This window comes from Dermacentor andersoni, chromosome 5 (assembly GCF_023375885.2).
Source record: "Dermacentor andersoni chromosome 5, qqDerAnde1_hic_scaffold, whole genome shotgun sequence".
NCBI classification, from domain to species: Eukaryota; Metazoa; Arthropoda; class Arachnida; order Ixodida; family Ixodidae; genus Dermacentor; species Dermacentor andersoni.
The window spans coordinates 24,524,716-24,596,804 of NC_092818.1; the positions used below are offsets into that span (position 1 = coordinate 24,524,716).

General features: G+C 47.2%; 1 protein-coding gene across 1 annotated transcript; it reads left to right on the forward strand.

Annotated features, from left to right (window-relative positions):
* Positions 1–14,414: 14,414 nt before the first annotated feature.
* LOC126529965 (uncharacterized) lies at positions 14,415–53,979 on the forward strand. Its single transcript, XM_055070210.2, has 8 exons — positions 14,415–14,697; positions 19,689–19,918; positions 31,753–31,994; positions 41,364–41,518; positions 44,426–44,504; positions 48,549–48,717; positions 50,523–50,679; positions 53,162–53,979. The coding sequence occupies exons 1-8, from the start codon at positions 14,472–14,474 to the stop codon at positions 53,338–53,340; spliced, it is 1,437 nt and encodes a 478-aa protein (XP_054926185.1). The 5' UTR covers positions 14,415–14,471; the 3' UTR covers positions 53,341–53,979.
* The last annotated feature ends 18,110 nt before the right edge of the window (positions 53,980–72,089 follow it).

Here is a 72,089-nt window from a genome sequence, read left to right on the forward strand (position 1 = left end):
AGCCATTACATATTCGTTGTTCAATCGCTCTTCTATACTTATTTCATAAATATCGCCACTGCACCAGGCAATCTGCGTTACCTCTAGGAGCGCCGTCACGCATTTTGAGCCGTTTACATAATCAGTGCAGCATCAAGCGCATATACGGAAGAACACAAGCCTTCAATTCATCAGGCCTTCCACGTGCCATCGTTCTTTGGAATGATATTCCCGATAATATTGCATCCATATGCAACCGTCAATCATTCCATGATTAGCTGCGCGAATGCTTTCAAGTGACATCGTGACGTTAAACCTTCTCTTGTATAAAATATCGCACTATTTGGCAATTGTGTTTTTGTAAACCCATGCTTTATTTCTTTTCTGGATTCATGTGTCAGACATTTGTGCTGTATTTGTATGCTTCAATTATTTTTTTTACTTCGCTCTTATGCTTGTTGCTGCTCTTTAGTACTAGCCCTGTGCAGTGCCTTCCCTTTCCCTTTTTTTGACCTGTATATTTTGCATTTCTTATAATATTGTCACGTGGTGGTGACGTTGAAGAACACAGTAGCAAATACTGTGACAGACAAAACTAACTTTTATTGGGCGAACCTGTGCCCACAAAAAGAGGCTACACTTATAGCACAACGATAGCGGCGAACACGGTCGGCGATCGTCGAAAATCTGATCAGCGGGTCAAGTGCGTCGGCTTTTATACAGCAGCCATCAAAGGTTCCAGACTAATCGTTGGGACCCGCATGCCTTCCACAAAGTTCTACAACATTCGAGTCACGCGATGAAATCAGATAACACAAGGTTCGGCGACAACAGACAGCGGATAGAAGCATCGATAACTTTCCAGAAATTTCGGATACATGCAGGCCGTCCCGCGCTGTGCGATAACATTTGTTAGGCGGCGAAACGGGGTCGCCCGTTAAATATAAGTACACGTGTCAATACCCCCCCTCTTAAAAAGCATCGACCCGATGCTGCAAACAAACGAAAGTAATAAAAGAAAAGCACTCCTAACAAAGAAAACAACAAAATAAGGAAGTTCGTCAGCGTCCGTAAAAGGGTTTAAGACGCACCACGTGCACCACTTCAGATCGTGCGCGGCGTCGCTGTGAATGCGAAATGCCGTCTGGCACAACCTCATAGTCCAGTGCGCCAATACGTCGGATGACCTTGTATTGTAGGGTCCGAAATATCGTCGCAGTAGTTTTTCACTGAGTCCTCGTCGGCGTATTGGGGTCCACACCCAAACACGGTCGGCTGGTACTCGACGAAGCGTCGTCGGAGGTTGTAGTGTCGGCTGTCGGTCCTCTGCTGGTTCTTGATCCGCAGGCGGGCGAGCTGTCGGGCTTCTTCGGCGCGCTGGAGGTAGGTAGCGACGTCAAGGTTCTCCTCGTCAGTGACGTGCGGCAGCATGGCGTCGAGCGTCGTCGTCGTCTGGTTCCTGCCGTAGACCAGCTTGAAGGGCGTGATCTGTGTTGTTTCTTGCACCGCCGTGTTGTAAGCGAATGTTACGTACGGCAGGACGGCATCCCAGGTCTTGTGTTCGACGTCGACGTACATCGCTAGCATGTCGGCGAGGGTCTTATTCAGCCGCTCCGTAAGACCATACGTCTGCGGGTGGTAGGCCGTTGTCCTCCTGTGCCTTGTCTGACTGTATTTCAGAATGGCTTAGGTGAGCTCCGCTGTAAAGGCCGTTCCTCTGTCGGTGATGAGGACTTCTGGGGCGCCATGTCGCAGGAGGATGTTTTCGACAAAGAATTTCGCCACTTCGGCTGCGCTACCTTTCGGCAGTGCTTTTGTTTCAGCGAAGAGGGTGAGGTAGTCCGTCGCCACGACGATCCACTTATTTCCGGTTATTGACGTCGGAAAGGGTCCCAGCAAGTCCATCCCGATCTGCGGGAATGGTCGGCAAGGAGGCTCGATTGGTTGTAGTAATCCGGCTGGCCTTGTCGGCGGTGTCTTGCGTCGCTGACAGTCTCGGCATTTTCTGACATAACGGGCGACGTCGGCGGTCAGGCGCGGCCAATAATACTTCTCTTGTATCCTCGATAGTGTCCGGGAAAATCCGAGGTGTCCAGCGGTCGGATCGTCATGTAGGGCATGCAATACTTCTGGACGAAGTCCTGACGGGACAACAAGAAGGTAATTGGTGCGGACTGGTGAGAAGTTCTTCTTCACGAGTAGATTGTTTTGCAGCGTGAAGGAAGATAATCCGTGCTTAAATGCTCTGGGGACAACGTCGGTGTGCCCTTCCAAATGTTCGACGAGGCCTTTTAGCTCCGGGTCTGCCCGTTGCTGTTCAGCGAAGTCTTCCGCGCTTATAATTCCAAGGAAGGCGTCGTCATTCTCGTCATCTTGCGGCGGCGGGTCAATGGGTGCGCGTGATAGGCAATCGGTATCGGAGTGTTTTCGTCCGGACTTGTAGGTTACAGTGATGTTGTATTCTTGTAGTCTGAGGCTCCACCGTGCCAGTCATCCTGAACGATCCTTTATATTCGCTAGCCAACACAACGCGTGATGGTCACTGACGACTTTGAATGGCCTGCCATAAAGATAAGGGCGAAATTTAGCTGTAGCCCAAACGATGGCGAGGCATTCCTTTTCGGTCGTGGAATAGTTGCCTTCCGCTTTTGACAGCGACCGGCTAGCCTAAGCTATCACCTGTTCGACTCCGTTTCTCCTCTGGACCAGAACGGCACCGAGGCCTAGGCTACTGGCGTCAGTATGGATTTCTGTATCGGCGTACTCGTCGAAGTGCTGAAGTACCGGCGGCGACTGCATGCGTCGTTTGAGTTCTCCAAATGCGTCGGCCTGCGGCGTTTCCCACTTGAAGTCAACATCACATTTAGTTAGACGTGTCAAAGGCTCGGCGATGCGTAAAAAGTTCTTGACAATGCGCCTGTAGTAGGCACACATGCCAAGGAATCTACGCACTGCCTTCTTGTTGATGGGTTGCGGGAACTGTGCGATGGCAGCTGTCTTCTGCGGGTCGGGGCGGACTCCAGACTTGCTGATGACGTGGCCTAGGAAAAGAAGCTCATCGTAAGCGAAGCGGCATTTTTCCGGCTTCAGAGTAAGCCCTGACGACTTGATGGCCTCTAGTACTGACGCAAGCCGCCTGAGGTGATCGTCGAAATTTCCAGCGAAGACGACGACGTCATCCAAATAAACGAGACAGGTCTGCCACTTCAATCCTGCTAACACCGTGTCCATGACGCGCTGGAACGTTGCAGGCGCCGAGCACAGTACGAATGGCATAAGCTTGAACTCGTAGAGGCCGTCTGGGGTGATGAAGGCCGTCTTTTCGCGATCTCTTTCGTCGACTTCTATTTGCCAATAGCCAGACTTGAGGTCCATCGACGAGAAGTATTTAGCGTTGCAGAGCCGGTCCAATGCGTCGTCTATTCGTGGGAGGGGGTATACGTCCTTCTTCGTAATCTTGTTCAGACGACGATAATCGACGCAGAAACGTAAGGTTCCGTCCTTTTTCTTTACCAGGACAACAGGGGATGCCCACGGGCTTTTCGACGGCTGGATGATGTCGTTGCGCAGCATTTCGTCGACTTGTTTTTTTGTAGCTGCACGTTCTCGCGGCGAAACTCGGTAAGGGCTCTGGCGGAGTGGTCGAGCGCAATCCTTGGTGATTATGCGATACTTGGTGACTGGTGTTTGTCGAATCCTCGATGACGTCGAAAAGCAGCCTTTGTATTGTCGGAGCAGACTTCTGAGCTGCTGTTGTTTAACCACGGGGAGACTTGAATTAATGTCGTAGTCTGGTTCATGAACCATAGTCGTCCGGGTAGATGCGGCGGAATCATAGAGGACAAACGCATTACTGGTTTCCAGAATTTCCTCGATGTACGCGATCGTCGTGCCCTTGTTGATGTGCTTGAACTCTTGGCTGAAGTTGGTCAGCAACACTTCAGTTTTCCCTCCATGCAGTCCAGCGATCCCTCTTGCGACGCAAATTTCACGGTCCAGCAGTAGACCTTGGTCGCTTTCGATGACGCCTTCTACGTCAGCGGGTGTTTCGGTGCCGACCGAAACAACAATGCTCCAGCGAGGCGGGATGCTCACTTGATCTTCGAGAACACTCAAGGCGTGGTGACTGCGAAAGCTCTCCGGCGGTATCGCTTGATCTTCCGACAGCGTTATCGATTTTGACTTCAGGTCTATGATTGCGCCGTGATGGTTCAGGAAGTCCATGCCGAGAATGACATCTCGTGAACACTGTAGGAGGATAACGAAGGTGGTAGAGTAAGTCCGGTCATGAACGGTTATTCTTGCCGTGCAGATTCCAGTCGGCGTAATGAGGTGTCCTCCAGCGGTCCGAATTTGGGGGCCCTCCCATGCAGTCTTAACCTTCTTCAACTGGGCGGCGATGTGTCCACTCATTACGGAGTAATCGGCCCCTGTGTCGACTAAGGCAGTGACTGCGTGGCCGTCGAGAAGTACGTCGAGGTCGGTGGTTCTTTGTCTGGCGTTGCAGTTGGGTCTTGGCGTCGGATCACGGCTGCGTCGTATTGAACTGAAGCTGGAACGTCGTGTCGTCAAGAACGTCACCACCACGTGACAATATCCTTGTTAGTCCCCCTCACTCAATGGCCTCTGGGCCCTCTAAGGTATTGTAAATAAATAAATAAATAAATTGTGTACCGATAAGTGCCGCTCCAAATTAACTTCGTTCCTTGGGTGTCAGCTTCCCAGGGTATGTGAAACTAGGTACGTCGATTTGGCTCATAGGGTGTGTTCAGCTGGGTATGCGCCGCTATTCAATAAAGCTCTTTACCGCAAACTTGGGTCATTGGGTATGTGCCACTGGTTACGTGACACTGGACATTGCTGCTTTTCAATAAACCTGGTTCATTCCAGCTTGGCTCACCAGGTATGTGTCACTGCGTATGTACCCCTCTTCAGTGAACTTGTTTGATGTCAAGTTGGGTCACTGTGAATGGGTCACTGCGCATGTGTCACTGAGTATGGGTCACTGGGCATGTGCTCCTTACTGGGCGCCTGCCGCTTTTCAATCAACCTCTTTAGCACCAACTTGGATCATTGGGCATGTGCCGCTCGGTATGTGGCGCTGGGTATAGCCGCTTTTGAGTGAACCTGGTTCATGCCAACCTCGGTCACTGGGTATGTGTGATTGGGTACGGGCCACTCTGCGGTGAATCCCTTCGATGACAACTTGGATCACTGGGCGTGTGCCACACCGATTGTACAATGATATTCAATAACAAAAAAGCGTTAACATTTCTCAAGTAGTGCGCGGTGTTAAACCTGTGTCATAAATGTTTAGACAAGCGTATATATGCACACACGCGCCATGCGTATCAACACGTTGTGTGTTGTGTGTCAACACGTTGCTTCACTGCTAATCTTAGTAACATCAACATTCATCGTGAGATCAGTTCTGCTGCATTTTTAGGGTCACAGAATGGGTACCAAGAGAAGGGAATCGCAGTCGAGCACGGCAGTGAATTGCGTGGTTTGGTGAACATAGGAAATTTGCAGGTGCAAACTTGGAATCTGCTAGCCCAAGACAGAGGCAATTGGAGATCGCTGGGAGAAGCCTTCCTCCGACAGTGGGCAGAAATTTAGGTTGAATATTATCATGATAAATATCTGATTATATATCCATCTCATTTACCGACCAGTGTAAGATTTAATTATTGTCATAGAATTATCCGCGCCCTTCACACCCTTCGTAGGTACATACATGAAACGGGAAATGCCACTAGAAAGGTTTGATGAAACGTTCTTTTGAAAAACATTTCCTGGCCTCAAAGCGTGTGCTAATCGGGAAGGCAATGTAGTCTAACACAGCGTGTGAAAGCGCTGGCCTTTACGACAAATGACTGCGAAAAACTGGCACGTGACTCAAGCGCCACATGTTTGAAAAAGCGAGTTCAGCACCAGAAAAGCATGCATGCCATCATGGCATAATGGTCAAATCATTGTGCTGCTGTGCGAAGAAGACAGATGTTCGATTCCACCATCGGTGACGCATGTCTTCAGAGTGCTATAAGCGAACTTCACCCCCTTTGAATGTATCTATGTATCTAGCAGAAAACTCGATCTGTGTTGAGCGCAAACAAGTGCGTCGCAATGGGCACAAAATCGTACGTTTGTGAGAGATACGAGGTACAGAAACGTCACCTTCATAACTGAGTGTACAATGTCACCCGTGATGCATGCGCGCGCAGTTGTCGAGTCGTCGCAATATCATCATATTCTGGATAAGTATACGTAGAGTGAGCGCTGCTAAGTTCCAACTAAGTTTTTTTTTTTTACTTTGTCTATAGAGGTCATTCGTAGATGCGTAACGAAAAACTTGAGCTTTCTGCGCGCTAGTGTATCGCGGTATGAATGAGTTCCGAAGCATATGATTGGTGCGAGACTAATGCATAAGTATGTAAATCTTTCAGTTGAAATCACACTTTCACGAAGGTAACCAACACCACCTCCGCAGGTGCTCGTATTCCCACAAGAAATGACTGATGCCCAGCATGCAGAGATGACCAAGAGCACCAGTTATTCCTGGACGTGTGCATTGAAATCTCCGAAGATTGTGCTGATGTTTATCCTTGCAGTAGAATGCGCCCATCGCAAGGTAAGTAACAAGCGGCGTACCATCAACAATAAAACCTCGAAAATAATATTTACCAGTCATTCCGCTGATCATACATAGTATCTTATCTAGCCTTACAGCCACAGTAACATTGGAGAACTGTTCTCGTTGGGAATAGGGTTGCCACTTGGCCAGCTTTTTTTCCCCGGGCCGGTACGCCATTTGCCAGTTGTCCAGGTCTCCATAAATTGACACACACATTACAACCACTCTGTCGGTAGATCATGCACAGCAAACAGCTTACTTGTCGCCAGAGAATTTGTTGCAAATTATTTATAACTGTTCACCGCCGTGAAACTGCCGTGTTTTTCGATGCTGTGCGACAAAGCATTGCACCCTTTCGATTTCTCTTTCTTCTAAACTTTATCTTATCAGTCCTAGCGCAGCTCCTGCTTCTCTCCGATATGTCTTCTCGTTGGCCATCCACTGATGGCGCTGATCGAGCCACGCAGCACGACTACTTTGGACCACATAAGCCAAATAGGCGCACACTGTTCGCGCTCCCGCACCCACACATTCCTTGGCTATACGCACAGAGCTCAGTAAGCTGTTTGCATTGCCCGTTTCTTTTCTCTTTAATTTAAAATGCGCTAGAACGTTATGTAAAGCATTCCCATAAATTTCAACAATGCATAATGTGTACTCGACATGCCTTCGGCACTTCATTACTTATATTAATTTTGTTTGTGTTTTCGTATAGGGCACTCGTCGCAAAAGAATTAAGACGTTTCCTGGCCTGCGGGGATTTTTTTTTTCTTTTCATTAAATGCTTTCAGCTCCCGTTGTCGGCGACCTTCAAGTGACCTTGAGCCACAAGCTAGAGCCGTTATCCAGGCACTCAAACGAGAACATCCGGGCAAGTTGCGAGAAGCGAGATCATCCGGACAAGCAATGAAAAATTTAGAAAATGTGGTCTCTGGCCCTCAAGACAAGACTGCAATTCATTACGACACCCCATAACATACGCTAGGCACTGCGCAAACAAGTTACAAAAAGTATTGCTTCTGAGTCCTTTCTAATGTTTGTTCACAATATCACTCAAGCTAACTTCTAGTACGCTGAAGGTTTATGAGTTTTATTTGTCATTTGCACTGGCGGCGTTCAAAAGGCAGATACAGGGCACCATACACTTCATTGTCATTATTTGGCGCTTTTTTGCGCTTTTAAACGCCAGCGGTCCGTCTGTTCCATGGCGCGGGTTTTGTGGCACCTCCTTCAGCCGGTTTTCTTTTTCTAGCTGGGCAGCGTCCATATGGACCAATGCGCATTATGGCTAGATACGGGGTGGTGTGGTAAGGTGGGCCGTTGCGAACATCCATGACACCCATTTTAAAATTGTTGCTAGTATCATCTCCAAACAATCTGCTTTGCCGGTTGCCATTTCATGCTCCCACCTACTCTCGATTACAGGAGAGCCAGCAATTTTCGTTGTTGTTGTTGTTGTTGTTGTTGTTGCATTTTTCGGCGAAGATGGCAAGCGTAGTTCGGACAAACGTTGTCTAGATGCAAATAAGCCCTCTTTACCGAAAGCTTTTGGATGATATCGTGTTGCTCTGCGTATGCTAAGCAGTTTTTCTTCCGGTCTTCAAAATCACGACAGGAACACTTTAACCAGTTTTAACTACGTCACCCTGCAATAACAAATGACAGCTATATCCGATTGTGGTGTGAGTTCCTTCTCTCAGATTAAAATTTTGTTGTTAACAAGTTTACTGCCTTTGACCATTGTCAAGAGTTCCGACAGACCGACCAGGCCAAAATGTTAAAATGTTCCGTAAGCCTTGTTGCGTTCAGAAATGCGGTGTTCGTTCCTAAACAAGGAATCCTGCTTGAGCTGCTAGAGAATCCTGTTGCTAGTTCACGTTTATTTTACTCGGAAAACACCAAAACGCTTCAGAAAGTTTAGCGTAATATTTTTATGGGAGTTAGACTTTTCCCACTCATATAGGCCCGTCAGACGATTGAGTATTACGCAAATATTGCAGAGACAAACTTATACTATTGCACAAAAGGCAATAAAATTCACTTATTATCCCTACACAGGCATGCTGCAAACCATGCATCATTATTTTTCGCAGGTAACTTCTCAAGACGCCACCGTGGGGTCCACGAATTCTACCTTGTCAAACAACACAGTGCCACGTTTGTTAACGTCCAATTCGACATTCGCAAATTTTTCTTCAATCTCGCTAGAGGAGACGACATCGTCAACGAACTCGTCCTTGGACGGCGAGCTCACCGCGGAAGCCACATCGTTGTTCAAGACTAGCAGGGGGAGCCAAGAAAAAAGCAACAAAAGCGTCATCGTTGACTTTTTGCAGCGTGACGATGCGGTTTCGAGAGGTCCAACCGGTGAAGGTAAAACTGCGCTTCATTTTGACTCTTTGCTGCGGGAGTTCTTACTCATGGCCCATCAGTACAGAGTTTCAACGCTACAAAAAATAACGCTTAATACTTAAGCGAGAAGAATAAGAGGATCAATAGACAGCGATTTTTTTTAATGCGAATAGCATTCTTGGCACACTCAGACCGGTTTTCTTTGCGGTTATTTAGCTGCTTAGCTATCCCACCAAAATATGGGCTGATTCTCAAGCCAGTGCAGTCAAAAACGTTGGCTATTTACAGTACTACGTGTCACTAGGTAAATGCCACTCTTGCTTACCTTGTACCTAGTGATGAACACATTGCCGAGGGTCCTTCTTTAACTAGCGACGAAGTTAGAAGGGCCTTGCAAGATATCAAACGGGGAAAATTGGCAGGACAAGATGGGATACCAGCCGATTTAATCAAAGATGACGGAGACATCACGCTTGAGAAGCTGGCGGCCCTTTATACGAACTGTCTGAGAACTTCAAGAGTCCCAGAGAAATGGAAGAATGCCAAAATTATACTAATCCACAAAAATGGAGACATTAAAGAAATAAACAACTATGGGTCCATTAGCTTACTTCCAGAATTGCATAAAATATTCACCAAGATAATATCCAATAGAACAAGGGCAACACTGGAATTCATTCAATGAAGAGAACAAGCTGGCTTCAGGAAGCGATATTCTACAATGGATCACATTCATGTCATCAATCAGGTAATCGACAAATCTGCAGGGTACAGTCAGCCCGTCTACATAGCTTTCATAGAATACGAATATGCATTTGATTCAGTAGAGATTCCAGCAGACATACAAGCATTACGGAATCAAGAAGTGCAGGAGGCTTACGTACATATCTTGCAAAATATCTACAGAGATTCCACAGCTATATTCCACACAAAAAAAGCAGAAAGATAGCTATAAAGAAAGGTTTCAGACAGGGAGACACATCTCTCCCATTCTATTCACTGCAAGTTTGAAATAAGTATTCAAGCTGTTAAACTGGGAAGGCTTAGGGGTAAGGATCAACGGCGAATATCTCAGCAGCGTTCGGTTTGCAGATGGCATCGTCCTGTTCAGCAACCCTGGCGACGAGTTAAAACAAATGATCGAGGTCCTTAACAGGGAGAGTGTAATAGTAGGGCTGAAGATTAATATCCAGAAGACAAAGATAATTATCAATAGCGGGGCAAGGTAACATGAATTTAGGATCGCCGGTCAGCCTCTAGAGTCTGTGAATGAGTATGCTTATCTAGGTAAATTCCTCCCAGGGGACCCTGATTATGAGAACGAACTTTACAAAAGAATAAAAATGGGCTGGAGCGCATGCGGCAGATATTGCCAGATACTGACTGGAAGCTTACCCTTATCAGTAAAAAGAAAGGTATACAATCAGTGCACTCTACCGGTGCTGACATATGGGGCAGAAACTTGGAGACTGACAAAGAAGCTCGCGAACAAGTTACCGTCAGCGCAAAGAGCGATGGAACGAAGAATGTGGGGCCTAATGTTAAGAGACAGGAAGAGAGCGGCGTGGATCAGACAGCAAAGGGGGTAGCCGATGTTCTAATGGCAATTAAGAGGGAAACAAATGCAGCTGGGCAGGTCATGTAATCCGTACCTTAGATAACCGGTGGACCATTAGGGTTACAGAATGGGTGCCGAGAGAAGGAAAACGCTGTCGAGGACGGCAGAAGACGAGGTGGGGTGATGAAATTAAAAAATCCGCAGGAGCTACTTGTAATCGGTTGGCGCATGACAGGGGTAGTTGGAGATCGCAAGGAGAGGCCTACGTCCTTCAGTGGGCACAAAATAGGCTGATGATGATGATTCGGATAAAACACAATGTTATTTAAGCCCGTTAAAACGAAGGAAGACGAAAACCTAGCGCTTTGAGAAAGTCAACGAAAATTCTGCGTGAAGCAACCAGCAACAATTAAACATGAGTAAAACCCCTTATAATATAGATCCAAAAACATTAACTGCGTGAGAGCTAGTGCGACTATTTACCTGGCCGCATAAAACCAAAAGAATCAGTGTTTGCAAGCCTCAGAAACACCATGCACCCGTGCAGTCGTGCAGTCATGAACCCCAGCTAGAGCAACACGATACAAAAGCAACAAATGGTAGAAGCGGCAAGCGGCTTTCGGAACCTAAGCAAAATGCCGTTGGCCGCATGCTGCAATGATGCACAAACCGAAGAAAAACATGGGTACGCCGAGCACAACCTAATCGCTTATTCGTGTAAACGTAATAGAGTGCAACAAATACCGAGACGACCAAACGAAAGCATGTTAAAAAGAAATTTTTCGCCGAATAGCGACGATCCATGGCTGCCGTCGCTCCCGTACATTAGACCTCGCGGAGAGAAATCACGCAGCAATGGTTTTTCGGCAGGCCTTGAAGCTTCGGCCACCAGACGCATGCGACGAGTGCTGCTTATTTCACTCCAAAAATGTGAAACAAACAAAGACCCACGAGCAACGGCGCAGAAGAAAACTACGATGGACACTCTGCCTCCGTTCCCCAGTGCACTTAGCAAGAACGTCACCAATGACGCGTACGTCAACGCGCTCTACATGTATTCTCAAACTTGGATAGCTCGTTGATGTTCGTAGTTCGTAGAAACGTAGATGAATTTTCTGCTAATTTTAAAGCGACAAGCTTACTATGAACTTCAGGCACTCCAAGGGAACTCTCTGTCTAGCAGCAGTCTTCCCTCGAACTTGGATCAGTGGATAGCCCTTGGTCTAATAGGTTTCTGTGCTGTGGGAGCAGTGTCCGAAACCAACCACCTGACCAATTTTGATCAATGAATCAATCAATCAATCAATCTTTATTATTACATTACTATACTTTAGAGATAGAGGTATACATAAGGAGGTTCCATAGTCAAAACTGAATTGGGACCTCCTGTTCGTGGTTAACACAAAAGTTCCATTGGCAAGAAATAGTAGCTTAATCGGTACAATTACAGAACTGATAACTAATGAAATACAGATATAACTAACTGAAGATATTAACGGACGCTAATATATCGACAGTAAGCAATATTGCGAAACTAAATAAAACTAACATAGAAGAGGAGGAAAAAGAATTAAAAAATAAAAGAAAATTAAGTAACATGTTGGAGTAAATAAGATTGTCAGGGCTAAAACCAAAATTAGGTTATAGAGTACATAGTGTCACATACATATCACATAACAAAAACATTTTCGGTTCATCACAAACTTAACGGGCTTTCTGGAGTTTTATGGCAAATGGGAATGTATTCCGTGATGATACGGCTGCAAAGGGAACTACCTCTTTGCCATAATTAGCGCGCACTTTGGGCAGAATGAACTAATTATGCAGCGCTGGACATATGTAACTGCGTATATGTAAATGCGTATGTGCCGCTCTTCCATGAACATTCTTCACGCTAACTTGGAATACTGGGTGTGTACCACTCCTCAATGAGCCTATTTGCCGTCAACTTAGCTCGCTGGGTATTGTCACCCGGTTCCCCCCCCCATATCCCCCCTCCAGTGGGTTTGCGCCATTCAATAAGGCATCATTATCATTATCATCATCGTATGTGCTGCTTTTCAATTAACCACTTCGACGCTAATTTGGGTCAGTGAGTATGTGTCACTGGGTACGTGGCGCTCTTCATTGAAAAAAAATATAAGGAAAACTATACGGTGCTAGGTCAAATTGAACCCGCGTCACATATTCCCAGACACTCTTGCTTGAACATGCATTCACACGTGCACCACACGTTCACTTCGCGGCGGCACCACTATATGACGCAGCGTGTTGCGTTGGAAGCACGAGAGAGCACCCTGTTGCATGGCCGCCTTGTACATAAAGGGTGTGCATCAAGGCCATGCCCGCCTCGGCATAATGGTGTGTCGGTACATTGCTTCAGGGCTAACAGAGTTGCCGGTAAAATTCATCGCGAGATGGGATCTGTGGAAATTTTCGCTAGTCGCAACATACAACGAAACAGACAACGAAGTGAGAGAAAGTATAAGTTCTTTACTGGTTGAATTGAAGTGTGGGAATAGTAAGGTTAAGGAAAATAAGGTAAAGTGACCAAAAAGATAACTTGCCGCAGGTGCGCACCGAACTCTCATCTTGCGCATCGCGCGCGCATTTTCTTATCAACTAAGTTTTACCAGCCGAAAATCTTGCACATATACACAAATTCTGTTGTGTGACTCAGTTTCTACGCAACCAAACATAATACGTGTTCTGAGATCTGAAACGAGGTAAAGAAATTCGATGGATGAACTTTGTAACGATCATTATCGTTGTTTGTTCGTTTGTTTCGTTTTTCATTTCTTACTCATCGTCGCATCATACGCTGCTGTACTGTCGCCGTCCACGCAACGCGCCACTTAGCGTGACGACGAATGATAAGCCAGAAATTGGACTGAAGAAATAGAATCGTCACCTAATGTGGCTAGACCTACCCATGCTAGCGCATGTAATCGGAGCGTCTATTCTCGAAGCTGCCAAACACATTTTATGCGTTGCATATTGCAATCACTCAGTTCAGCTCTTGGGCGCGGCCGCGCAGCCACCATTGACCTTTAGCGCAACCACGTGACGTGACGTCACGACAGCCGGAGGAAAAGCTGGGCCCCAACACAATATGCAACGCATTCTTGGCTTAACCAAGCTAAGCCTGGCCTTTTTTATAAGTACTTTATAAATGAGTTATCTGCATCGCCCAAATAAACCATTACAATTGTCTTCCATATTATATCCCTCTCAATATTTACCGAACGAAACAGGTTTCCATGCCTTAACTGTCGGACACATCGACGGAACGGCAGTTCTGTTTTTTTATCTGAATGGCGATATCGCAATACAGTTTTGGATTTATAAGTATGGATATTCCCTTCGGATGTTTTTTAGCTGGTGTCTACATGCAATGCACCCATATTGTGCATAAGTTACAGGCCCTTTACGGCGCCACGCGAACACTCCCTGGGCCTTATTCGCGTCGAAACCCTGTCAACCTTTCGCCATTAATACCTGCCTTGTTCTGTCGTTGCTAAAACCACAGTTAGGTTGATCACGACTAGACCCGCAGACATGAAAGACTCTGAAATGGTTTTTGCGTTTCGCATAACTGATTTAATGTTTCGCTGTTGCTTAGCAACACTATATGTTTAAAGAAGCAAGAAGGGAGCGTCTAACACTAGCCAGTTTCTAAGGGCGCTCTTTTGTCTGGACCTCCTTTTAAAACATAGCTCAAGCATCCTACGCCAGCTATGAAGTACCTTATTCTTACAGCCAACTTGACTGCCTTCTTGGTTATGGGATATTATTTTTCCTACACACGTCTGAGCCTGATGTGCGCACATGATGTCAGCATGATGTGGGCCCAAAGATCAAGCAAGATGACAAGGGTTTTGCATCTTTTTTTATTTCTGTATCTTCTTGTACCTTTACTTCGAATTCCGTGCCGGACTGCTCAATTTCATGGAAAGAAATGGATGCTCCGCCTGTCTGAGTTATTTAACGCATAACTTTCTTTTTGCACTACAAGGCTTAGTGGAACGGCTTCCAGCCATCAAGAGGGTAAAGAAGCGACCTACGGGATCACCACGAAGAAAACCGCTGTACGATCATGGTCATGGCCATATCGACGAGCCCGGTTACGCACCCTTCATCAAGGATTCAGCAGACGTGCCTGTTCGCGTCAAAGGTGCGTGAAGGGCATGTAATCTAAACGAAAATGCCAACATATAGAGCTTTTTAGAATGCTTTAGGCCGGAGGCGACATATGGAACAAGCAAAAACCATTGACACTCAGCTTTTGAAAACGGCGGCGTCAAAATTCGCAATTACCGTAGCTTGAAAACTTAGAACCCTTGGCGCTCTTTGGCCGTTGTAGCCCTTGCGCCATAAAATACTAATTATTATTAAGAAAACTTAGAACCCAGGCCCTTTATTAACGTTTTAGTTCCTATTGCATCAAAAATGCTATCAGATGCACAGCATAAGCCACTTACGTAGCAAGAATAAAGGTACCTCGAGCTACTTGACTTTATTCTACCGGGGGGTGGTCTAAAGAAACGTGTAAGGAACCGGGGCCTGCTACTTGCTCATGTCACTATGTCGGAAGCTGATGTCTACTATTGTGGTTGCGTATTCCTAATTCATGGCGTGATTTCTCTTCGCAAATAAAGCTTCTGCTCACACCACTTTATTTGCGTTGAAGCAGAGGCAAAAGAAAACTCGATAACAATATGATAGGGCACACAGCAGTGCTTCTTTTTTAACGCATAAAGGGAGCAAGAAAAGTTTTAAAATATACAAAAAATTATAAAAATCGGCAAGCATCCACCATCCACACGACAACTTATCGGAGACGGTTTGATGATATCAGCGTAGGATGTTCTTCTTAAATAAAGCTTTTCTCACCATCATCATGCCCTTTGTCACGATTCAACCCAAACAAATCACTTGTGTACTCCACCAGTTCGGTCGAAGGCATCCTGCAATGTGGCGAATTATTGCTAGCAAGACTTGTTAGACACACAACCGAAATGTCTGATGTTGGTGAAAGATGGTATCAAATATTCTAGCTACTTGACCCGAAACAGGTGGTGTCGATGCCGTGCACCCCAAGCAACCGCTTCCGCAGTCATCGAAACCTAAAAAGACTAAAAGTTTAGCAAGTTGGTTCACATTCGTGTTAAAGAAAAGCATGCGTGCAAGCACGGAGGCGAGAAGCGACGAACAGAACAACACAAATGCCGGCTATCAACATAAAGGCCGCACAGTGACGGGGAAATGAAGGGCGGCACAACAGTTATCTGCGCATGCTCAAGGGAAGCCCGCGCCAGCCTGTCAATCATGGACCCTTGCACGCACTCACGATGGCTGACTGCTTAGGCGATACGGTTGGCGCTTTAACAGCGCAGAGGAGCGACGCAGTAGCCCCTGCACTATTACGATGGGTTACGTTATACAGTATTGAGGTAGTGTGCTAAATTGTGACATGCTGACTGTCTGCGATGCGTGGTCCCGTATTACAGTAAACGTAATTGTATATCATGTCATACATTATATGCAAAATTTTTCTCTTCCCTTCCCCCCCAGTGTAGGGTAGCAAACCAGGTGCTCCTCTGGTTGACCTCCCTGCCTTTCCTGTCCTTGCTTTCTCTCTCTCTTCAACGAATGCAAGCCTTTGTTTTTATTGAGCGCTTCACAACTTCTTAACTCTGCATCAAAATTAGGAGTGCGTGTAAATTTTGGTATTGCATTGGAGTTTTTGGTGTTTTGCTATTGCAATGCTGCGGTGACAACTTCCTTGCTTCTCGTGCATTGCGGCATCGGCATTCGTCCTCAGTCAAGCGACACCCGGCGCTGAAATGCACGAAAAAGCCAAGGTCGTTCTATGGAATCGATACTGTAAAAGGTGCGTATGGGATAATAACAAACTCCAAACCGCGCCTCGCTATCAGCTTTATCCGTTTCTTGATACGGGTCAGCGGGCGCCCGAAGCGACTGGTAACTTCATGGCCTCCCTTTATTGGACAGCACCTAGTCCTCTGACTAAACATGTTCTGGGACAGGAGGATCATACTTGAGACTTAACTGGTGCCCTGTCTCTTGTCACTGGGAAGTGTTACACATAAGGCCTCACTCACACCGCCGTCCAAAACCCCGTCCCTTCGAATTCACGGAACCGGCGTTCTTCATGAGACCGCGCTTATTCACCGGTTCCCCCTCAAAAATGGAGCCCCTCAAAATTTTTCAGGGTAAACCGGCGAGTAAACTCTGTCTCATTAAGGACGCCGACAGCGTGAAGGGGATGGGGCGGGGTGTCGGACGGCTGTATGAATCGAACCTAGATGAATCATGAGCACGCTGCAGTAGGATCTAAGACGGGTGACGGAAAGCTTCGGTGACGTGACAAACCTGCCAGAGTATCGGAGACGACTGTCCCTCCTGAATATTGCGTCGCGTGCACAGACGTGCTTGCTGCCTCACAAGAAGTCTAAGTCGCCTCGATCACTCCAACGCTCCCTCAAATGCAAGGTACACTCGAAGCTACGGAACAGAAAATCCAGACACTTTACTACTTAAGATGCAAGCCGAAAACGGCGCGAAACCACCTATTCGCTGAAGAACATTTGAGGGGTCAACATCTACACTGACACCTTCGGCACTGTGAATCAGCTCAATAAAGTTTGCACGACGCCACAAATTTGCGAAGATATACATATTATTCACAAGTCTCCCCCATTGATCGTGAATGTACCTACGTACAAGGACATGATCAGGAGTACGATGATCACGCGGACAGAAATTCGACCCCGATTCCGCACCAGATATACTATCTGATAACCTCGCTTTACACACCCCTCCTCCTTTTATCTTTTGGCCTCAAAATCAGTTTTTCGTTGGTACTACTCCGTGTTCAGCACACATGTGCCTTAGTGCCTCCCCCCTCCCATGTGTCTGCTCACTTCCCCGTAATACATTTCGGACGCGGGCCTGAGTGTTCCTATGGGCACCACTTTTGCAGTGTCATAAGTCTTAGAGTCTCTTAACTTTGTCTCTTAACTTTATCTCTTAACGCATCAGTTGTATGCGTTACCAGACAAAGCGGCAATATCATTACTAATATGCATGAGATCGTTCAAGTGGCTGAGGAGTACTATAGAGATTTATACAGTACAAGTGGCACCCACGACGATAATGGAAGAGATAATAGTCTAGAGGAATTTTAAATCCCACAAGTAACGCCGGAAGAAGTAAATAAAGCCTTGGGAGCTATGCAAAGGGGGAAGGCAGCTGGGGAGAATCAGATAACAGCAGATTTGTTGAAGGATGGTGGGCAGATTGTTCTAGAAAAACTAGCCACCCTGTATACGCAATGACTCGTGAATTCGAGCGTACCGGAATCTTGGAAGAACGCTAACATAATCCTAATCCATAAGAAAGGGGACGCCAAAGACTTCAAAAATTATAGACCGATCAGCTTACTGCCCGTTGCCTACAAAGTATTTACAAAGGTAATTGCAAATAGAATCAGGAACACCTTAGACTTCCGTCAACCAAAGGACCAGGCAGAATTCCGTAAAGGCTACTCAACAATAGACCATATTCACACTATCAGTCAGGTGATAGAGAAATGTGCGGAATATAACCAAACCGTATATATAGCTTTCATTGATTACGAGAAAGCGTTTGATTCACTCGAAATCTCAGCAGTCATGGAGGCGTTACGGAATCAGGGTGTAGACGAGCCGTATGTAAAAATACTCAAAGATATCTATAGCGACTCCACAGCCACCGTAGTCCTCCATAAAGAAAGCAACACAATCCCAATAAAGAAAGGCGTCAGGCAGGGAGATACGACCTCTCCAGTGCTATTCACAGCGTGTCTAGAGGAGGTATTCAGAGACCTGGATTGGGAAGAATTGGGGATAAGAGTTGATGGAGAATACCTTAGTAACTTACGATTCGCTGATGATTTTGCCTTGCTTATTAACTCAGGGGACCAATTGCAATGCATGCTCACGGACCAGGAGAGGCAAAGCAGAAGGGTGGGCCTAAAAATAAATCTGCAGAAAACTAAAGTAATGTTTAACAGCCTCGGAAGAGAACAGCGGTTTACGATAGGTAGCGAGGCACTGGAAGTGGTAAGGGAATACATCTACTTAGGACAGGTAGTGAGTACGGATCCGGATCATGAGACTGAATTAATCAGAAGAATAAGAATGGGCTGGGGTGCGTTTGGCAGGCATTCTCAGATCATGAACAGTAGGTTGCCATTATCCCTGAAGCGAAAAGTGTATAACAGCTGTAGCTTACCAGTACTCAAGTACGGGGCAGAAACCTGAAAGCTTACGAAAAGGGTTCTACTCAAATTGAGGACGACGCAACGAGCTACGGAAAGAAGAATGATAGGTGTAACGTTGAGGGATAAGAAAAGAGCAGATTGGGTGAGGGAACAAACGCGAGTTAATGAAATCTTAGTTGAAACAAGAAAAAGAAATGGGCATGGGCAGGACATGTAATGAGGATGGAAGATAACCGATGTTCATTAAGGGTTACGGACTGGATTCCAAGGTAAGCGAAGCGTAGCAGGGGGGGCAAAAAGTTAGGTGGGCGGATGAGATTAAGTTTGCAGGGATAACATGGCCACAATTAGTACATGACCGGGGTAATTGGAGAAGTATGGGAAAGGCCTTTGCCCTGCAGTGGGCGTAACCAGGCTGATGATGATGATGATGACGACGACGATGATGATGATGATGATGATGATGATGATGAAGTCATACAGTCAAATCATACCGACGCCACCGCTGAAGAACTTCTAAAGGGCACTCTTTGGACACTACAGGCTGAGGTGGCCCTACATGTTCCGTCACGTGGGCCCGGAGTCCAACAGCCGAAGATGCCGTGAAATATCCAAAGACTGCTGCCCCAGCATATACAGCAGAGATTTACCGCGTGTGGTGGCTGTGCCCAGGAACGAGAGTTATTCGAGATAAGATTATAAGTGCTCGCCAGGCTATGGACAGTTTAGACGGACACTTCTAGTCATTGGCTCAAGAACAATGAACTAGTTAGGCCTACCGCTCCTTTTTCTACACGAGAAGGGCCTCGCATCTACGCAAAAGCTGCTCGAAAAAGAAGGGCCTAATCCGCCGTGATCCTTACTTTTTTTTCTCGCAGTGATATCGGCCGAGTGCCACGAGGGGCTGATGCGCATCGAGCTGCGCTTCAATGGCTCTTTCCTGGGCCTAGTATACAGCACGGACTACGCGCATGACCCGGACTGCGTGTACGTGAACGGCTCAGGGGGCGCCGCCTACACGCTCGACGTGCGTGCCAACCGCTGCGGCACACTGGGCCGCAGCGACCTGCTAGTCCAGCCGGCGGCGCCTTCGTCAGCCGGAGAGAAGGTGAGTCCTTCTCACTGGTTCTATTTAGGGAAGTTTAGAGAAAATTTCTTTGAGGAAAGGGGTAGCGACGTGTGCTTGTTGGTACATCCTGACTAAAGCGAGTGGAACATACATAAACGTGGGGACAAAATAAGGCTAGGCTATTACTATAGACACATCATTAGGCAGCGCGAAAAAGACATCGTACGACAGGAGAAGCACACAGGACCGAATGCCGTCCGAGGTCTTTTTCGCGCTTGTTAATGATATCTCAAGTCTGTAATAAGCACCAAATGGCCCATCTCTCTTGTCTAATTAAGGCTAGGTGGATACCCCGGTGCTACCATCGGCAATGGTATGCCGGCCATACGCTAGAAGAAAACCCGGGGATCAAACCTATTATTGCGTTACATTTAGGCCGGTCTTGCTTTCCTGAAATTTTATAATAGGCATAAAAGGTGCACTCGAAAGAAAATATTCTGCCGGTTGTGTTAAACATAGATTATTTTACAAGCAATAAAAGAGATTTTTATAGAAGCCGCGTCGTTAACTTACGCAATAATGACGGTTTTTAATAGATATATCCTGTAAAAAATGGCAAGTACCTGGCACACCAGCGGTGGACGAAGTAGGTGTCAAGTTGAAAATTAAACAGTCACCCATGCTGACTTGTGAAAAAGAGCCAAGTGTTCGTTAATGACATTGCTCAGATAATGTAAAAGCTAGGCTTATTGGAAAACGAAAGCTACTTCTTTCAAGCTAAAATACTTCCTTTGGCTGAGTAATAATTTCAGGATGACCCATAAAATTTGCCATAACGTTCAGGTTTCATTCTAAAACCAGTGACAGAAGGACAGATCTGTACGGAGCAAACAGTCGTTATAAACACGCAAAACCACTTGACGTCATAGAAGTGAAGCCACCTAATTGGCTGGTGCACTTATGTAAAATCCGTTTGAGTTTGAAAGCGTTTGAGTTTGAAAACCTCTTTATTCTTAGGTTGTCACCGATCATAGCTTATATTACAGGCTTGAGTAAACAAGATAGACACAAACACCGGCGTATCGCTTGATTACGATTTCTATTAACCGCAGCGTACGGGATGTGTCTGTGGATCCTTGTGGCACTACAGTGTAATGGAAGTGTATCGTTCAGCCCGTCTACATATAGTTTAGCGCGTAAGGACCTGGTACTGGAACTTAACGTCGGAGACATATTAATTTTAATGCGGAACATTGCTTGGCGCATTCCTGGCACATTGTGCTTGGTATAGGTAGTCAGGTTCCGCTCTCACCTCGCTTCGCGCCTCTTCAAAAAATATAAATGTGCGACCGCCTGTTGGACTGAACGTCTGACATGCTCTAACCATCATGCCCACAATCGTGCCAATAACGCGAGCTCTTTAGGATGTCTGGCCAGTGCGTCGCGTGCCACTTGTTCGCATTCTTCCCTAGTGACCGCTACCCCTTGGAGACTGCTCCGTCTTGGGTATCGGCCCACTGCGTGCGTGCCATCGTAATCTGCTTCGATCGACCCTGCATTCCTTTGTTGGTGCGTCTGCGTGTATGTAGGGTGGTCTCACGTAGCCGACGGAATTTGCCACCTCTACGACTTCGGTTACGAGTAGTGTGCGGATGGCGCACAGATGAAGGTCACTACACGTACTGCATGAACCGGGAAGCTTTTCACGCGTTTAAACCGTCTTTGTAGATTGCCGACAGCTTTGGACAGCGCACAAATGCCGACGATCGCATTTCCGCTTACGTTCCACGAGGAGGCATGCAGGAACACAACACTACAGTTGTTTGACCGGAAACGAGTTCACTAGATCGGTGAAAGATCGGCGAGATCACTAGATCGCTTTGCAAAAAACATACTCACCAAAGAGCATTTCCAACACGAGGAGATCCCAAGACTTCGCTTTCGTTCGCGTCGAAAGCACTGCTCGCACCAGCATCGTTTGCTTCTTCGAGAGGCCCGCTCTTCGCAATCGGCTCGTACATGTAGGGAGTAACGCCGAACTCCTCAGGAAAACGCAGTCTCTCTAAATTTTCCATTACCTTTTAATTTTCCATTACAGCACCAAACTACTTGGCACCGCGCTTCACGTGTAGCGGCAGCGGTCGGTCACTAGAGTTGACGTCACGAGGCGCCCGACCAATCACAGGCGGAAACGAGACGCGCGAGCTGGGCGTGTCCGCTGCTGCACTTTTCGTCGAAATAAAATATATTTGCGCTTTCTTTCGCTCAATTTCGATACGATATTCGAATTCGGAGGGTTGACAACCATTATGTACACATGTTCACTCATTTTTTCTGGAAAATCTTTCAGCTTCCTTTAATGATGTGCCCAGGTCGAATATGTTAGAATCTTTCTTTGCTGCATTCCAAATGCCATTGTCCTTTTAACCTACACCACATGACATAGACATAAGTACGTAGGATACGTTTTCCACGTACAATTTAATTGTACATTTGCTCGACAGATGTCATCACAATCTGTGATTCACTCGAGTACGCCTTCCAGTAGCAAACAGAGCCCGATAATCCACATGTAGTAAACTCACGCTCAACAATGGGAGTAGAATATGTGATGCTGCCATCACGCAATTTTTGTCCTCACCGCCATTGTCGCCCTCCTGGCGTCACGCGGAACCCAAAACAGTGCTGGAGTGCAACAGTGCGAACAGTGCGAACAGTGCGTCGTATAACATTGATACCCATAGTTCGTGGGATCTGCACAATTATTCATGCGGAAGCCTTAACTGGCCCAAGGGTAAAAAAATTGACCATACGGCGTTATGGCACCAAAATTCAATGGCACAGAAATTGATACAGAAATTTTCAGAAGCTGATAAGCTGATTACCGAAGCCAGCTCCCCACTACATTTACTTCGTTCGTCGTTCTGGCTGTGGACGCCACCTGGCATCATAGCAGATGTAGGTGCTACAGGGCCCCCCGGCTAGACCGCAAGCATGAAATGGACGAGATGCGGACATTCTTCGGGTTGTAAGGGAAAATAATGCTCTGGAAAATTCATGCTCTGGAGACGCACGTGAGTGATTGGTGTCTGCACATATGCCGGCGTAATAGGTGGTCTTAGAGATACGTCCCTGATGCGCAATGACAAAAGTATTGTTGGAACAGCGCAGAACCGGAAAGGGCCCGTCATAGGCCGGTGTAATAAGCGTGCAGATACCGTCTCGCCTAAGAAAAACATGTGTGGCGGTTGCGAGGTCCGGGTGTTCGAATATGTGTTGCGTGGGTAACGGACGGGCTTGAGGTCGCAAAGGCAGTCGTGGAGGCATTGAATATAGGGTTGACATTGAGAATCGCTCTTTTCTCTGGTCAAATGGTCACCGGAAAGATGTAAAAGGGCGCCATATACCAATTCGGCCGTAGAGAACCCAAGGCCCCGGCGGAGGACAGCCCGAGGCTAAGCATTACCAACGGAAAGTGGTCGGTCTATTGCCCACCATCGGGACATGCTGCAAGGGCCATCCCGAGCTGTCGATGAAGACGCTCGACCATGCCGTTCGCGGACGGGTGGTAAGCAGTTGTGCGGCCGCGCTTCACATCCAGAATGTGGGCAAGTGCAACAAATAATGCAGATTGAAACTGCCGTCCACGATCAGTCGTTACAGTGAATTAGCAGCCCAAATGTGTAACCCAACAAGAAACGAAAGTGCGTGCCATTGTTTCTGCGATGATGTAGTCAAAATGTAACGGTACTCGCGAGAAAGAACAAACGGACCAACGATGTCGATATGGACATGGTCGAAGGGCTGGTCGGGAGGCAGGAACCCTCGGTGCGTCGCAATCGTGTAACGGGCTACTTCTGTTGTTTGACACGCACTACAGCAAGGGTACCGCGCCTGAATAGCTGCATTGACACGAGGCCACACAGCGCTGCGTGACAAGGTGTTGAATGACCTGTATGTCAGGATGAGCAATGTCGTGCAGAGAGTGAAAAATGGCCCGCCAGAAGGTTGCAGGAATGAAAGGGCACGCAAGAGGCCAAGACATACCACACCACATAGAGCCAAGCGCGGACAAATGGGGAACATGCTCGGGGCGAAGAGAAGAGGGGCGTTGCCGCAATGCTTGTAGTTCAGTCATTTTAAACAAAGCCAAAAACACACAGACAAGGAAGAGCACAGTACCCGCACTGACTGCGAACAACATCTTTATTGAAGCCCGCACAAATATATGGTATTCGCAAGGGGCTGAAAGAGAGAGAGGAAGAAAGAGAAGTCGAATGATCGTCAATCAGCTCCTGCTGCGCATGCCTCATAAACGTAAAACTATACAAATGTAAAATACATACTATGGACACAATCGAAACTGATTAACTTCTAAAGAACTTAAGTTCCTTATCGCAAAGCGCTATAGAAGGGGCGCTTACGCAAGTGGCTCCTAACTCACAAATTTAAAAGGCCTCAAATATTTCCCTGGCTGTGTGATCCCTGTATACCTTCTCAGCACACATGTGTCTGCCAGGCGGAGTGAGAAGCCACACTTTTCACAATGAACAGCAAGATTACTACAAGTCTTAGTTTCGACACAGTGAGCATACTTAAGTAAACGTTCATTAAGGCAGCGTCCCGTTCGCCCTATATAAGTGCAGCCGCAAGAGGTGGGAAGGGCATAAACTACATTAGTATTGCAATGTACGGGCTCGCGGTATGTCGCTTACTACACAGTCTAGGCATTTGCCGGGTATCAGTAACTTTTTTCCATAACCTTCCCAACTTGTTAGAAGCGGTACGAGTTTATTTCAATAAAACACGCACCAAAAGCACGTAAGGCGTCTCAGCTGCTCAGAAAGAAACATCCAAAGGTACAACTGGTTTAGCCATTTACCCTTTCTATCTCTTGAACTCCGGAACAGAAACAAAACAAAGCAGTTTTTCGCGTATTTCTATCTTTGTCGCAAGGTTTTCTTATGTAAGGATACGGTGACATCATGATTGTGTGTTAAATAGTCACGTTTTACACCAGTTTTGAGCGGTTATTTTCCACTGCCGCTTATAGCACGTGCTCAAACAGGTCAGCGTCTGAAGGAATACAGTACTTGCTTCTTTCCAACACTTGTGCTGTTGCAGATTCGACCAACGACGTTGGAATCTCGCGCAGACTCTGCTTATTTTTTGCCTTTAGGGCGTCCAGTGTGGTATTTTGGCTGCTACACATGCGAACGTAGCCCCACAAGAAGTTCAGCGGTGTCATGTGTGGCGACGTTTCAGGCCAGGGCACAGGTCCGTGCCGGCCAATCCACTGTCCAGGAAAAAGTTTGCCGAGCCACGCTCGAGAGTGACTACTACTATGCGCAGGAGCACAATCGTGTTGAAACCAGATGTTCCGAAGGTGCGCAAGGGGAATGTTACAACAGACGTCGTTCACAGGACCCTCGAGGATATCGTTGACGTAGCGTTGCGCCGTTAGTGTGTTGCCAGAAAAGATGGGTCTGATGATGTTTCTATCAAAACAACCGCACCACACATTGAACGACCACTGGTATTGGTGTCGTGTTTGTGCCAGCCAGTGGGGATTCGTAACACTCCAGTAGTGCGCGTTGTGAAGATTAACTTGTGCGTTTCTGGAGAAATTAGCCTCATCCGTCCAAAGCAGGCGACTGAGAAAGTCCGGTTCTTCACGTTTCGTGAAAATCGGATTGGAAAAGTCAAGTCTGTTTTCATAATCTCCGTCTTCAAGCTTTTGATGAAAATGTACATGGTACGGGTGCGTATGATCTTATTGTTAAATCCTTGAAGTTTGGGCCTCCGCACAGGCGTCGCGCACACTGCCGTGAAGGTTAGCAGCAAAGAATGCGAAAACAACCATTTCCGCTTCTTGAACTACCGTCGCAGTCCTGTGTCGCTTTCTCTTGAAGCTACCCGTCTCGCAAAGGACTTCGTACGTTCGAAGTATTGTTGACGGACTAGGTCGTCCTCCACAATGCCACATCCGGAATAGCTTGGCTGCCTCCCTCTTGTCGCCGTGCGCCGCCCCAAGAACCAGAATCATTTTAGCCTTCTGATCATTCGCGAGGGGCATGGCGGTCTTCTTGAAGAGCAGGTCACTGGCGTGGTACCGTTGATATCTCCCGTTATTATCTGCGCACTGACACGTCAAGTAAACACGATTTGCGTCATCGACAACAGCATACGGCGGCCGTACAGATCCGCCAAAACGCATTAAGTGGACATAGCCTGCACCCAGTTTGTTTCTATTGCCAAAAGTAACAAAAGGAACATACGTTCCGGGCACGCCTATATACAGAACAACATGAGTGCTCATAATTACAGTCCCAAGTGCTCCGTCACGGTTTCCCGTCTTCGAAACCCCCCTCCTCCCCTGCGGCTCCGCCGCTACGCTTATCAGTGCGTCAGCTGCGTGTTCTCATGATTCTGCTACCGTCACATAGCGTGAAGCCATTTATCGAGCTCCGACCGCTGGTGAAGCCGTGTATCCGTAGCTATTCGCTTGGGAGCGCTTGAGGAGCGGCGCACGAGCGCGTATCCATTTTGTATTTTGGATGTTTCGCGCGATTAAGATTTTTTTCTCCGAAAAGCCAACGAGGCAAAGCTGAGCACGAAACAAATGCTTGATTGGGAGGTTATTTTAGGTGCCTCACAACTTTGTAATTGATATCATTGCGATACAATCAATAATTAAAGAGTTCACTAATTAAAACAAATAATTAAGTAACACTACGTGATGAAAAAAGTACTGGCTGTAAGTACACACACTATGGCTACTATGCAGTCGATACGATCTTTCTAGAGCGCTTTTTTTGTTATTTTTTAATCTTGGTCCAGGTTAACTGGGACACCCGGTATATCGCTGCCCTGAAAACATAAAACAGTACCAACTCGATCAAATTACGACTACTCTTGCTTCATCGACACACTGTATGGTCATGTCGTAGTGAGAGTTAAGAACCACGCAGCACCAAACCTGTTAGTCATTAATATAATTTTTCTTCTGCCTGAACTTGGGCCCAGAAAAACGAGTAACGCTCATAGCGCAGCGATAGGAGCGACCACAGTCGCGGTTCGTTGAAATCTGATTTGCAGGTCAAGTTTGTAGATAACTAATCGTACATGCCAGCATAAACGCTCGTTCTAGCGTACGTTCAGCGCCATTTGGGCTACGCACCCCATCTAACTGCACAACATTAGACAGTTTTAGTTGGGCGTCCGCAACCACCCACGTACGCCGCGCGCGAGGTCGTGCGTGCGTAGCGAAGTGCGCGCACGAAACGGCAATAGTTGGCCGGGCGCAAACGTTGAGAAACGGAATTGCCGACTTGCACGCGCAGGAGCCGGTAGTGTGCTACTCTGCGCCGCCATGTGCCAGTTTCTGAAACTGTGTAGCCAATACTAGCCGCCACGAAATCAAACCAGAAACCGGAGTCATAGCTTCGACAAGAGCCACATCGAAAAATACGCTCTGTGGGCACGCGAGAACACGCGAAAGAACGTCCCGCAGAGCCCACAGAGCTCGCAGCCGACGATACGCAGCGTTAGAAAAGCTACGGGCGCACGCAAGAGGCCGTGCGTGCTTCAGCGCACTGCGCATGCGCACTTTCGCCTCCGCGGGTTTCCTGCGTGCGCGGAGCTGTTGGGGACGCCCAACTAAAGCTGCCTATTCTTTTACCAAAGAATCGGCGACAACATTCGTGAAAGCTTTGATGCATTTTGGCGCCTCTTGCACAGTGCGACAACCTTGTTACAGTGGTTAGACTGCGAAAAACATAAGCGTAAAAAGACAAACAATGCGCTTGTGTCAATATACTGCTATATATCCACGGCTACAGTCCAAGCTTATGTTGGTGGCAAGCTGGGCAAGTTGGTACGGATTCACACTGGGAAGCAACTGACAGTGGAATGCCCCAGCACCTCTCATTCACAGCAATTATAGCCGGCACATGCAGAGCTAATGTGAGCACTAGAATACCGTGGCCCATTCTGAATTTCCAACCTTCAAGAACGATAACCACTGCATAATGCTGTTGTCTACCCTGCAATGTCGCAGCCTCCGCACAAAAGCCAATGTGTGGATACATTCGAATCGGTGATTTCATGTTTATAGCACTCAACAATCCGATCTTTTGTGGTAGAGGGAGGCGTAGTCGCCGCATTATTACAAGTGCAAGGCAGCGTGCATTCGCGAAGGATAAATATAGGAGCTTGTTGGTACGGCATGTCTTTCTTTTTTTTTTTTTTTTTTTTTGTAGCGCAAGCTCAGCAAGAACAACAGAAAGACACATCTGACACAAACAGCGCGGTGTGTCAGATGTGCCTTTCTCTTGTCCTTGTTCAGCTTCCGCTACAACAAAATAAGATATTCCTGAAGGAGGCGGAGAGGCGATAAAAGGGGCGACATACGGCTCGTCTACACCCTGATTCCGCAATGCCTCCATGACTGCTGTGGTTTCGAGTGAATCAAACGCTTTCTCGTAATCAATCAAAGCTATATATAAAGGTTGGTTATATTCCCGACATTTTTCTATCACCTGATTGATAGTGTGAATATGGTCTATTGTTGAGTAGCCTTTAGGGAATCCTGCCTGGTCCTTTGGTTGACGGAAGTCTAAGGTGTTCCTGATTCTATTTGCAATTACCTTAATAAATACTTTGTAGGCGACGGACAGTAAGCGGTGGCGTAGAGGTAGAACACCCGTCTTGCGTGCAAGAGGTCCGTGTTTCAAATCCCGGTGCCGCGCAATTTTTCACCGGATTAAAAAAAAAATCCGCGTGTTGATAACATTGCATAAACAGGCCTGGAGTGTGGCCTGATCCCGGTGACCAGAACCGGTAACGCACTCCCTCCCCCAGAGCAGGATTGGCCACCCTGGTGCAGCACTTGGCCACAACCTCCTATATGAACACAACAATCAGTACCGTTGCAAGCACACAATTTCATATAATAAATACTAGAAGGAATTGTGGCCCTAGCGCCTACGGGAGTTGCAAGCAAGGTGATTCATCCAGCGTGGGAAGGATGGCTTGTACATGAATTTGCCTAAACTTCATCCTCTTGGGTTCATGTGGTTTGATGACTTATCAAAGTCATCATTTTCAACAAAGTACGTGTTATGAATAATTAAACCTTATTAAAATTGCCCGATGGCAGTGTTTGAACACAGAACCTCCAGCACCCAAGCCTGACGCAGAAACCATTACACCACGGACGCATGCGCCGACAGCGGCATAGAACACCGATACTAGCGAGCATGCCTGCTCGTTGAGACACCTCGCATGTTTCGACCCGCAGTTGTACACAAGAAACTGACGCATAGCAAACACCACCTGTGCCACAGGACATTATGGATCACCACTGAAATTTTAAATGATATATGTACCAAGTACTGCGCCTAAATACGCGTATATAATATGCAGTCTCTCCATAATTTACAACAGATAAAATCATTTCTTTGTATAACATGCCGCTCTTTAGTAACGGAACAACATGCAACGTAATGGATGGATGGAAACAATTTTATTTTGAATCCGGCAAATTTGACGACCCGGGCTCAGGTCTCCCATGAGGGGACTTCGAGGCCTTGCCTCGTCGCCGCCTCTCGGGCTTGCTGGACAGCCCACTCTTGTGTCTTGAGGTTGGAGCTGCGCAGAGCATGCAAGGATGCTACATAGGGTAGGAGAAATAGTGCTGGGGAAACGGACGTACCATTACGTACGCAATTTCCTAACGGGCAGAAACGCAAAGATCCCGATAGCGGACCTAGTTTCGGAGGATATCGACATAGGCCGCACAGGTACGCCACAGGGCTCGGTATTATCACCGATGCTATTCAATCTGGCGCTGATCGGGCTGCCGGCCAAGCCACAAGAAATCGAGGGACTCCATCATACCTTATACGCAGACGATATCACCATGTGGGTGAGAAACGGAAGTGACGGGCAAATAGAACAAACGCTTCAAACAGCGGTCGAGACAGTCGAACGATATCTAGAGGAGACAAGGCTAACCTGCTCGGCAGAGCAATCGGAGCTTTTGTTGTACAGACCGACTCGCAGGGGTCGCAAATCAGGCAACTACAGGGAAGATCTCGCTTATAGAGAAGAGATACAGTTAAAGACGGTCGATCGGCAACCCATACCCAAGGTCGACAGGATCAGGGTTTTGGGGCTCCTCATCAAAGCCAAGGGCAACCACGGAGAAACACTCAGAAGACTGGAGGGAACTGTAGCGCAAATCGTGAGGCTAATCAAAAGGATAGCAAACAATCCCAGCGGTATGAGATAGGAAAGTGCGATCAGGTTAATACAGGCCTTCGTCATAAGTAGAATAGTATACGTAGCATTGTACTTGAAATGGCAGGTCGCGGAAAAGATCAAACTAGAATGCCTCATTCGGAAAATATGCAAACTAGCCATAGGGCTACCGACCAGCACCAGCACGGACAAGTTGCTACAATTAGTCCTGCACAACAGGACAGACAAGCTCATCGAAACGCAATGCACGGCACAATACGAACGCCTCTCTTAAACTAGAGCAGGCAGACACACCCCAGAAATACTAGGCATAAGTTACCACCCACAGCAGGATGTCAAGGTGGACATACCGAGAGAGACGAAGGAAACAATGGTAATGCCCCCATACCAAAGAACATGCACGCACAACACAATAAAGACAGACGAGAGAACAGAGCGAAGCAGGTACAGAAAACATTCGGCAGTGACAAAGACGCAGTCTTCGTAGACGCGGCTCAATACAGTCGCAGACGTGAGTTTACGGCAGCCGTAATCGATAGCGACAGTGTAAGACGTGCGCGACGATAAGTACCACAAGTAACGCCACAGCGGAAGAAGTAGCCATAGCGCTCGAAGTGTCTCAGACTAACGCAACCGTGATAGACAGCGACTCCCAGACGGCAGTAAGAAACTTTGCCAACAGCCAAATCTCCCCGGAATCACTAAGCATTCTTCTTGCAGGAGGTCAAGATTGCAAAAGAAAGATATAGATGACATGGACACCCGCTCGCGCCCTCGCGTAGGACGGCAACAACGAGACGGCACACGACGCGGCTCGAGGGCTTACGGACCGAGCTGCGGTCGCAAGTGACGCCCCGGCACCCTCCAGACGTGACGGTGCGGTTTATGAGTCGGAATGGGAGGACAGACTGACCAGATAAAATGACATCACAAAACACTATAGGTTACAGAGTGACATATTCCCGCGACTTCGCCCAAAATTGACAAAAGAACTGTCTGTCGCATGGTGGCAATTGCAAACTAGGACGTATTCGAATCCTGCGCTCAGAGCACATCATATATCCGGATATATATCAAACTGAAAAATGCAACAAATCTGAATCCAGAGCCACTCTGGAGCATATATTATGGGAATGCCGAGTGATATGCAACAATAACGAGAACGCGGCCCCTAGCAACAGCCTTCGCACGCGTTAGGAGGCCGCGCTGGTCAGCCCCACCCTCGAGGATAAACTATGAGCCGTCCAGCGGGCCGAGGAAAGACCCACGGACTCCTGGCCGTCACCTAAACGGGGCCTTCAGCCCTCCTCACCAACTCGCAGGACACACAATAAAGTTATTTCCTTCTCCTCCTCATGAACACACCTGGTCCATGAGCAATTCAAACCAAGAATGCTTCGCTTTACGTAGGTGTCAACTGGCGTTGACTCTGCCTGTTTTATAAATGCAACCAACATAAGGCCCTCTCGAGTAAGTTCAAATCCCTCCCCTCCACCGTTTTTGTTTTCTTTTTGCTTTCTCCAGTGATATAGTTGAAATCGGTTGGCGCAGGACAGGGGTAATTGTAGATCGCAGGGAGAGGCCTTCGTCCTTTGCAGTGGACATAAAAGATGGCGATGATGATGATGATAATGGTGATGATGATAATGATGATGATAATGCCTGACCGGATCATGTATTCGCCGTCCTCGGCTCTTCTTCGCGTGCAGGTTCGTGGCCACCAGCTGTGGAACTCGCTGACAGTGCAGTACGACCGCCAGATCGAGGATTCGGCCGACGAGAGGTTCCGCGTGACATGCGAGTACGCCTTCGACTACTGGAAGACGGTCTCCTTCCCGCTGCTCAACGTCGAGTAAGTGCGTTCCCTGCACGTAACCGAAAGTGAGGGAGAAAGCGCAGCGCCTACGGTACGTCCGTCTTTGTTGATTCTACCCTATAGCAGCACAATGGGGCTATATGCAAAGTGTCAAGCTCCGTCTACCTACCTGCAGCAAAGCGTTATCCGCCATCTTGCCTAGGGCGCGGCAATAAGAAAGTGCTCGCTCGACAACGTAGCTACACGCATAGCTGCTGCTTTCACCCAAGTTCTGCGATGTTCTGCCAGTGCTTTTCGCTGCTTTATGAGAAGCAATGGACTCGTGGCAAAGCCGGTAACAAGCTAGACTTGCTCTTTTCAACGATAAACAATAGAACCGCGAATAAAATAAAATACGCATCTACAACTGTGGCCGACCCACAAGAAATTCTCCCTCTCATTCTCTCGTGTCTGTTTGTTTACTGCAACATCTTCCCTTTACGCCTTACTTTTTTTTCACTGCATCACTTTCGTTTAAATTAGCGCTCCTGGTTAATTCTTGCTTCCGTATGAATAATTGCTTCAAAATGCGAAAGCCTGTTCAGCTTACATGAGGGCAACTATTTTTGTTAGAGTTTTATGTGTGAAGGCCCAGTGCCCCTTTACATACAGCACACTTAGAGATTCTTAAGAGTTTTAAGGACTTTAGTCGCTAAAAAAAAATAATTTCACGAAGGGAATCAAAAACTTCTTACAGGTTGTTGCAGCACACATATTGGTCTAAATATTTCTCACACAAAGAAAAAAAAACACGAAGAAAACGTCTGATAAAACGGCGAGATGATCACGAAATTTGTATTTCGATTCACACTGGAAACAAAAGGAAAAGAAACTCGCTATTCCAGCTTTGCGAAAGTGGATGTCCAGCGAAGCTGGTGAAAACCACCACTGCAAGTGCTGAGGAAGGGTATGCAATGCTTTATGCCTTTATTACAAGAAGTTCAAAAAAAGTTCATGAAAGTTCCTCCAACTAGCGGGATTCTGCAGGACTGATCTGCCATATTCAGAACCCCATTGCCTCGAGTTGTCGATTAATACGCCCTCGCTCTGCGGTCGGCTATAGCATCCTGGTTAGCTCAGATGGTAGAGCGACCACCCCGGAAAGGCGTTGGTCCCCGATTCGAGTCCCGGACCAGGACAAATTTTTCTTCAACTGCGAGGCTTTCTTTCTGAGAAACTTGTATGGGTTTCCTTTGTAGCTTCGTGCTGCAATTCGGGTGGATGCCACTTTTTCCCTTTAATATAGAGTAACGGTAGATATGACAGTAATGGTAATTTTGACAGCACACCGCCGCCCATAGCAATGCTGCAACAAAATTGAATTTAGTAGCTTGGTCGCTAATATTATATACGAATGGCTAGCGAAGTTCCGCCCCACGTCGAAAGCTGGCGTCACCCAGCAGCCTGCGCAACAGCAATCTTTACCGGGAAGCGCATACGGGAAGTGGTAAGTGCTTCTCACTGCTATCAAGAGCGCGGTAACATCAATTATATGGTTCGGATGCTTGTCTTGAGCTTGTTCTTTATTGAAACGTATGCTGTTCTCTATGTTGTATGCGTGATTCCAAAGAATGTATGCACTGTTCGCCTCACTTTGCTGAGTGCTTGTAGGCTGAAACCACTGAACCAAATTGCAACGTCACCAGGCAGTCGTCTGGCGACAACTGCAGACACAAACCTTCCCCAGTCCGGTGCGATTGCGGCACATATTCGCTGCGCAATACCCGAGTGTTCTTTGCAAATTATGTCCTGAAACTAGAGTGACGCTCTCACACATGTTGTGGGAGTGTCGTGTTATATCAGCTACAACGGCAGTAGCTCTGGAGGCTCTTGCGTCAAAGTGGGCCGCCGCTCTGCGCAGCTCCAACCTTAAGACGCAAGAGTGGCCTGTCCAGCAGGCCCGAGAGGTGGCGACGAGGCAAGCCCTCGAAGTCCGCTCATGGGAGACCTGGGCCCGGGTCGTTAAACTTTTCCGGATTTAAAATAAAGGTGTTTCCATCCAGCCATCCATTTAGTAGTTTGTACGCAACCGATGACTGTGAGTTGTCGTCCTTGTAGCAGTGTTCTGGAGCCGACACGAAACCCAGAAGTCGTTCAGACGCGTTCGAACCGGCCCACGGAAGCCTTTCGCAGACTGACATATCACACCGATAACAGATCTGAGGCGATTCGTGCGCTTCCACTGTCCTATTGTACTAAAGAAATTATGAACAATGCGTTCTGATACTCAAGTACGCACATTTTAGTATTCTCCAGATACCCGCATCGAGATCATTACCTTGCACCCTTCCACCGAAGCTTATGCCTATCGTACCCGCCAAGTGCGCCTACAGGCTATCGGCCCGTCTGGGCTTAGGAATAAACAAATATACGAAGGTTAAATTGCTCTGTATTTCAGCTTTGGCATCGGTGTTCTTAAATAAACAATTTTTTTCATTTATACAGTGTCAGCACAAGACGCGATGAGCGGCGATGCGACGCGTTCTGAACTCACGTATACGTGTTGTCGCCGAAGGCTGCCAGCCGCACTAGCCTACGCTTTCCTGCCGGAGATATGTGACTGCACAGACGTTTCGATTAAAATGCATCATTGAACTAAGAAAATGCTGCGTATCCCTTGTGCGAAGAATAAGAAACGGCTATCAGAATCGGCAGTAACAGCCCATACAGCTTCCCAGGTCGGAGGTTCATTTATTACCTCTTTCGAAGTTAAAATGCAATCACAAAAGAAAATCAGTGTCGTGGCACTTCCAACCATGCTATCGAATACAGACAACACTTTCGTACTGGTACAGGCGTAAGCTTTAGTTGCGGGGTGATAGCGCATCTGATATGTCTGTGCGAAATTGAAACTGCGTCTGAGTCTTCATATGGGAAATTATTCGCAACTTCCTATGAGCTGGACTGCGTAGCATGTGTGCATATGTCTTTGATGTGTATCTAACGGGAACTAATTTTCCCATGAAAATCCTCAAAATTCCATGCAATAAAAGAAAAAGAAGGGCTGGCGTGACCTACCGGTGAAGTACAGCGCCTCGGATCTGTTGGCCAGATGATCGAATTTGGCGCATTATAGTCGGCACGGCTGCTGCGCCATAAAAATCCCAAATCATCATCATCAGATGATCGAGTCCTGGTGGTGGCGTATTTATTATTTTTGCTCGTTTTTTTATTGCTCTAAAACGCTCTCTACTCCTTTCTGTATTCAAAAACATATATACGGTAGACAGGCACTATGTATTTCGCGCTCGAGAGCTGCTTTTGGCACCAGTGCCCAGTGAATGCCCGCATGCGGCGCTTGCTCAGCGCCCCAGCATCCCGCTCGAGATACTGGGCCCATAATCCCGCATGGCACTGTTCACTGCATACTCGGGTTTTGCAGTATTCCTATTTGGCATTTAATTACCCTACGTTTCTTCATTTACGCCTCTGGCAGAGGGACGTAGCGCTACATATAAGCGGGGGCTACATGGGGCGTTTTTCTCCTGCGATTATCGCGCGCCAAAAAAAAAAAAAAACGCACTGGCGGGACGCCGGCCAGGCTACATGAGGCGTACGAGCGCCGAACGCCGCCGCAGTGTGGCCAGACAAGGCAAAAATGTTTTGGCTACCACTAAATGAACGAACAATGCTTATGTGTTGTTTGCTTGTGTTATAATTAATAAATTATGCAATAAATACCCCACTAATATGTCTATACACATTACCAGGTATGCTTTCGCCGACGTAGCCATGGTGCTGACCAGCGCACGCGCACGAACTGTTCAAGGGACGGCAAGGAACGGTGAGACGGCTGGCCGCTCCCGCCTAAAACAGACGGAAGTGACTCCGACAGGCACTTCCGATAGCGTCAGACACGTGCGCGCCGCGTCAAAATCTAGCCGGTCCTGATCGGCGGCGGCGGGCGTTTTTCTCGACGCCGGGCGTCAAATCGGCGCCGTGAGGCGAAAATCGCCCCAAAAACGCTCCCTGTATTCCGGGCTATATAGTGCTCCTAACCGTGCCTTTGAAATCCATGTTATTGCACTGTGCCTGAGACCGGTTTGCCTGTAAATAGCTAAGTCCGCAATGTTTACGAATGCATGTAGCACAAAACCACTGTGGAAGGGGAGAGAGAGAGAGAGAGAGCACGCGCAACGCCCTATCGTGCCAAAATAGGATGTTTGTAGCGGCGAACGGCAGACAGCAGCACACGGGACCTGCTAAGCACGAGGTCGCGGGATCAAATCCCGGCAACTGCGGCCGCATTTTGTTGGGGGCGAAATGCGAAAACACTAGTGTACTTAGATATACGTGCACGTTAAGGAACCACAGGTGGTACAAATTATTCCGGAGTCCTCCAATACGGCTTGCCGGCTAATCATGTCGTAATTATTGCACGTAAAGAACCCCATATCTTAATTTTGATTTTTGTCACACGGACCACGTTATCTCCGATCGTCAACTTACAGATCGCATTTGTCCTTCGTTTTCACGGGACGGTGCATGTGCAACCTGACTCGCACAACTTCAATTTACACCCGTGATGCGAAAGGGCCAAATTTATTTCGCCCTTCCTTGCTCTACCGCTTTCCGTTGTGACCCACTTTACTGTTTCGGTATAGGCCATGTGCCGCAACTTAGTTGATTTTAAATCATTCCCCTCGTGTTTATTTTACTTGCCACAAATTGGAGCGCGTGCGTCGCTTTCTGCCGGCTTCGCCGCCACGTGCTGCTAGCAAGTGCCTCTCGCAAGAATCATTACGCAAGTTCTCTTTGCATCCGGAAACCACCCCGTTCCCCACTGAAGTACCACTCTCCTCGGCGACACAAATCTTGCGTATGATACAAGAAGGACTCGCTCACTTTGCCGGAGTCCTCGTTTCGGGGGGGCTTCCCCGTCCTGCGAAGCGCCCCGACACACCGAGCAGAGGTTAACGGAACTCTTACTCAACGACTGTCTCCACGCACACGCTCTTACGCAATAGGGAGGCACTCAGTGCGTGCGCTATTCGTGCTTCTTGAGAATTCGTGCAGAGAACATTTACCACGGCACTATCTGCGTCGCTTTTTTTTCCTTTTACATCCTTCACGGCGCCGACTCCGGGAAACTGACTTCGTAACAGCGAGCTCACTCTTTCTTTTTGTACTTTCTTCTTCCCCTTTTTTCTCTCCTAGATCTCTTCCTCGTGTCGTCGTCTTCTTCCGGAAATCATTACATGACACGTCGACGGTCGGCCGCTTCCTTCTTAAACAGTTTTGTCCTGGTGCGTAACAGCGCGGGAAAAGGAAAGCGCCGTATTGCCCGCGCTATCGCCTTTTCGTAACGAATTCTAAAGAAATGCTCGAGGCGTGCAGACGTGACTTGAATTTAAATCTGAGCTGCCTACCTCACTCTACGTCTTTAGCTAATTTTATGGCAGGAAAAAGAAATGGGCGAGCAGAAATATGTTTGTTCATTGTATGTTTTTTCTCTCTTATATCATGAACGTTTCGCGGTACAATGACACTGAGAAAGGAGGCTTTGCAACGGCAGCTCTATTCAGCTCTTTCACGTCTTCGTGAGGAGTTGTCGACGTTCGTGGCTGCGTCGGCGTCGTCATCGTCCTGTAGTATGACAAAGCGTCTCTAAGCGGCACGGTCTGCCGTCTGGCCGGCTGATCATTGGCGTTGGCCCCCTGTCCGCATCTTATCGGCGTCCTGTCGGCCTAGTGCGACCGGCTGTTAAGGCTTTCCCTAATGGGCCAACTGCTATAAAAGTTCAATTTAGCTCTATTTTTTATAAATGAGTGCTAAATCTCAGCGAAGCTGCAACTGTGGTAATTCTCTAATTTTCATACCAATCATCGTCATCTTAAGCAGTAGCAGCATATTGTCACGTAGTCTAAACGGGGAATAGCACACCAGCAAAAGCTATGAATAACTTAACGGACGTTCTATTGGGCAAACCTGAGCCCGTAAAAGCAACTGGCACTGAAATCACAACGATAGCAGCGAACACCTTCGGCGATTGACAGAATCTGATGTGCGCGTCGGCTTTTATATATCAAACGTCCAAAGTTCCAGCGTAATCGATGGCGCCTACGTGCCTTCCAGAGAGCAGTAGACACTTCGTGTTGCCCATGCGACCACATAACACAAGGTTCGGCGGGAGCATGCACAACAGATAGAAACACCGATAACATTCCAGTAAATTCGAAAACATGCAGGCGCGTCTCGTGCAGAGTGATAACGTTTGACATTTGTTAGCCGGCAAAAAGCGGTCATCGGATGACGATAAGTACACGTGTCAATATATTTATGTCCACAGCACAACGAATGCCTTTGAATTCGGGGGTTTTACGTGTCAAAACCACGATTTACATATGAGGCACGCCGTAGTATGGAACTCCAGATTAATTTTGACCACAACAGGAACCTTAACGGTGCCCCCGATGCACAAGACACGGGCGATTTTGTATTTCGTCCCCGTCCAAATGTGGCTACCGCGGCCGCGATTCGATCCCGCCACCTCGTGCTTAGAAGCGCCACACCATAGCTGTTAAGCTACCGTGGCGGATAACGAGGACCTCTCCCCGCGATCCCCAATTACCCATGTCTTGGGCTAGCAGATTCCCACTTGCACCTGCGAATTTCGTAAGGTCACCACCCCACCTAGTCTTCTGCCGTCCTCGACTGCGCTTCCCTTCCCTTGGCACCCATTCTGTAACTCTAATGGTCCGCTGCCCATCTACCTTACGCATTAAATGGCCTGCCCAGCTCCATTTATTTATCTTAATGCCAATTAAACAATTAGCTCTCTGATCCGGTGTACACGGCTCTCTTCCTTTCTCTTAACGTCGCTCCTAACGTGTTTCGTTCAATTACTTTTTGCGCGGTCCGTAACTTATTTTCAAGCTCCTTTGTTAACCTCCACGTTTCCTCCCGATAGGTTAGCACGGATAGAATGCAATGATTGTACATTTTTCTTTTCGACGACAGTGGTAGGCTGCCAGTGACAATTTGGTAATGCCCCCAGCAGTATGCGCTCCAATCCATTTTTATTCTTCTCGAAATTTCCTTCTCGTGCTCAGGGTATTTGGCCTAGAAAACGTACTCCCGCACAAACTCTAGAGGCTGACTGGCGATCATGAATTCTTGTTTCCTTGCCAAGTTAATGAACAATACATTTGTTTTCTACTTGCCTGTAATAATCTTCAATCTTACCCATGCACTTTCTAAAGTTAAAGTCCTGTATCATTTGTTGCATTTCGTCCCCAGCGTTGCTGAACAGGACAGTGTTCTCTGCAAGCCGAAGGTTGTTGAGATATTCACCGACAATCGTCATTCTTAAGCCTTCCTAGTCTGAAAGCTACAATACTTCTAAGCATGCAGCATTCGAGATATTGCATATGCGTTCCTGCACCCTGCCTTAATAGGTGATTTTCTGCTATTATTACGGCGAAGCAGAGTAGCTGTGGAATCTTTGCAGATATTTGCCATAATACCCATTCCTCCTGTACTCCTTGATTATACAATGCCTCCATGACTGTTGGTAGCTCTACTGAATCAAATGCCGTTTCATAATCTCTGAAAGCCATCTAGAGAGGCTGATTGTATTTCGCAGATTTCTCAGTTACTTGATTGATCACACGGACGTGATCCATCGTAGATTATCCATTCCTAAAGCCACCCTGTTCTGTTGGCAGAGTTAAGTTAAATGTTGCCCTGATTATATCAGAAGTTATATTGGTGAATATTTTTTACAATTCTGAAAGTAAGCTATTCGGGCTGTAATTGCTCAATTCTTTGACTTCTCACTTCTTATGAATAGCTATAATGTTGCCATTCTTCCAGCACTCTGGTGCTCTTGAAGTCTTGAGCCATTGCGTATAGAGGGAAGCAAGTTTTTCAAGCATACTATATCCTCCATTTTTTTATAAATCGATTGTTATACCATCGTCTCCTGCGGTGTTTCCACGGGAAATGTTGTGCAATGCCCCATTTAACTTCATCGCTAGTTATCGAAGAAGCCTCTGTATCCTGTTGATCACTACTTCGAATGAATGTTTCGTGGCTGCTTTGGGTATGGTATCATCTGCGTGAGCACCACTTCTCCCTGGGGTCCGATAATGGCGCAATCTTGCCACGCCATTGTTCAGGAATGTAACGATTCTTGGTAGGGCCAAGGGCAAAGAAGAGCGAGGAATCCTGGAAGCGTACTACATCAGTTTATTCGGAGACGACTGCACTAGTACAACCTCGGTGCACTTACTAAAAAATATTCTTTTTTAGGTCGGTCGCGATAGATGTGATATCTTGTCTTTTCATGCTCTGTGATTAGTGGTGCTGTTGTTGCGCATGCTCTGCTCGCTTTGCTGGCATTAGGCCGTTTCTAATAACGCTCAGTTGATAGTCCAGTCGTCATGGTGTGAACCCCTCTTGTTGTCTTTTGTCTTTTGTGACTGGTTTTTCCCTTCAATTACCAGTGTAGTGGGGTCGACCGGCGAAGGGCTAAGTCCTGCGCCACCTGTGTCGAAACTAATTTTGGACGATATCTTCCTTACGTTAGATAAAAAAAGAAAGCTTCCGGTCTTAGGAGCGTCCAGTACAGGAGAGAGCATTAGCAAGCCACCTCCAATATATGTGGGCCCTTTTACCTGGTCGACTCTAAGCAGTGGTGACAGGCCCTCAGAGACCAGCTGCCTTTCACTTCTTGATGGCAAGTTTCTAGAACAGCAGAGCAGCACTCCAGTGTGACCATGAAGGAAATGAAGATCCACTCGATTATGGGCACATCCACCATATTTTTCTCTCTGTTCGAAATAAATAATCGTCAGCGTCACCAAAATCGCGTACTTCACAGTATTTTTCCGATTGAGGATTTAGAATAATATTTCTCATGAGACCCCTTCCACGGAGCAGTTTATACAGTGCGGATGATGGAGAAAAGCACTGTCTACTCTTCTCATCTTCGGAGCACTGGCCATGCTTTACAAAGCTTTGACAAAGCTCTACGTGCTTCGCCTGGCCTTACTCTCGAAGGCCACACTGTCTTTTTTTTTATTCCAGGAAAAAGAAAAGCAACCACGTACACGCACGCGCATCGCGTCTAAATATTTGTTGTGGGTTTATCTGCGCTCTACAGGGGAGTCTTTACAATACTAAATAGGGTGCTTACGAATAAGCATAATCAATCATATTTTTGTACTCTGCCTTAAGCTGCCCTTCTCGAAATAAAAAGAAATATCAGGCAGTACCAAAGAAAGTTCTCAATTTTCTGCGAACTTTACAGGTGTTACAAAATAACCGAGATACAATGTAGGAAAATGTACTGGGCAAGCACGCGCAGTGACCGGATGTACTGCAATAGCTTCTTTCTGTCCTCGCCCTCCCTCCCTCGCGCAGGGTGAACACGGGCACGGCGGTGGTGTTCACCCTGCCACCACCGCAGTGCAGCATGGAAGTGCGCCTGGGCTACGGCCTCTCCGGACCCCGGGCCCAGGGACCAGTCACGGTGGGCGACCCGCTCACTCTCGTCATCACCATGACAAGCGTGTTGCGTGAGTGTAACGCGGTACATTCTCTGCGGCAAATGAAGTGTCGGCCTTTTTGACTCGTTCGGTACAGTGCATGCTGAGAAGAGTGACAGACACAAGGAGGACTGTATAATGTTATTCGTTTATTTAACACCAGCAGATGCTTGGAGTGCAGACATTAAGTCAAAAGTAAATGGCTTGGCGGGGTATGCTCCCCCCTCTCATCGCCTATGACGTACGATGCAAGAAGAAATTCAGGCAGAAAAAAAATTATGCAGAACCTCCGCTGGAATTGTCTAAGTATGCGTAAGCATTATGCCTCTTGCTCATCTCCACGCGTACGACGTGACCCATGTTGCCTACCACGATTGAAGAAGCAGTAAACGGTACATTAAATGTATGCTTTATTGGCCTTGCAATCTGTTTTGGCTCTTAATCCGACTACTATAAACCATTATTAACACTTAACGCTCTTTAAGGCCTCATCCATCCTCACCAAACCATTATCAACAGCGATCAGACCCACGTAACCCCGCATCACTCCTTACCATCCTTATCAACTCATAGACTGCTTATCTGTCTGCGTTGCGCGACAACGCATTCAACGCGGTGCAACACCTTAATATGGTTCAAATACATTCACCTTTCACAAGCGTGTGTGTTTAACCCATTAAAAGAATGCCAGTACACCCTTCGGTAAAAACATTTTTCTTAAACTACACACTAATACATCATCAGTTAAAACATGGATGCATAACAAAGGTATTTTTGTTCCGTGGTCCATTAACTGCTTCTTATGCAACAAACCTGAAACCATAGAGCGTGCGTTTCTATATTTCTGGGATCCCATCTTTTTCTGTGATGTGCTACAAAATACGTTAAAGAAAGAGTTACCTTTAGGTCCACATGGAATAAGATTCTTACGGGTAGAAACAGAGGGTTTTCCGTATGACGCTATAATACTCCTGGGCCTCCACAGTTTGTTAAAAGCTAGAAGGCAGTTCAACAATGCTGATGTCAATTCGCGACCTACACGTGATCACTTCATTGAAGCTGTAGTACGGTTCAGGGATGTCCATCGGGCACTCCCTGAACAGCCAACGTGGATTGACATGCTAGATAAATTGGCAGCATTGAAAAAATTTCATTATGTCGTGCCAGCAAAATTCTTGTTGACATGTTTTAACTTTTGTGTATTGTTTTTGTATAATGTCGAAGCCTGCAATAAAGAAAAGAAAGTGTGTTTAGCCAAGTTGGTAAGACACTCGGCTTCGGAGTGTGGGGTTGTAGGATCGAAACTTACCAGCGCCAAAGTTTTTCTTTCTTTGTTTCATGGATGTTCGAATTATTCTTTTGATGGAGCGCATCCTGTTACGCATTATGGGTGGACCGACAGACAGATTTCCAGGGTGAGCCACCACTAATGCGGTTACACTTTAAAAAATAATAATAACACTGCAAGTGTACGGATAAGTGTACAGCTAAAGAATTATAGTACTGCAAGAATAGCTCGTATCCGCATGCGTGAACATGCATCCTGTGTCAGTGCATATTCATTCAGATATTATGAAATCGTCTTCACACGAAGTCGAGAGCGACAATCTAAATACCTTAGCACGTGTCATGCGCTCATGTCCATATTTCTTGCACTGTGCACACTGCCGAAATGAGCCAACCGCACTTTCAGAGAAGTAATAGGACTAAGGATTCCGCGTACAAAGTAGAAAAGGAGAAGTACGGCGACAACGGAGAGCTGAACCAGGGTAAAGATCGGAGTGGCAGTCTCTCTCATTTTCAATTTATTTGTTTTTCAAGAACGGCAGGTTTAACAGGAGACTGCAAAACCGCTTAGGGTGCAAGTTTATCCGCATGGGGACAATAACTGAAAACCACTTTTCTTTTTTTCAACAGCAAGCACTGAGCTTCCACAAGTTTGCCCTTACGACAAAGCCCTAACCTGAGCAACGGTGTAACAAATAATTACCGTAAAATTGTAGTTAAGGTTTATAGAGCCTGTAATTTTGTGCACCTGTGGTCTGAAAGTACTCAGCTGCTTACGGAGAAGCTCAGCGAGAAGGTGGGAAAGCTACAGTGAACGACTCAAATCCGACATGCCAACAGCAGCAACAAACAGTATACAATGAGTCTGCTCTCTGCCGACCCGGGGCGATCTTAAGTGCCAACAGAACAAATGGAGGCTTGGAGCTCTTGTTCATAAACAACCATGAATGTGGGGTTATGCTCTTCGCTCTCATAAGAGCCTGCTCCCCTTTTGCTCCGCCGCACTCAAAGATAGTTAAGCGCAGTATTGCAAGATCTTGCATAAAGGCGGCCCTCATCAGGTCTTGTGACCACAAAGTAGATGCAAGTTTCGAATCGCAAGTAGCTAGGCTGGAGCTCGCAGGTTTCCCAACTACCGTGTTTGACTAGCATCGCTGAAAGCCTCGCCGCAGGCCTTGGAAGCAGGCAATGGGCAGCCGCTAAATGTGAGAATAACTCAGGGCAAGTGGTTCCGGTTATCCCGTATGTGCATCAGGTTGCGCATAATCTCAAAAAAATTGTCAGCTGGCCAGGCGTTAGGTTGTCTTCACTGCCCGAAATGAGTTAGGTAGCCTGTACCAACAAGTCAGTCGGGTGACCGAGAGCAAAAAAAAATGTTCTAAAAAGCAGCACAGGTTTTGTTGATTGTTGTGACTGTCTAGTTTATAATAATCCTCCTTCATGCAAGCGTTTCTATATCGGTCAAACGGTGCGGTGCATCATTGACCGTATGCGCGAACGCTCAAACAAGGTTCAAAAACAAGCTATAGATTGTCAATTGTCACTGCATTACAATGAATGCGGCCTCAAGCCGTCTTTTAAAGATGTGACCTTGTCAAAATACCACGATGACCGCGCACTGTGCATTGTGTGCCTCGTCTACACTCGCAGGTGACGTTGACATCCTCGTGAGCAACTGCGTGGCCCACAACGGAGCCGACCAGAAACTGCAACTTGTCGATGTCCACGGGTGAGCGCTGAAGTGCACGTGTGGGGCGTAAGCTTACAGTGGACTCTGGCGAGGGCGTTGTGAAACATGACCTTAACGAAATTTGAGATCATCATGTAGCGTTCTCGTTTCCGTAGGTGGAGGGAAAATGTGCAACCTTCCCTGTGATGTTACACGCACGTGATTGCAAGAGACTTTTGAAGGCAGACTTGAAAATCGCAACATTTCTTAGATTCACCGCCGGGGCACATAACGTAAAGTTATTCCTAACTGTTTCTAATTTCATTTCTGCAATCAGCCCTCCACGATTGTTTAAAATGTTTTCGGGCATCTCCCATTTCGTCTGCTTGTCATGCGACGTCACAAAACCGCGAAAGCTCACCACGTGAATGTGATGCATTACGAATGCACTAATATGCCGAAGAAAATTGAGCTATTTTTTAGGAATAGTCTGAGTCAACCCCGTCCCGAGAGGGATAGAAGACGTCTGCCTACCGATTGATCTGGCACTAGCTACTTGGAGCTGTCCGGGAGAACGAATTTTTTTGTGCATATTAAAATTTTGCCGTGGTGGTATTAAGTTGTCCAGCCCTTTTGGCACGTATAGACCTTTTCAACGGGCGAGGAGGATAGGGCGCGCGGAGAGCCTTTCCTCCTCTCTGGCTTGGGCGATCCGGCGCGGCGCTGCTTGAAAGTATTGCTGTCGCGTGCTGCGGAACGATTTCGAGATGTTTTAGGTCGTACTTTGTGAAATTTACGCAATGTCCGTTCATATAAGGTCGTCAGGGGAGCCTTTCGGTGCATCGGTAACTACAGTAGGCGGAAATATCTCTTGGCGCAAAAATGTGACGCGCTTTATCAGCTGCGGTTTACGCATATTATCAGTCGCGGTGTGTGTATGTATTGTGAACTATTTTGCTTATATCGGTTTTAATTCAACAAAGAAAACCGGTGTCTCTGTATTAGCAGCATGAAATGGTAAATCTGCTCCCTATCTGATCGCTTAGCGTAGGGAGTAAAGCATAAAGCATAAGAGCGCATGCTCATGCACGGCCAACCTAAGGCAACCACGAAACATCTAAGCGGCAGGCGCTATCAAAGATTTGTGATGCACCGGCATCGTTCTCACGCATTTCAAGTCTAGTAGGCTTGAAATTACTATATGTCCACGCTAGCCTTCCTGCATGAGGCCGATGGCGCTGCTCAACACAGCGATCACTGCGGTTGGTGAACCAGCACGATACATATGTAAGCTATGCGCTTCGGCATTGCCTTTTTGGCCTGTATACAGCTATAATGTATGAGAGGGATCGCATAAGAGAATGCGATGCCTATTTTTGAGGACAAAGTTTCCGTAATACGTGTGAGTGCGTCGTAGAGAACGGAACGAACTCAACCGAAAAAAAAAATTCGGTTATAATCCTCTTTCTCGAAAAAATCAAGAGAAAACGGGCTAACGCCGCAATACGACCTCACATGGTCACGCCGCACAACGTTTATAAATATATAACCGCTGATGCCGCATGCTTGGACCATGCGGTATATAGAACAAAGATATCTGTAATCCAGCACCCACCACTGCTTAAGACGCTCGCGCAGTTCGTAAACAGTCCCTTTGCTGGACAAACTTAATTCAGACTGTAAGGTAAGCTGCTATTACTTGCCAAAACTATTTTATTTAGGGGCGGAAACCTCATCCATGGAACCAAGTAGTCACGCAATGTAACCTGCAGCGAACAGTTTGAGCACTTGTCAAAGTATAACATCACAGCTCCTATCGTAGCAGAACGGTACCCACGCGGTTGCGATCGTCGCGTATGTTTCACAGCTCCTAAACCGCAGCTTAGAAATAGAGGATAATACTGCAATAAGGTCCCACTAGTGATTAGAACATTCAGAAGTACACAACTGATCTCCGAGGTTGATTGTAGGCTCAAATATGCGCGCACACATCGCGCTGTGTGTGCCATCCACCTCAACGCCAGCAGAAACTCCGGTTATGACGCCTTGAACCACTTCAGCACGTCTCACAGAACCGTTTACCACGTAGAAGACGCACGCCATACTAAATGGACCACACGAGCGCGAAAAGAAAAGCCAGAAACTACCGCCTAGCGTATACCTGCATGCAAAAGACCGCTTTCACCCAAGCCAGTATGGCGCTGCTCATAGGCGGCGCCACTGCGTTCACAATATGGCGGCGCCTATGAAAAAACGGTCTATACGACATCGCTCTGCCAACTCTTGTTCGCTGAGGATCCGCCTTAGTGGCATTTATAACCTTCCCGTGCACGCCACTGCAATTTTCGACCAGCCGCGTACCGCAAGCTCAGCAAGGGAAAGTGGACCAATCACGGACGCCGGCACCACCCTCCACATCCCGTTATCTACTTTCACTGCGCTAGCTCGGCACCCCATCGAGACCCTCTCCACTTCTGCGTACTCCTCGCTTCTTGCCAGCCAATTACATAAGAAAAACTTGTCGGGCAATTCTGTCAGCTGTGGAAGCAAAACGGGACCTCCTATAAATGAGCAGAGTATTTGATTGGGCGTTTCAAATAATGCTGCAGGTCACAGCCCGATGCTTGCATCGGTGGTTAGGTAAATTATGCCATCAGGAGATTAAAAAAAATATGGGATTTTGCGTGTCAAAACCACTTTCTGATTATGAGGCACGCCGTAGTGTAGGACTTCGGTAATTTCGACCACCTGGGGTTCTTTAACGCGCAGCTAAATCTAAGTACGCGGGTGTTTTAGCATTTCGCCCCCATCGAAATGCGGCCGCCGTGACTGGGATTCGATCCCGTGACCTCGTGCTCAGCAGCCTAACACCATAGCCACTGAGCAACCACGGCGGGTGTCAGGAGATTGGAATAAAAACATATTGGAATAGTTTTATGCTACAGGACCCCAGTTCTCTATGTGAACTTCAGTCAATGCCGTTATCCCGTTAGCTCGTTTTTCTGTGCGTTGCTACAACAAAGTTTAGTTGGACAATCAAGCCTTGTTTCGCCTTGGTTCTGCTAGTACTTCATATTGGATCGGGTTCTGCATTTTATTCTAAAACCGAAAACCCTAGAGAAAGGTCTGTCGAACTTGTTTTCTAAAATATGCTTTCCACTGTAAAACGTCGGCACTGCAACCTCATAGCAACGCAAGATGCATGCATAATGTTTTTGCTCCATTTAAGAGCTATATATCACTTTTTTGCGTGTTTGGAAGCTATAGACACGTTCGCCCTGCCGTACGCCTACAGCGTGTTATGGCGGACATGACAAATTGGGTGCTTGAAATTACGCGTTCATATATACTATACAAACGCGCTCAACATACACAAGCACACGCAGTAACAAGTGACTAAAGCGTCTCCTCGAGACCATTGTTTTCGAGAAGGACTAAGAGCGCCGTCTTTGCTCGCAATGCACTACCATCACTGGTCCGAGCTCCAAGCACGCGGTGCAATTCTAAAGAGCTGTCATGCATTATGATCCCTGCAGCGACGAATGCGCTATCGTATTGCAGCGCGCTCAACCGTGCGTCGAACCTATCGCTTACTATGCTCCCTTTCCGTGTGCCGCCGTCGAGGATGCTGACGCACTGCGAAGTCGACGCCTAGAGCCGCGGCCGCTCACTTCGCCACGGTCCGCGCGCACGGTTCTTTCCCACGAAGAGCGGTTGAGAGCGCTGCAATACGGTAGCGCATGAGCGCAGTCACGTGGTTTCATTTCATATTTCATGGGCTTTCTTTAAATGCCGGAAAAAATCGCCACGCAGCATGTACGTTGGCACAAAAAATTGGAGCGGTCGTTTCTGAACCCCATCACAATGTAACGAAATGCACTTGGCCCTAAAGTGAATTCTTTAGAAAAAAATCATATTTGATCTTAGTTAATTGACCAATTAGGTGCCATATAAAAATATACCCTAAGGAGCGCCACATGATGGCAAAACATATGTCGTTAGTTTCATTCAGTTGCGGATAACCACTTTTTTTCTAATCCTTGGTTCAAGTTACGCAAAACGCTATGTATGCATGATTCCTTTCGTGGCTGCTCGGCCGCGCAGGTGCACCCTGCAGGAGCGCCTCCTGAGTGCCTTCCGAGGCTCGCATTCCACTCGTGCGGAAGGGGGTCAAGAGGTGGCACTGTTTGCCTTCCTCAAGGCCTTCCGCTTCACAGGCAGCCGGGCGCTGTACATCGAATGCGACGTCCACATGTGCCACAGCTCGTGCCCGGTATACGCACACGCACTTTGTTCATTGGTGCTTTTTTTTCTATTTGTGTTCATGAACTAGCAAAGGGCGTCTGATGACGCTTTTGAAAGCGAGAAAACGTGAGAGGGAGGTCTATCATCCACCGTACTGTAGCACGAAGCTGCTAAGGAAACCCCACATAGGTTCTGAAAATTTTGTGGATATCCAGGGAACTAACTTTGCATATTCCGTGTCCCTGCACTTTTTTTTCAGTAGTTGAAATATTCGCCCTACGTCTGCTAGCTTCCTAGTTAGCTCGGAAAGTAGAGCGACCGCCAGCAGTGGTCTCGGCTTCGATCCCCAGGATGAATTTTTCTTCAACTGCGAATATTTCTGAGACGCCCGTATTTAGTTCCTTTGTAGCTTCATGCTACGGTCAGGTGGACGATAATTTTTCTTTCCTCTCATTATCCTTCCTCCACCTTGCGAGTTCCCGCATAACTGATTTGCCACATTTACTTCGAGTTGTCGAACAATTTTCCCTCGCTCTGTCGGGTGAATGAAAATTGCACCTTTCTTCATACTTGAGGGCTTCCGCAGAACTGATTTGTCACGGTGAAGAGAAAAACGTGTCACGTGATGGCGGCGGTACGAAGGTGAGCAAAGTATCCGCGAGGAACTTTGCGTAGTGACTCCTGGATATTTTTTTGTCATGTTCACAAAATGAGACCACTGCACTCTTACACTCTCAAAACGGTTGCACCCTTTGGGGTGTATATTTGTCCCACAAAAATATTCATCATCTGCCTTGCTTGCGTTTCCTTTCATGAAAACTCGGCGCTCGCTACTTTCCTGACGAGAATGCTGCGTCACACTGATAACGCGCATGGCGTTCGTGACTGGGTAGTACCGGGCTCGCAGCGTTAAAGAAAGGAAACGCGGGCAAGACATATGGCGATTATCGTTGCGGGACAAGATAAGCCCCAAAGGGTGTAAATTTTTCTAAGAGCGTAGGCAAAGTTGCACCCTTTGAGGTGTATCTCTGCCACACAACAATAATCGTCGTCTGCCTTGCTAGCGTTTCTTTTCTTGAAAACGCCGTGCCCGCTACTTTCCTGTCGGGAATGCAATGTCATGCTGATAACGCGCATGCCGTTTGTTACTGGAAAGTACCGGGCTCGCCGCGTTAAAGAGAGGAAATGCGGACGAGACAGATGACGATTATCGTTGTGTGGCAAAAGGGTGTAATTTTGCTTCAGAGTGTGTGTTATACAGTCACCAATACGGTCAGTGATCGTCTGACCAAGTCTTGTGACCGAAAACGAGCCGGTATTTACATTCGTCAGCACGTAGCTTTTCAAAGTCAGCGCTTATTGTGATAATGCTGGAAGGAGTTGAAGACTTCCGCCACACGGAGTGCACGATCATCTCATAGAATGGAACGTAAACTGCGCAACACAGCGCTCTCGCCGAAAGCAGAAAACAAAAATCAAAACAGGTCGTGACGCGGTCATACATTGTCCGTTTCGTCTACAGTGCTTTCTCTGTTTCGTTCATCGTATCTCTCTGGCTCGTCAATATGTTGCCTCGTGAAGCTGAAGAAAACGTCCTCTTATCTCTTTCGGACAAACACACCCATGTGTTTATCAGAAATCAGTGAATGATCGTGTCCGGCGTACGCTCACGCGTCGCGAATTATCTCGCGCCCCCATCTCAGTCGCCACCGAGCTTGTCGCGTTTACGCCCGACCACCGAGCGTAATGTGCTCGCGAGTGCGCGGCAAGCGTTGTAATAAGGCGCGTGCTTACCGACCGGGTTCTGACCCGCGCGCATTTGTTTCGCGGCAGACGCAGCAGTGCTCGTGGCGCCAGCGCCGGAAGCGATCAGCTGCGCCCACGCTGGAAGGCAACGACTCGGCGACGCCGTTCGAGACACTCAACTTGTTCCAGGCCCTGGAAGTTCTCCACACTGACGCGGACGCCCAGCAGAGCCTGCCCTACTCCGGTTTGTGTCCACCGCCCTCCCACCCCTCTCGTTGCTCCGCTGCATACAGTTCTGAGGGGGCCTAGAGGCAGGGAGAAAAAGGCGGCGAAATAATTGCTTCGTAGCTAGAGCTATTCAGCCCATTGTGTTCCGCTCAACCGCCCCCCCCCCCCTTCTTTCGCGCCGAATACCACACCCATCGTCAACCCCTTCGTGCAAAGTTGGGCGTGGCGCTTTGCATTCGCCGTCACGCCGGCCGCTCTTCCGGTCTACGCCTTCCGTCTCCTTACAGGCTCCTAAAAAATGCTCACTGACACGAGAAAGACTGTTGATCCTGTCACCACACACTGAGTCGGCTACGAATGCTGCGGCAAATTTACCCGTTAGTGACTTAGACAACCTCGCTTCACCAACGCAACTCGAAGGATGTTATGCTCGAACTCGATTCTGGCAGAACTTGTCCCACCAGAGAGAATATAAAAAGTTATCCAACGATATTCTCCCGAAGCCTTCGAGAGACATGCTTGATTCTTCCTTTCTCTGCGATAAATCATATCGCATTTTGATAGCGTATCACACACTCCCTGCCCCAAAATGATCGAAACTGTGGAGTCCGATTTGGGTTTGCGATCAAAACGTTCGAAGCTGATAAAGCAGTGATTATGCGCGAATAAGCACCATGTTAACAGGGGAGTAAATGTAGCCTGTACAACTCCTATATTCTTGCGGGGGCAATTTCATGTGGTGTCAGTCTCGTATGTCGCACAAGGTAGAGGAGAAGGGAGCGTAATGCCAATTCATAACTTAACCACACAGACGCGCGAGGTTACGAGCATCGTCAGAGGAGGCGTGTCCTTGCCTCGTCCACGTCTGCGACGCGATATTGTGGTTACTTGCGTGCACATTAATAATCCAAGACTGGGGTCTTCTCACACCAAATGCTCCCACAATAAATAAAGCTTTGTCAGGCAACTGTTCTAGCTTTATTTTATTTGCATTTTCAGCGTCATTAGGTACGTGCGGCAGCATATCAGGTTAAGAATTCCAGTTTTGTGCAAGTTGTGTAGCGTCGGCAAATGTGGACACCACACCTTAACTCTCAAAAGAACGTCATGCACGAGAACTCAGTTCTACTCGGAAGACATCCAGCCACTTCAGTAATCTGAAATTTCTGGGATGCGAAAGATTGGTCCCAGAAAGATAGACTCATGTCACGGGACTAAAGGCTCAACGATTACTCATGACAAAAGCAGAATTGCTAGCTGGGCAAGTTGGTACTTTTGTACAAGAAAGCAGGGGTGGGAGAATATTGAAAGTCGTGCATAAAATCGAAAATTGCACGCTACCTATTCGAGTCCTAAAATGGTATTAGGTATATTCGAAGGTCGGAACTAACCAAATATTTCGCAGCGACTGACAGTCAAAGTTGGGTTACTGTTCTGCGTCTGCTAAACAAGTTGTTGCAAATTATCACAAGTGAAACAAGCACTTTTTTTTCGAGGCAATGAAGAAGCGAAATGGGTGATGCTAAAATTGTTTCCGGTTTCGCTGCGCAATCCTAAATGAAAAGTTGTGATTTGTTGCTCGTATTGTAGTTTCGTGTTTTATGCAGTCTATTCAAGTAGCAGTTTTATCTTTTACGTTACAACCAGTGATCTTCATCTTGAAACGAACTGTCTTACATGTGTCTAAGGCACAAATGTCCTTCACCACTTCCTTATTTGCTTTTTCCACAGCCTGTGGTCTTCTTCAAAGGTGATTTATTCAGTGTTTGTAGCAAGCTAGACTCAATCTATTCTTGGAAAGCTCGTTTGCGACCAGGCTCTAAGGATATTCGGAGACTGTTCACGCAGTTTTTTTTTTTATTGAGAATTAGCAATGTTGTGTTTAAAACTGATCCTAATTGTTCCTGGTAATTGACTATTTTCCCCTCATCAGTAGAAGCATGTTTCCTAATTAAATCGAAATAGATGTACCTGCTATAAATGTGTCTGCGTTTTCCTATTCAATATTCGACTCGGTACTCGATACTTAATATTCGTATTCAATTCATATACGAAAAAATTTATTTTCGTCCACCTCTACAAGAAAGTGAACATCGCGAGAGCTGAGGGACACTGGAATAAGACAAGGAAATCACTTGTCTTGTTTTTTCCGTTGTGCCTTGTTTGCGATGTAAACTTTCTTGTAAAAGTGACGCGTGACTCCGCACTGACGTTGCGAACAAATGCTTAGACGTGCTTGTTGCAACTCTCTTCTTATACGTACTTTTCTCAGACTAATGTAGGTATAATACAGGTATATTGGTATATAAGCCTAATATAAGCTTAATCCGAAATGTCAGTGATATGCTTTAAAAGTGATTATTTTCAATAGTACCTCATTCGAGGTATTACTTTTGTGTGAATGGGACATAATTTTGCTCAAAATGAGTGGCAAAGAGCCGTTCATCCATAATTCAAAGAACTATGTTGTTGTTTCTTTCCCGTTCTTGCCACTACAGATTCCAGCGGCAGCTTGGTCTGCCTCAAGGCGACGGGCTTTGCTGCAGGAGTGGCTCTCATATTCCTGATGATGTCTTTATGTTTCGGTCTGTCGGCCTGCACAGTCATTAAACTCAAGGGAAAGAAGCCGACAAAATCCGATCCACTCGAAGATGACAACCAGCCTCCCGACTACTGAGCTCTCCAAACCAAGCCTGTGGGGAAACAAAGTGACCAAAACGATGATGATAGCCACCGGGCACAGTCGACGCTTTTATCAGCAATATAAATATGATGAAAATCACTCGCATGACGGAAACAGATCGGCCATGACATATGCTCGTAGTTTTGATCTAATAAGGCGTCATGAGCTCAATGCTGAATACGGAAAGCGGGGCAGTGGAGTTGTGCGTTGGTAAGCCAATAAGTTACCAAACTCTTTGCGGGTGGGGTTATACAAGCCTCAAGAGGCGTGCGCTAATGGTACATTCAGCTGATCGAAATAAAGCGCTCGAAAGACACGCTGCTGGTCCATTCAAAACGCTCGAAGTCGCTATCTCCTTCGACTTGGTAACGCGAGCCGAGCAAGATCGGGCGGAGCTCCGGTCGCGTGATTTCTGCAACTTTAGTTGTTGGCATCGCGTCGGCCACGGCGGTGCCAAAGAGCTTGCGCGTCTTGTTAGTTTACAAAAAAAGCAGTGATCACCAGTTTCCTGTTCCGTCCTCCACATCGGCTCCACATCGTTGCAATCCGAGTCAGAGCACGGTAGGGACCACTCGAATGTACCATAAAATGTTGCACCAAGTTTAGTCTATTAAAGTATTTTTACAAGATTTACTCTGTGTTTATTTGCCAGGAAAGTGGTTTCCAGTGTCGGAGTAGAGCGCAAGCTTCTCTTATGTTTAATTTCATGCCCAAACCATTGTCTCAGTACGATGTCATGAACGTCAAAGTGTTTCCGCACCTATTAGCCATTTTTCTAATGAAAATGTTCTCAAAACTGCCTATATAGAGTACTTAGTTTTGTTAAAACGCAATGTTGTCGTTGATCATAGATAAATTATGAGTTAGTACCGAGAAGCACTGTGAAAATATAGTGAAAGCACGACGATCTAGAGAAGAAGTCTAACTTTCTAATGTAACTTAACTCAGCAACCATCTTCAATATCCCTTTCAGTGAACGTAAAAACTACGACAGTGCTTCTCGCAAATAACATGTGTGCCGAAAGGATCACTGACACTCAGGTTATATCTATCTGTGAAGCACAATATAGTCAAAGCAGTAGCGGCAATGGGCAGCTGTGGAGCAGACGGACGCCACCTACTTTGCGCTTCACATATCATGTCTGTTATCCTCGACACTTCTAATGCGAAATATGGCCCAATACGCGAAAGTCCGAAATTGTAGTCGGCGGCGAGACCGAATCACGGTACCAAAAATGGCCGACGGCAAAGAGTAAAATCAAATCAAAGGAAGGAAGGAAATCAACTTTATTCGAGGTCCTGCAGGCCACGAGAGCTTTGGGCTCTCGTGGAGGGGGCGTCTCCCAGGACGGAACCGGGAGGTTGAGCTTCCTGGCGGCGTCGTGGACCTGCCGGACGGCCCAGAGTTGGGGAGCTAGTTCTTCGCTCCTGATTGCTGCTTCAAACTTGCGCTTGTCCTGTTCGCCGTTTATGTGAGCTTGCGAGCACGGCCACAGTAAATGATAGACGTTAAGGGATGTATTGCAATTGGTGCAATAAGACTTGTCGTAGAGCTCAGGCACGTAATGGTGTAGTCTGTTTTGCGTGGGGTATGTGTCTGCTTGTAGCATTCTGAGTGTAACCGCTTGAGCTCGAGTGAGCGTGCAAAATTACTAGAACTGACGTCAAATTTCTCGGGGAGGTTCCCATGAACAAAATAAATTACTGCCTCGTAAAGCAATATTACGTAAATATTTGTCTTGGTGGTAATCAAGCCCGGGCCTCCGGAGTGCGAGACGAGTACGCTTGCCCGACGCCATGGTGGCTGTACGGTTTTTATTGGCTAAATGTGTGTCTAGTGCGTGTGTCATTGCGTACGTCACGTCGCAGTCATCTAGCTGACTAAACGTGTAGCCTAGTGCGTACTCCGTTGGGCACGTGGCGGCGGAGCCAATGGGTAGGACGTGGCCACACGTCATGAGTGTACAAAACGAGTGTATAAAATAAAAAGCAATAGAATGTCCAACTGAATGCCGCTGAGCGCTCCTTTGAGTTGAGAACTCCTCGCGGGCAAGCTAGTGCGTTGAGACGTTTGGCGCGTTTTCACTTGGCCTCACCGAGACGCAGTTGAAACGCAGGCGAAAGCTTGCGCCGACAAGGAACTGGCAGGGAAAAAAATTTCACCAAAGCGACTGTAATGCTTCCGCATTCCCACATACAAGCGTTCTTGAGTGTCTCTGCCGATTTTTATTACGATAGCAAATATATGAACACTCCAGGCGCATTTCTGCCGTCGGCGTCGCCGTGAGGTTGCGTATGTGTGAAAACGTGTGAGGGTGAGCCGGCGAACGCGGTTCAATCTCGCGTGCGCGAAAGAGGAACGCCGCCCGTATGTGTGCCCTCTCGTGTGGCGCGCGAGGCAGGGGGGTCAGGCGAGGGAGGAGGGGCGTTCTTCGGCGGCTGCTACGATGCCTCGATGTCCTCCCCGCCAGCGGCTCCGTACAGAGTGGAAACAAACGCGGCGTCTACTACGGCGTTGGCCACGCGAATCGCGGATGCCGTAGTAGACGCATTTAGCAGGCGCCGTAGGGACGTGTTGCCGGCGCTCGCGTGTCTTGAAAGTGGTCTGCAATGTGGCTAAAGTGCGCGCCCGCGCGGGCCCCATCTTCAAAGCGATCTACGATGTTTGCAGAGTGCGCGTAGTGCCGGTAGCTTCGTATGTGATCTACTTTCGACGTTTCGTTCACGCTGAAGCCAGAGATACATGAAAGTCAATTCACTTGCTGCTGCCGCGATTCCTCACTCCAGAATGTTCACAGCGAGTTTTTGCGCTCATCGAGCGAGATGTGTTCATGTTTACCGGTGCGCGCGTGACACCGTGCTGGTTCATTTAGTTAAAACACGTTGACGGGCTAGTTTTGAATCCATGATAGAATGTGTAAGCGCGACTGAACAAGGACGGAAAAAGAAGCATACACAAAGACAGCGCGGTCTCTTCGTGTCTGTTTCTTTCTACGCCCTCGTTGAGTCATGCTTACATATTCTACTATTGTTAATGTAGTTAGCAAGCAAATGTTTACAAGTTTATACGGCCGATAAAACTACTATTCTTCCTTTATACAGCTATCTACAAATTTGCTAACGCAATCAGTGCTTCGTCTTTCCGGCGTAACTGCAAATTTTTTTAATCGGACACCAAAGAGGAAAGTGACGTTAACTCGCCCTACTAAACGCAGCTACACCGGGTGTTTTATTTTAACGTTAACAAAATTATTGAAAATCGCCTGCAGCGTATACCACAACTCTGTCTCTTGAGCCACTTTACCCGAATAGTCAGGCATTACTAACAGAGGAAGTCATAATGCATAGCTGGCTTCCCTAAATTGAAAGTCCCTGATAAACCCCTTAACTAATTACTTTAGCCCACATAATTTACACAGGAGCGCAGAAGCACATGGTCAACGAAAGAAAACTACGGTACACAGCCCTAAGAACTGAGCGTTTATTGCACTAGATCAGATATATATATATATATATATATATATATATATATATATATATATATATATATATATATATATATATATATATATATATATATATATATATATATATATATTGAATTAGCACAGTATATATATTCCACTGACGTTTCGGCTGGTGGGTCACCTTTTTTCAAAGTCAGACTTTGACAAAGGCTGGTCCACATCTGCCGCCAAAGTCTCTGGCTTCTTAAGATGGCTTTTTATGGCTTCGCCATGGGCCTTATGACTAATAAAAATTGGGCCGCTCGGTTAACCCGATTTCTTGTAGTTTATTACATAACGAGGGTCTCGAATCCGGCAACATTGATGCCTTCAGGTAGCATGTGTGGGTTTATTGACCGGTTGCCTTCACTCAAAAAGATCACGTTCTCGTGACGCCTGCGGCAGAATGGATGTTCCGCATCCACCGCGAAGGTCTCGAGTGGTGGCGCTGGCTAACACTCCCAGGGTTCTACTAGGAAACATAACTACCCAAGAAAGTGGATGGCGAAATGGCGGCGCGGTGGCTCAATTGGTAGAGCATCGCACGCGTAATGCGATGGTTGTAAGTGCGTTGACCCCCTGCGGCAAGTTCTTTTTTCATCTACTTTCAGTTCCATTAATTTATAGTTTTTTCATTTCGTTTATTAAGCACAACTCATTTCCCCTAAGTTGTCTTTAGTGTAAGTGTTTGTTGGCTTCTTATGATATGACTATATATATATATATATATATATATATATAATCTTGTGTTGGCTTATAGGAGTGCCCACCAGGCACTCCCTTTAGCCCTTCAGGTAAAAGTGAACTGTTGTTCCATTTACATTTTATCCAAGCGTGTTTTCCTACATTGAAACTCAAAATTTAATGGAAAAGTAGTGCATATTCTCCCAAGCTTTGGGAGCCCATACCTCGACAGTGGTTTCATCTTCAGAATTCGTTCCAAGAAGATATGATTTACGAAGTTCCTGGCTGGAATTCGTATATGGAAACATGTGCCGCAATCTAATTACTGTATATATTATATCCCGGAAATTAGTTAAATAAATAAATGTTCAGTTTGATTTCCTGTGGAAATAATGTCATCCTCGCAGAGTTAGCTAGCTCAAGAGGTGGAAATGTGTCCACTACATACATGAAATATCAACGTCGTGGCACCAGTAGAGTAGCCAGAGAATAGGCACACGGGGCACCTCGCTTCCCCCTCGCAAAATTTTTGTGTTGGTATTCGGCCCTGCCCAGCCTCCCCTTTCTCCGCCCCTCACCCTCCCCGTCGCAGGTTAAGTGCGTGCCCCCGCCTTGCAAGGCTGTGTATGGCTTTCAAGCACTTTCATGAATAATTTATTGCAAAATCCGCCACGTTTGGTTCTCTTATGATACCGGGAAAACAATGTTGGCGCTTGGCATAACACCTCTAAACGCGAATAAATGTGCAGTCTGCCAAAACATCGGAGAAACTTGCAACGCCTTTCACATAAGCCTCTAAACGCGCAGATAAGAAGCAGCTGAAAATTTTCACTTAGCCCCAAATAACCAACACGTTCACGTTTTGACACTAGAAGACCCTTAACATTCCCACCATGCTCTCTAAATATAAGCAGGTTGCATTATTCAGTTCCCCGGTGACATCATATAAGCACGCATACTATGTTTTCGAGCGCTTCTTGTTCTACTACCTGCTTCACTCTAAAAGCACAGATACTACCAGAACGTTCTTTACATTGCGTACTATTCTTGCCCGCGTTCCGAAGCATGTGGCGTACGTCACAGCAAAGCGACAAGGTAAGAATTGCGTTAGCTTTCCTCGTAAATTCCCTTTCATTACGGCGTTCAGGAATTCCTCTCACTACAGCAGCGGCGTGCGAAAGACCGGTAGGTAGTCATCAGCTCATTTGACTTTCTGCCCGCGTGCGCTCATAAAGCTGTTCTGGAACCACGAACGTGCTCCGGCACATATACGAGCTTTATTTACATTATTTTTTCTCGCTGATTCGCAGAGGGCACGTTTTTAGAAATCGAAACTGAAATTAAAGCAGCATTTATGACCGTCATGTTCGAAGACTGCGGAGAGTCGAGCGTAGATGTTCCAGATCGCGCGCGGCTGCGGCCACATACCCGGCGGCGTATCCCAATCACGTACGACGATCGCGAAAACACTGGAAGGACAAGCGATACGACAGTACACAATGAAGGAAAATAGAACGGACGGTAAGAAAGGAAGGCTCCGAACGAGAGTGCGAAACGCGAAGGAATGAGAGACACGCCCACCAACACTCATACAAACGCTGAGAGGACGAAGTGGGAGAGGACGTCCGCGGGCGAGTTTCCGAACCCCTTCCTGCTCCACCAGTCGGGTCCCTCTCGACCGCTGCGCTGAGACGGGGCACACGTCTTCGGGAAGTGGGCCGCGACAGGGAGCGATGCACGCGGCTTCCGTCGTCAAGTGCGCCGACGCGTCTGCTCCCATCCGCCCGCTCGATTTAGTAACCGCTCTTATAAGGCCCGCATCGGCAATGCCGGAACCGAAGGCACGCCACACGCCGGCAGACAAACACTCTCCTCCAGAAACATGGGTCGCGCGCATACGCGCTCAACAGTTGAGTGACGTTTATTAGCCGGAACGCTGCAGTGTCAGGCTCACGACGAGGCTTTTCTGGCTGGACTGGACCCTCCAGCGTCTAGCGACTGCCGTCGAGAGCCGGAAACCGCTAACTGCTATGACAGAAGGGCTTTCCTGCGGAGGTGGCAGCGACTACTCGAAGGTGAATCTGGGTCAGAAGACTTCGCTACCCTTCGGCTTCTTGACCCATAATGGTATCCGCCAACGCATGAGTCGCCTCTGCCACTGCCACTCGCGGCCATGACATGACCACCATGAATAAGAAGGACTGCTGCTGGAATAGACTCGGGAGGCCCGGACAGATGACCGGGTCGCGCGAAGTGCGGTAGGTTAAGGGTCAACAGGAAAGGCCAAGCGGAGACCCGGGCTGGCTCGTCGTGAGGAGGGCAAAACTCGTTTATAGGAGCGCCCCCTCCCGCCTGCTGTCTGCCAGCGCACGTTCCCAAACCAGTAAATGAATCTTTCGTTTGATTCCCGCCTCGGGCTCCTTCTCGTGGTGTGGGCGTTTCCTCTTTGCTTCTCATTCGGCGAAATTCTTAGAAACAAGTGTTCTCAGCGGAGTTCTGAAGACGCCGTTGGAATTAGCTGCGCCAAAACCTTCTTTCGCTGCCTTATTTTTTTTATTTTTTATTTCCGCGGAGACAATGCCTTCCGCACTCACTGCTCTTCCGCTTCTTTGATCGAGCATCCACCGGAATGCTTCACACTTTGAGCTCCTCCAGGTACTTTCCGGCAGCTTGGAACTGTGGTTCAAAGGTAGAAAAAATGGGGCGTGTTATGATGCTGACTATTACATCGACCATTTCCGTTCTTTCCTTCGGCGTTTGTGAAAGCGGCTAACCGAAGCTCTTGATGAAAGGAGGGAAAAAATGAAAGAACTTAACTTCTCACAAGAAATGCTTTGTCTGCCTTACCGCACCCTTTAGTACATAGCATTTACCTCCATATGTTGGTGCTATCCCAAACCCCATACGAAACTAGAGCTAACACATTTAAGTACTCTTTTTTTTCCCGCTACTAGCCTTAACAAAGAGCAATAAAACTATTTATCTTGTTGAGTTATAATGCGCCTCTGCGGTTGCTTGCTGTCTGTTTAGTTACGATGTCGGCGCGTGTTAAGGGTGTACTACTGTATTTATGTAAGGAGCAATATTTGTGTTTATTGCATATCTATGTTTAGTTTCTGCCTAATGTGTTTACTATTGAAGCACCTATTTCTTGCCATATATCCCCGTTGTATATGTGAATACACAGAGGTGTGTTTTTATATTTTTGTTGAATTTCTCCTCCAGCTAGGGCCACTGGAGGCCTGCATCGGTATGTCAATAAATAAATAAATATTTTAGCAATCTCTTAGATAGGCATGCTCTGTTCGTATAAAACGAAGGGCGATGCCAGAGAGTGTTAGACGCAGATCAGGACACCTAGTCTTCCCTACGGTACTCTAAAATGCTAGACGCCAGATGACATCCCTGCTTCTTATTCTTGATATCATAGATGCGAAGTGGCTCGAACAATGGTTATGTGTAAGTCGCTTACCACAATTCTGGCCAACCAGTGGACAGTGGAAGTTCCACAAAGCTGAAGGCCGTAGAAATCCACATTCTCCACAGCACCATTTCTGATTATTTGGCGAACGCATTTACGCGTAGGGTAATACAGCGTTCGCAGAAAGTGATATAAAGGACACGTTTAAAAATATTTGTGCATTTACATTAATAACGCCATTCTGTCGACCTGTCAGAAGGGGGTGGGGGGCACAGAATATATATCTATATATATATATATATATATATATATATATATATATATATATATACATATATATATATGGTCACGTAGTAGGGAGTGTGAGTGAGTAATACAGCGACAAATCTCTCAATGAAGCAACTAACTTTTATAGGGCGAACTCGTGCACACAAGAGCAAGTTGCACTCAAAGCACAGCGATAGCGGCGGACACGGTCAGCGATCGTCGAAATTTTATCACCGGGTCAAGCGCGTCGGCTTCTATGCATGAGTCATAGAAGGTTCCAGAGAAACCGCTGGTGCCCGCGTGTGTTCCAGAAAGTACTGCATAATTCGACTCGCGCATAGATGCAATCGTATTAAGCAAAGTTCGGTGACAACAGACAGTGGATAGACCCATCGATAACATTCGAGAAAATTCCGATACATACAGGCGTGTCCTGCGCTGAACGGTAACTTTTGTTAGACGGTGAAACGCGGTCACTCGGTAAAGGTGAACAAGTACACGTGTCTATACCCCCCCCCCCCTCTTAAAGAAAGCATCGTTCCGATGCTGCTAACATGACAGGAGAGCGAAAAACAAAAAGCGCAGTTGGTAAAAAGAAAGTAACAAAGCAACCAAGAAACAAAGTCGCAAAGTTCGTTAGGGCTGGTAGAACGGCTTAAGGCGCTCAGCGTGGAATATCTCAGGTGGCGAGCGGCACCGCTGTGATTGCGAAATGCCGTATGGCACGACCTCATAGTCCAGTGAGCCAATGCGTCAGATGATCTAGTAGAGTCCGAAATAGCGTCGCAATACTTTCTCACTGAGTCATCAAGGTCCAAACCCAGACATGGTCGCCACACTGCTACTCCACGTGGCGTCGTCGAAGGTAGTAGTGCCGCTGTCGGTCCATAGCGGGTTCTTGAATCGCAGCCGGGCGAGCTGTCGGGCTTCTTCGGCGCACTGGAGACAGGCGGCGACGTCGACATTTTCTTCGTCGGTGACGTGCGACAGCATGGTGTCGAGAGTCCTCCTCGGGATCTTTCCGTAAACAGAGCCTCCTAACAAAAAGATAAAACATAGGATCTTCTGGATACCGGCACACACCGGGATAGAGGGCAACTCAAGGGTGGACCACCTAGTTCGCGAACTCACGCACCGAGCAGGGCAGTCGGAAACCCTAGAGGCCCCCTTAACGGTGGAGCCGACGTATGCAGAAATACTTAACTACTACAGAGGAAGGAGACTTAAATACCCCCCACCCCACACATCGCTCACACAACATGAGGCAGTAAGCTGGCGAAGACTGCAAGCAGGCACGTTCTTCAACCTGCACACATTACACAAAATGTTCCCTACCCAGTACAGGGATACATGTCCGTGGTGCGGAACAACCCCCACGTTATACCACATCACGTGGGAATGCAAGCGTAATTTCGCATTCCATAAAGTAAATAACCCAAGTGCGGAACAATGGGAGGGTCTGCTCACCAGCAGCGAGCTCGCAGCCCAACGGGCAATTGTGCAGCACGCCTGCGAGGCAGCAAGACTCAGCGGTGCCCTGGAATAGGGGCGCCGACCTTGTGAAGCGGCCAGGACTCAAAACATGAAGACACCGGCCCACCGCCAATCTCTCTGAGATATAGAGAAATAAAGTTTTTCCATTCCATTCCGTAAACTAGTTTGAACGGCGCGATCTGTATTGTTTTTTCGCACTGCCGTGTCGTAAGCAAATGTGACAAACGTGATCACGGCATCCCGCGTCTAATGTTCGAGCTCGACGTACATCGCAGACATGTCCACGAACGTCTCGTTCTGTCGTTCCGTTAGGCCATCTGTCTTCGGGTGGTAGGCAGTAGTCCTCCGGTGACTTCTCTGGCTGTACTGCAGAATGGCTTGAGTAAACTAAGCTGTAAAAGCTGTTCCTCTATCAGTAATGAGGATTTCTGGCGCTCCATGTCGCAGAAGGATGTTCTCCAGGGAAAATTTGGCTACTTCCACTGCACTATTTTTCGGCAGGGCTTTTGTTTCGGTGTAGCGGGTAAGGTAATCCGTGGCCACTACTATCCACTGGTTTCCAGATGTTGACGTCGGAAAGACTTCCAACAAAGTCAACTCGATCTGCTCAAACGGTCGGCAAGGAGGCTTTATCGACTCTAGAAATCCCGCTGGCCTTGTGGGTGGTGTCTTGCGTCGCTGGCAGCCACGGCATGTCTTACGTAGCGGGCGAAGTAGGTGGTCAGGCATGGCCAATAGTACTTCTCTTGTATTCTTGCGAACGTACCGGAAAACCCGAAATGCCCGGCTGTCTTATCATCGTAGAGGGCGTGCAGCACTTCTGACCGGAGGGCTGTGAGCACAACCGATAGGTAGTTTGCACGGGCAGGCGAAAAGTTCTTCACTAGGACGCCGTTTCGTAAGAAAAATGAAGACATCCGCGCCTAAATACCCTCGGGACAAAGTCTGTCTTTCCTTGCAAGTACTCATCAAGGCTTCTGACCTCTGGTTCGGCTCGCTGCAGCTAGGCAAAGTCGTCTGCACTTAGTATACCTAAAAAGGCCTCCTCGTCTTGGTCATCTTAGGGTGGCGGATCCACGGGAGCACGAGACAGGCAGTCGGCATTAGAGCGTTTTCGTCCGGATTTGCAGATTACAGTTATATCATATCCTTGCAATCTGAGGCTCCACCGCGCCAGGCGTCTTGAAGGGTCCTTTAATTTCGCTAGCCAACACGACGCGTGATAGTCGCTGACGACTTTGAACGGCCTGCGATATAGGTAAGGCCGGAATTTTGCTGTAGCCCAAATGATGGCAAGGCATTCCTTTTCGGTCGTAGAATAATTGCATTCCGCTTTTGATAGAGACAGGCTAGCTCAAGCTATAATCAGTTCAAGTCCGTCTTTCCTCTGGAAAAGGATGGCACCGAGGCCTGGGGTACTGGCGTCAATGTGGATTTCTGTATCGGCGTTCTCTTCTAAGTGCGCTAGTATCGGTGTCGACTGCATGCATCGTTTGAGTTCTTGAAATGCGTCGGCCTGCAGTATTTCACACTTGAACTCGACATCATAATTAGATGTGTTAGCGGCTCCGCGATGCGTGAAAAGTCCTTGGCAAAGCGTATGTAGTAGGCACACATGCCAGGGAATCTACGCACTGCGTTTTTGTCGATGGGCTCCTGGAACTTTGCGATAGCAGCTGTCTTCTGCGGGTCAAGGCGTACTCCAGAGTTGATGATGACGCGGCCCAGGAACAGAAGCTTATCGTAAGCGAAGCGCCACTTTTTCGCCTTCAGAGTGAGCCCTGATGACTTGATGACCTCTAGTACTGTCGCAAGCCACCTAAGGTGATCGCCGAATTTTACCGCGAGGACGACGACGTCATCCAAGTAAACAAGACAGCTCTGCCCCTTCAGTCATGCTACTACCATGTCCATTACGCGCTGGCACGTTGCAGACGCCGAGCACAGTCCGACTGGCCTTGCCTTGAACTCATAATGGCCGTCTTGCATGATGAAGGCGGTCTTTTCGCGATCCCTCTCGTCGACTTCTATTGGCCAGTCGCCTCTTTTTTTCTTTCTTTCTTTAACGCTGCGAGCCCGGTACTTCCAAGTCAAGAATGGCATTCGCGTTATCAGCAGACAAAGCATTCCCGACAGGAAAGTAGCGGGAGCAGCGTTTTCAATAAAGGAAATGCGGGAAAGACAGATGACGATTATCGCTGTGTGGCAAATATACACCCCAAAAGGTGTAAACATTCTTTAGAGTGTTGTGTGGCAAAATATGACCCAACCGGTGTAATTTTGCTTACACTCCAAAAGCAGTTGCACCCCTTGGTGTGTATATACTTGCCACACACCGATAATCGTCATCTCTCTTGCCCGCATTTCCTTTAACGCTGCGAGCCCGGTACTTTCAAGTCACAAACGGCATGCGCGTTATGAGCAGGCAGAGCATTCCGGACAGGAAAGTAGCGGGCGCGGCGTTTTCAAGAAAGGAAATGCGGGCAGGACAGGTGACGATTATCATTGTGTGGTAAATATACACCCCAAAGGGAGTAAACCTTTTTAGAGTCTACACTCTTAGGCAAAGTTACACCCTTTGGAGTGCCCCTTCTGCCACACAACAATGTTCTTCATCTGCCTTGATGCGTTTCCTTCCTTTAACGCTGCGAGCCTGGTACTTTCCAGTAACGAACGGCATGCGCGTTATCAGCATGATAGCATTCGCGACAGGAAAGTAGTGGGAGCGGCGTTTTCAAGAAAGGAAACGCATCACGGCAGATGACGATTATCGTTGTGTGGCAGAAGGGGCAATCCAAAGGGTGTAACTTTGCCTAAGAGTGTAAGATTGTAGCTAGCTGGCCCTTGGCGACGTTGGTCTTCGAGGCTCGGGCTTGGCTCACGAAACTAACTTTTATTGGGCGAACTTGTGCCCACAAATTCAAGTTACGCTAAAAGCACACCAATAGCGGCGAACACTGTCGACGATCCACGAAATCTGATCAGCGGGTGAAGCGCGTCGGCTTTTGTAGATGAGTCATCGAAGGTTCCAGAGAAATCGCTGGTGCCCGCGTGTGTTCCAGAAAGTACTGCTCGATTCGCGTCGAGCATACATGCAATCACATTACACAAAGTTCGGTGACAACAGACAGCGGATAGACCCATCGATAAGATTCCAGAAACTTCCGATACATACAGGCGTGGCCTGAGCTGAGCGATGACATTTGTTAGACGGCGAAAGGCAGCCACCAAATAAAGGTGAACAACTACACGTGTCAATGTGTATATTTATTTATTTATTTATTTATTTATTTATTTATTTATTTATTTATTGGTACCTCAAATACCCCATTTGGGGTTTTACATGAGGGGTGGGCATATTTAGATAATATTTTCAGTGAATGCCTTGAACGATGAATGACTGGAGTGGTGCACCGCTTCAGCAGGCAGATGATTCCAGTCTTTCGCTGTTTGAACGAAGAAAGAGTTAAGATGAGCGGAGGTGCGAGCTGGAGGGGGATAAACAGCCTTGGAATGGCTATGACGGGACGAAGTGCGATGCGCAGGCGTGATGTCGGTCTGGTGAAGTAGTGAGTGATAAAATTTGTAAAAGAGGCACCGTCTTGCTGTTTTGCGGCGCTACTCGAGGGTTGGAAGGTTCAGAGATGATCTAAGTTTAGTAACGCTAGTGTGGTAAGAGTAGTCAGAATGAATGAACCTTGCTGCACGATTCTGTATGGATTCTAGTGCTGTTGCCAGGTTAGATTGGTGTGGGTCCCACACTGAGCATGCATATTCTAGTTTGGGTCGAACGATTGTTAAGTATGCGAGTAGTTTTACTGAGTGCGGAACAAGACGTAGATTACGGCGCAGGTAGCTTAGTACACGATTGGCATCATTGCTAATGTTGTAAATGTGCGAGGTATCATAAGACGCCAACAGAGACACCAGCGACACAACATGGGGGAAATTACTTGCAGTGAATAATTGAAATAAAGAAATTAAAAAATTAATGCAATTGAAAGTGGACAAAAAACAACCTGCCGCAGGTCGGGAGCGATCCCATGTCTTGGCATTACACGTGCGATGCTCTCCCAATTGAGCTACCGCGGCGCAGCCTTCCCACTCAGTTTCTGGGGTATATATGTGTTACTACTAGAACTAACCCTGGTAGTGTTAGCCAGCACCACCACTCACAAACCGTGGCTGCGGATGGGGAACATCCTTTCTGCTGCAGGCGTCACGAGTACGTGATCTTTTTGGGCGAAGGCCACAGGTCAATAAAATCACACGTGCAACCTGAAGGCATTAGTGTGGCCTGATTCGAAACCGTCGTTACGTATTGAACGAGAAGAAAGGGGGTTAGCCGACGGGCCCGATATATTTCTTATTCCTATCATATGAAGCCAACAAACAAAGTCACCAAGGACAACACAGGGGAAATTACCTGTGCTGACCAATTGAATTAAAGAAATTACAACTAAATGTAATTGAAAGTGGATAGTGGAATATATATATATATATATATATATATATATATATATATATATATATATATATATATACAGTATGTGTAACTTGAGAGGAACAGCCGGTGTAAATTAAATTAAATGGGTGGTAGGTAAAAAATCAGGCTTACGGTTTTTTCGTTTTCTTTCTCACAAGAACGGCACGCGAGAAATCAGAATCGTAAATTATTACGATAATACAAAGGGCAGTGACTTGTGACGCCAGGACAGGTTGCCTAGAATAACATCATAACATACAGTAGCAAATGTTCGCAAAAAGGTGAGGCCAGTCAACCTTGTGGTACACATTATAATACACTTCTGTTATTTCATTTGAATGAGAGCTAGCTCTATAGCATGCGCACCACCCCGGTTCGGAAGCTAGGCTCCTCTCCTCATCAAAAACAGAATGCCATGTCCAATAGGGAATTCAGGGCTCGGTGTGCCACTGAGCGTGTTTCGTTTCATTCATCGGAAACGCCCACTTGCCTCGTCGCTTCCTTTGCCAAGACTAAAAAACAAAAGAACTGTGCTCGGGTGCGCTCGATCCTCAGATCGTGTTCACTTTGCCTTTGTCGTCATTGTTGGTCCTTTTAAATAGGGCGCTTACCTGCCACGCACGACCACGTTTGCTTCTGCTAGGTTGGCATAGTTGTTTTGCGTCAGACCGCCAAGGACATCCCACGTACGTACAAAAATATATGAACGAGGAAGCTGCGACTTAGTCCTTGTCAGCTCGTGACCGGTGTACACTGGTAAAAGGTGGAAGAAAGAAGAGGCAAGTTTAACGCACGACATGACTGAAACAGCCGAGGCAGTTGAAAAGGAAAGGGAACAGAAAATGGGACGTGCCGGGCAGAGGATCCACTGTGTGTCGAATGTATAAACCCTCTGGTTGTCCAGGAAAAGTGTTGTTAAGACAAAGCAGCTACTGGTAATTATACAATCGATTATTCAATGTTAAAAAAAATAAATAGGCTCCGAAGTTCTCGCTTGCCAAAATTACCATATTATTATAAGGCACGCCATTGTAGCGAACGCCACATTACTTTCATCTAGGGCTAATCGCTAGCTCATTTTTATGTCAACTGAAGGACCCCGGCCACTCCCAGCGATCTCCAATTGCCCCTGTCTCGCGCTAGCTGATTCCAAGATGGTACTGCAAATTTCTTGATTTCATTACCCCACCTAATTTTCTACCCCACCTCTTCTGTAACTCCAATAGTCCACCGGTTATCTGCTCTGCAAATTGCATGGCCTGCCCATGTCCACTTTTTTTTCGTAATGACAACTAGAATATCGACTATCCCCGTTTGCTCTCTGGTCCACCTCGCTCTCTTCCTCTCTTAATGTGACGTCTATCATTTTATAGCGATAACAATCATAGGGACACTCCGGGCACATTTTAGCGCGATAGCGTTAAGGGCCCCGTGTTTCAGAAAATTCGGTGTCGACGTCGGCGCCCCACGTCACTTCGGTAGAAAAATTTCGAACCAAATTGCAAACCACACATACCCGAGCCCTCTTCCACCACCAAAGTTGCTCGTATACCTTGTCTTTCATTCTTTACAATGTGATTCCTCGAAATGTTGAGAACGGCGCCCACAAACAAATATAATGGGGAAAGAACACCGACTGCGCATGTCCATTATGTTAGCTCTTCTCAGACCGAAATATTAAAAGTGCGAAACAATAACAGGAGATCGACCCACGTAAGAAGCCGCGTTTCTACCATAAAGCTTGCCTCTGTGCTTAGCGTTCGCCGCCAGCGTTTCCCGGTAAACGTTACGGTTACAAAAGCTGCAGTTGCCGGGAAGCAGGAAAAGCAGTCAGGGGTATTTGAATGATGTCGCGTTCTACTCTTAAAGGCGAAGACGCGTCCTCGAAATTTTTGCTGTCGTCGTCGCCGTCGGCGTCGCTGTCGCCGTCGCCGTGATGTTCCTATTAAGTCCAAGAGTGATAGCACCGTCACCGCATGCCGCATCCTGTAGTGGCAAGTGCAAGCGAGCGAGGGGAGCCGACAATGGCGCCTCAATCGCGCGCGCGCTAGAGAAGAAAGGTAGCGGGGACGAAACGCGCCGTCTTCCGTAGCGCGAGAGTAGAGGAGGGAGGGGGGGGGGGGGGGGCTTGTACTCTGGCAGCAACCCCACAATTCGCGGCCGCGCGTGCCTTATCTTGAAAGCGATCTGCGTCGGCGGCTGCGTCTGTGCGACGGCGGCTGAAACATTTGTGCGTGCTTCTTTCTCGCCACTAAGTTTACGTTTAGGCGATGCACAGCACGTGCGTCACTTCGCTCGCTGCTGTTGCCATGCTTCCGTAAGCCACCGTTTTGACAGTGAGTGTCCGCAGTCATCAAGTGTGATGTATACGCGCTGACGCCATGCTTGCTTATTTAGATTTTAAGCGAATGTTTGCAAATTTAACGGCCGATAAAACTGCTATCCTTACTTCGTTACCTGTCTATTCATCTGCTATCGCAATGGATGCTGCGCCTTTGGGGTGAAACTGCGACTTTTTCCGTTCTATCGCTCTTTGCGCGCTCCTTCAGTTGATCTAGAGCTTCTTTATTCTCGAGCTCGAGTTGTCGAGAGTGGGGGCGTGCAACAGAGGTAGAAAACGGGGCTTCTAATTTGAAGGTCGTAAAGTTGAATCTTCGTCCAGTGTACCACATTCTTTCAGCGTTGGGGTGACACCTGAGCACGTCGGGAAAAAAATCTGAGAGCCAGTGGGGCTCTCAGGGCAATCACAATAATAACGCCCACTAAACTTTTAACAAGGACATTCCCACACCAGAACGAGAATTGACCTCCCTGGTGCAGTATTCTGCCGCTAGCTCCCTCAAAACTCTTGTTTTTTGCACATAAAACTCCACAATTTAAAGCCTTAGCATTCTCTAGATACTTGACGCAGTTTCCGGGGGTTAACTGTCTTTCTTTCTATATGTATGTATGTATGTATGTATGTATGTATGTATGTATGTATGTATATGTGTGTGTGTATGTTTGTATGTATGTATGTATGTATGTATCCAATCGTTTACCCGGCCACCTCCGTCACTGGGTAGTGCATGGTCGAATGGGTAGTGTATAGGGCTGCTGTATTATGGAACATGGTTTGAAACCGACCACTAGACCAACTTAGGCCTCTGAAGAGGAGCCACTATGTGGCAATGTGTACATATGCGCGGCTCTTTAATGAAACTCTTTCACACCGACATCGGTCACTGTTGGTGCGGGGCTGGCTAGGTACTGCTAGTCAAAGCTTCGTGCGCTTGAGGGTAAAATAAATCAATAAATTAAACTTTTTAACGCTGCCGTGGAGCAGTGCATATGTGCAACTAGGCCTGTGCTGGTCTTCAGTGAACCTCTTTGATGGCAACTTGGGTCACTGGGTATATGCCAATGGATGTGTGCCGCTCTACAAACTGTGAGGACCAACTACGGAACCCAAATGCTTTAATACTTGACTCCCAGTCTTCTCAACAGACATACACAGGTCATAGAAATTATTCAGAAATGCGTCTCCCTGAACTCACTAAAGAAGAATGTTAAAGCTTACCTCCTTTCCTGTCCTAATATTCAATAGGTTGGTATACAGACTTTTTTTATGATCCTAGGGTTCCTTATTTGTACGAATTTTCCTTTAAGATTGTTGAAGATTGTACCTTGTTCGGTTGTTTGCATAAAACTGTGTTGTGTTTATGATGGTAGCGTAATATGTTCTTTCTGTTGCTACATGCTCTGAGTTCGTGTATTCGGGTGCTTGGGTCCCGTCAGGCAGAGTAAATCTGCATTTCGCCCTTGTATCCGAGACCTTGTTGTCTGAAATAAAGATTATTATTATTACAACGACAAGAAAGATTATTCAACGCCCACCAATGCCACACGGATTCGAACCCACGTCACACGGGTTCCTCAACGACAGCAACCCGTTGCTTCAGCAGGCTGTGCCACAAATGCACTGAGTGTGCTGCGCTTTTCAATGAACATCTTTCACGCGAATACTTTAGCGAGGTGTGCCATGAATTCACTGGGTATGGGCACATATCCAGTGAATTCAATGAACCACTGAGAATGGGCCGCTAGGTGTGCGGCAAGTGAGGGAACCATTCTCATCGTTTGCAAGCACCGCGGCTCGCCACTCTTCTTGTCTCGAAGGCCAAGCGCGGACTTCTCGCGGCGCCACCAGATGGCGCAGCGTGTCCAGAATGAATTGCAAAAGAAGAGCTTGATTGCCACATTACGCGTTTCTCAGCGTTCGGACGCGCCGGTACCCCATGCGTTTCGCAGGTCAAGCTCAGGCCTCACAGCGGCTCAACATGCTATACGGGACATCAGCCATGAATCCGGCGGCAGTAGGTGAAAATGGAAGAAAACCTAAATCAATTTTTTTCTAAATTAGGGATGAAATAATTAATGAATACTAATCGTTATTATTATTTCTAAAGCTATACTATATTAAAAGTTGAAGTTAATATAGTATTTGTTTTCATCGTGAGGAAGAAATTGACAAAATGCAGATGGTAGCCTCTTTGCTTCACTTTCAAATTTAAATATTGCGTCAAATACTGCAATATGCTAGTGGGAACGCCACCACAGGTAGTATCACAGGAAGCTTAATGACCAGTCCCAGTTGGCAAGAGGGGACCTTCCAGAAGTCATTTTGTTGCTCCGACGAGTCTAAGAAATGTCACCGTTAGCGCGTCTGCTGACTCCTTTAATGTTAGTTCCATGTGCCCTAGTGCCCAATGAACGAGTCATAAATCTCGGAGGACACACGAATTTATTTCTCGGAGCATGATGCATTACATTGGTGCTTATAAAACCGAACAAGCGCAACAAAAAATAGTCATTTATGATTACGGCTGAAGGAATAAAGGTGGGA

Excerpts from the sequence above, each read along its gene's own strand:
- LOC126529965 (XM_055070210.2), top strand. The coding sequence starts at position 14,472 with ATGGAAAGAAATGGATGCTCCGCCTGTCTGAGTTATTTAACGCATAAC. Across the intron at positions 19,919-31,752 it reads CTTCGTCAGCCGGAGAGAAG|ATGGCGATGATGATGATGAT; the intron begins GTGAGTCCTTCT and ends TGGACATAAAAG. Across the intron at positions 31,995-41,363 it reads TTCCCGCTGCTCAACGTCGA|GGTGAACACGGGCACGGCGG; the intron begins GTAAGTGCGTTC and ends TCCCTCGCGCAG.